Source organism: Rhinoraja longicauda, chromosome 32 (assembly GCF_053455715.1).
Source record: "Rhinoraja longicauda isolate Sanriku21f chromosome 32, sRhiLon1.1, whole genome shotgun sequence".
In the NCBI taxonomy this organism is placed as follows: domain Eukaryota; kingdom Metazoa; phylum Chordata; class Chondrichthyes; order Rajiformes; family Arhynchobatidae; genus Rhinoraja; species Rhinoraja longicauda.
The window spans coordinates 13,527,785-13,599,873 of NC_135984.1; the positions used below are offsets into that span (position 1 = coordinate 13,527,785).

At 45.0% G+C, this 72,089-nt stretch overlaps 1 protein-coding gene across 1 annotated transcript; it reads left to right on the forward strand.

The window, feature by feature from the left end:
• The first annotated feature begins 20,214 nt into the window (after window positions 1-20,214).
• On the forward strand, window positions 20,215-53,035 carry LOC144608689 (out at first protein homolog). The gene is made up of 4 exons (XM_078426680.1): window positions 20,215-20,439; window positions 42,393-42,527; window positions 46,285-46,465; window positions 49,155-53,035. Exons 1-4 carry the CDS (start codon window positions 20,215-20,217, stop codon window positions 49,418-49,420), a joined length of 807 nt encoding a protein of 268 aa, XP_078282806.1. The 3' UTR covers window positions 49,421-53,035.
• Window positions 53,036-72,089: the final 19,054 nt, after the last annotated feature.

Sequence of the window (72,089 nt, forward strand, 5' to 3'; positions counted from 1 at the left end):
TCTCGACCCGAAACATCACCCATTCCTTCTCTCCCGAGATGCTGCCTGACCTGCTGAGTTACTCCAGCATTTTGTGAATAAATATCCTCACCACACGATCTCCTTCATTCATCCCTCGGGCTCACGTTACCTCATTCTCTGACCCTTCACCCCACCCTCTTGCTCACAGCTCCACCCCTGGTGTCCCTCACTTCAGCGTCTCTCGTTCTCCGTAGCCTCTTGCCTACAACCCCTCCACCACTCCTCCTAGTCCTCACTCCTTCCCTGGTTACACTTTTTTTCCATCAAACCACCTCACCCTCCCACCCATCATTCTCAGACCCTCTCATCCCATCTCCTCCCTCTCCCCACTCATGCATCTTAACCCTTAACTCCATGCACATTCTTTGCCTTCAGTAGATATAAGGTCATAAGGAATAGGAGTAGAATTAGGCCATTTGGCCCATCAAGTCCACTCCGCCAATCAATCAAGCCTGTTCTATCTCTCCCTCCTAACCCCATTTTCCTGCCTGCTCCCCATGACCTCTGACACCTTACCTCAGGATTATCTGGGTTCCATCCCACTGTGGAGCATAAATATCCCACTAGGTTCACTGCGGTGGTTCTGAATGAATGTGATGAGGAGAATCCTGAACAGTGCTACATTAGTGGTAGTGGGCCACTCCTTTTAGCTCTGGGTCAGTCTGCACCATCCAATCACCCAACAGGTTAATTAAACTTGAGAGGGTTTGGACTGTTTAATTCCATTTTGCGGAACAAGATGGAAACCATCAGCGATGCCTGAGTTATTTGAGGTGCCCGCGGGAACCCACAGCTCTGTGTGTGTCTGCGTGTGTGCTTGCATGTCTGTGTGTATGTGCATGTGTGTCTTTGTGAGTAATTGTCTGTGTGTGCTTGCATGTGTGTGTGTCTTTGTGTGTGAGTGGATTGTTTTTGTGTGTGTATCTGTATGTGTGTTTGTATGTATGTGTCTGCGTGTGTGTGCATGTGTGTGTGCTTGTGGATATGTGTGTGTGTGCTTTTGTGTATTTGGGTGTGTGTGTGCGTCTGTGTATGTGTGTGTGTGTGTGTGTGTGTGTGTGTGCGCGCCTGTCTGTGTCTGTGTGTGTTTGTGTATATGTCTGTCTGTGTGTGTGTGTGTGTGTGTGTTTGTGTGTGTGTGTGTGTGCTTATGTGTATGCGGGTGTGTGTATGCGCGTCTGTGTGCTTGTTTATATTTGCGTGTGTATGTTTGTGTATATGTGGGTGTGTGTGTGGTTATGTGTATGCGGGTGTGTGTGCGTCTCTGTGTGTCTGTGTCTGTGTGTGCTTGTGTTTGGGTATATATGTGTGTGTGTACCTGTTTATATATGTGTGTGTGTGTGGGCAGCCACAGACCCAATCTGTCCCAACACGTTCCACAGAAGGAGACTGTCAATCACTTCATAACTCAACCTCAGCATATGTGGGACAGTGAGGAGGCGGGGAAGAGGTGGCGGAGGAGGAGGGGGGGTTGGGAAGAGGTGACGGGGGGGGGGGAAGAGGTGGCGGGGGGGAAGAGGTGGCGGAGGGGGGAGGAGGTGGGGGGAGGTGGTGGAGGGGGGAGGAGGTGGGGGGTAAGAGGTGGCAGAGGGGGGAGAGGAGTGGTGGGGAGGAGGAGGTGAGGGGGTGAGGGGGTGAGGGGGGAAGAGCAGAAGGTACTTGAGGAGGGAATCCAGACTGGGACCTGCCCCAGTGCTTGTGGGTTGGGCACAGTGTGGCAGGACCCTGGGAAAGTCTGCTGCCTGTGGGAACCTGCCACAGCAGAGGGGAAGTAGTTGCAGAGAGAGCTGGCAGTCAGCCCGCAGAAGGCGTTTCGCCATCTCAGTCACACACATCCTCTCGCCCTCTTATTTTTCTTCATCTCCGGCTGAAGTTTTAAGTAAACATCCATCTCTCCGTTGACTGATTTCACACAAAGCGAGGTGGAGCGATGTGTGTGTTTACAAGAACATCAGACCCACAGGCTGCCAGAGGCTTGTGTGTTTTCCTATGGTTGGTCAATGGGTGAACGAGAAGCTGAATTATTGCAGAAATGTCCTGGCACTTAAAACCTGTGTCCGTGGGCCAGTGTAACGTGTGTACCACCACTCCCAGTGTGTTTCACTGCAGTACCTGGAAGACCCTGTGGCTAAGAGCCATTAAGTGCGCACTATAGCCCTGTAGATGTGCATTCTACCCTCACTGTGTGCATTCCAGTCCCACGTTACGTGAAGATAGACACAATCCGGACAGAAGTACGTGAGCGTTGTGGGTGGCCTACACTCTTTCAGGACGAGTGCCTCAGCACTGAAAGAGTTAATTGTTTACTTCTTTGTCAATTGTTAATTCTTTATTTAAGTTTCTGGCAGTGCGTGGGGCTTTCGAGTCCTGGTTCTGGTTCATTACTGCGCAAGCACCTCATAAGTGTTTATCTCGCGCAGGGCAGGTCGCAGTGAGTAGAGTAGTGATTACATTTTGAAGTGGGCCTTTCTGACCAAGTTGAGGAGATGTAGTTGCTGAATCCCCTTTTTAAATGACTGAACATCGGGAGCAGCACATGTGTTGGGTGGCAGCATATTCCACTACCTTATCGTCCTTGGGCAAAGGGAATATTCGTAACAAAGTTTATTGAAACTCAGCGAGTTGATGATGTCGGGACTGGTATTTTGTCTTGTTTCATGGCGGTTGGTGCTCCGGGATGACGGGAGATTTGATGGTGTGATTTTGTGAATCTCTTTGTAAATTGCAATAAGTCTTAGCCTGATCCTGTAGAGTTCTGGGGTGTCTCATCCGAGAGAAGTCGGCATATTATTCACGCTTGATTTGCGCTTGTAGTCATTACATACAAAGCGGGCTGCTCGGCGTTGTACTTTCTCCAGGGTGATCTTGTTGTTGTTGTTGAAAGGATCCCATACAGCTCCACAATACTCCAATTTGGGCCTGACCAGGGACTTGTAGGCATTCTCTTTGACAGATGTCAAGAGACATTTAGAAGACTGAGGGGGGATCTTATTGAAACATATAAAATTCTTAAGGGGTTGGAGAGGCTAGATGCGGGAAGATTGTTCCCGATGTTGGGGAAGTCCAGAACCAGGGGTCACAGTTTAAGGATAAGGGGGAAGTCTTTTAGGACCGAGATGAGAAAACATTTCTTCACACAGAGTGGTGAGTCTGTGGAATTCTCTGCCACAGAAGGTAGTTGAGGCCAGTTCATTGGTTATATTTAAGAGGGAGTTAGATGTGGCCCTTGTGGCTAAAGGGATCAGGGGGTATGGAGAGAAGGCAGGTACAGGTTACTGAGCTTGATGATCAGCCATGATCTTATTGAATGGCGGTGCAGGCTCGAAGGGCCGAATGGCCTACTCCTGCACCTATTTTCTATGTTTTCTATGTTTCTATGACACGGGAGGTGTATTGTTAGTGGGTCAGGGGTGTATTGTTGAATTATCATTATGTATTATTAAATATTACATGTAATAATTAGTTTATTATTACAACAAATTAATCCTTTGCTGATCAGGCAAAATGGATAACCCTGCAAGGCCCTGGAACCACGGGTGCCTTATAATCGATGGTGTACCTGTACATAAGTAGCGAGGTTATAGTTCAGCTGTGTTAAGACCACATCTGGACAATTGTGTATGGTGTAGGAAGGAACTGCAGATGCTGGTTTAAACCGTTTAAACTGAAGATAGACACAAAAAGCTGGAGTAACTCAGCGGGACAGGCAGCTTCTCTGGAGAGAAGGAATGAGTGACGTTTCGGGTCGAGACCCTTCTTCAGACTGATGTCAGGGGAGAGGGAGACATAGAGAAATGGAAGGGTAAGGTGCGGAAATGAGAGATCAAAGGGGACGTTGATCGAGGAAAATGTAGAATGGATCATTGTTAGCTGAGGGAAGGTGACAACGTGGCGTACAATCAGTAAAGTTTAATCAGGACAGTGAAACTAGTCGGAGAATTAGGATGGGGGAGGGATGGAGAGTGAATCCCAGCCCCATACTGCATCTGAAGCAACCCGAAACATCGTCTATCCATGTTCTCCACGCATGCTGCCTGACCCGCTGAGTTACTCCAGCACTTTATGTCATGTTTTTTTGTAAACCAGCATCTGCAGTTGCTTGATTCTACCTCAACCCTGCAATGTGAGTAGCCAGAACCCTAAATGTATCTATATCCAACTTCCACAGCATGTTAAGGGCGGCACGGTGGCACAGCGGTAGAGTTGCTGCCTTACAGCGAATGCAGCGCCGGAGACTCAGGTTCGATCCTGACTACGGGCACCATCTGTACGGAGTTTGTACGTTCTCCCCGTGACCTGCGTGGGCTTTCTCCGAGATCTTCGGTTTCCTCCCACACTCCAAAGACGTACAGGTATGTAGGTTAATTGACTGGGTAAATGTAAAAATTGTCCCTAGTGTGTGTAGGATAGTGTTAATGTGCGGGGATCGCTGGGCGGTGCGGACTCGGTGGGCTGAAGGGCCTGTTTCCGCGCTGTATCTCTAAATCTAAAAATCTATCCAAGGTGTACTCATTCCCATGGAGTCTGTATCTCAATCCTTGTGATGTGTGTAGCCCAATCCCTCCATTGTGTGAGTATCCCAGTACCATTGTGTGGGCCAATAATATAATGTCTGTATCCCACCCAACGTGATGTGCGGATTCTAACTCCTGATGCACAAGAACATGATGTGTGTACCCCAACCCATATGTTGTGTCTGGAAGTGTCTATGTCCTCATGTTTGTGTCCAGTCAAGTCAAGTCAAGTCAAGTTTATTTGTCACATACACATACACGATGTGCAGTGAAATGAAAGTGGCAATGCCTGCGGGTTGTGCACAAAAAGAATTACAGTTACAGCATATAAATAAAGTTAATAAATTACTATTAGTGTCGACAAAAATTTAGTCTCTGGGGTTATAAAAGTTGACAGTCCTGATGGCCTGTGGGAAGAAGCTCCGTCTCATCCTCTCCGTTTTCACAGCGTGACAGCGGAGACGTTTGCCTGATCGTAGCATCTGGAACAGTCCGTTACTGGGGTGGCAGGGGTCCCTCATGATCTTGCTTGCTCTGGATCTGCACCTCCTGATGTATAGGTCCTGCAGGGGGATGAGTGTAGTTCCCATGGTGCGTTCTGCCGAACGCACTACTCTCTGCAGGGCCATCCTGTCCTGGGCAGAGCTGTTCCCAAACCAGACTGTAATGTTGCCGGACAGGATGCTCTCTACAGCCCCAGAGTAGAAGCAATGAAGGATCCTCAGAGACACTCTGAATTTCCTCAGTTGTCTAAGGTGGTAAAGACGCTGCTTAGCCTTACCCACCAGTGCGGCAATGTGCGTTGCCCATGTCAGATCCTCTGTGATGCGGACTCCCAAGTATTTAAAACTGCTCACCCTATCCACAATAGACCCATTTATCTCCAGTGGCGTGTACGTCCTTGGATGTTTAGCCCTTCTGAAGTCCACAATCAGCTCCTTTGTTTTAGTGACATTCAAGAGGAGGCTATTGTCCTGACACCAGAGTGCCAGATCAGCCACCTCCTCCCGGTAGGCCTTCTCATCGTTGATGGAGATCCGGCCCACCACCACAGTGTCATCAGCAAACTTGATGATGGAGTTTGAGCTGAACCTGGCCCCACAGTCATGTGTGTACAGGGAGTACAGTAGGGGGCTAAGGACGCAGCCCTGGGGGGATCCTATGTTCAGGGTGAGGGAGCTAGATGTGTGTTCCCCCATCCTGACCACTTTTGGCAGGTTTAATAGTGCTGAATGCTAAACGCATAATACATGCAACCTAAGATAAGACACAAAAAGCTGCAGTAACTCAGCGGGCCAGAGGGTGTCTCTGGAGAAATGGAATAGGTGACGTTCTGTGTTGAGACATCTGCAGAAGGGTCCCAACCCAGAACGTCACCTAGTCCTTCTCTTCAGAGATGCTCTCTGCCCCGCTGAGTTACTCCAGCTTTTTGTGTCTGTCTTTGGTTTAAATCAGCAACTACAGTTCCTTCCTACAAGTACATGCAACCTAGCTCTCACAGTGCATTCAACAAAGTGTACGCACCTGATCTTCAACAGTTTGTGTGTCCTAGACCCATAGTGTGTGTACCAGGCCCAGACTAGGCTCCAGGGCAGGCCAGAGGCCCAAAGTCACAAGCTTGTTGAAGCCAGTTCCCACTAGTCAAGTCAAGTCAAGTCAAGTTTATTTGTCACATACACGTACACGATGTGCAGTGAAATGAAAGTGGCAATGCCTGCGGATTGTGCACAAAAATGAATTACAGTTACGCATATAAATAAAGTTAATAAGTTACTATAGTGTAGACAAAAATTTAGTCTCTGGAGTTATAAAAGTTGACAGTCCTGATGGCCTGTGGGAAAAAACTCCGTCTCATCCTCACCGTTTTCACAGCGTGACAGCGGAGGCGTTTGCCTGACCATACCATCTGGAACAGTCCGTTACTGGGGTGGTAGGCGTCCCTCATAATCTTGCTTGCTCTGGATCTGCACCTCCTGATGTATAGGTCCTGCAGGGGGACGAGTGTAGTTCCCATGGTGCGTTCTGCCGAACGCACTACTCTCTGCAGGGCCATCCTGTCCTGGGCAGAGCTGTTCCCAAACCAGACTGTAATGTTGCCGGACAGGATGCTCTCTACAGCCCCAGAGTAGAAGCAATGAAGGATCCTCAGAGACACTCTGAATTTCCTCAGCTGTCTAAGGTGGTAAAGGCGCTGCTTTGCCTTCCCCACCAGTGCAGCAATGTGCGTTGCCCACGTCAGATCCTCTGTGATGTGGACTCCCAAGTATTTAAAACTGCTCACCCTATCCACAGTAGACCCGTTTATCTCCAGTGGCGTGTACGTCCTTGGATGTTTAGCCCTTCTAAAGTCCACAATCAGCTCCTTCGTTTTCGTGACATTCAAGAGGAGGCTATTGCCCTGACACCAGAGTGCCAGATCAGCCACTCATCGTTGTTGGTGATCCGGCCCACCACCACAGTGTCATCAGCAAACTTGATGATGGAGTTTGAGCTGAACCTGGCCACACAGTCATGTGTGTACAGGGAGTAGAGTAGGGGGCTAAGGATGCAACCCTGGGGGGATCCTATGTTCAGGGTGAGGGGGTTAGATGTGTGTTCCCCCATCCTGACCACTTGGGGCCTGGCGGTGAGAAAGGGGGATGTTCAGCAGCTGTTTTACACAATGACATAGCTCTGGTATTAAGGTTGAGAGTCTTAAATTCTCTGTGGGAATGATGAGAGTGAGCCCCCAGCACTGCAAAGATTACTTTAACATCTGTCCCGGTGCTTTAGGCTGTTACCAGGACTCTGTGCACGATGATACTGAAGTCTGGCAACTCCAGCTAAACTTCTGTGGTGCTGTGAACAGTGATGCGTAAATGCTATTCTTTGAGCCACCCTCGGTTCTGTTTATTCTAAAACCCTCTGTTGAGTTTAATTCCACCAGAGGAGGGGGGGGGGGGGGGGGGGGTATGTATGGGACTGAGCAGCTCGGCGAGGTTATTAGTGCCCTCCACACCAGCCCCTGTGCCTTGGCCTGCTGCACTGCAGGTACATTCATCTGGTTCCCACAGCCCTTGCAAAGCTTAACTGAAACCATCTGGTGAAACACTCCCGTTCCGACACCCTGACTCCTCCTGTCTCCACGGAGTTCTGATCAATGACATCTGAGAGGAGGATGCAAAGACTAACAACGAACAGATTTCAAAGATCCCAGCCCTGGAGATTTAAAGTCGGATCATAACTGCAAGGATATACCATTGCATTCCTCCCCTCTCAGACCTTAACCCTTCAGCTGAACTCCCTCTCTCTACTCCCCTCATCTCAAAGCAGATCCCATCCACCTTGTCTCCTTTATTTCAAAGTGAACTTCATCAATGTGCTCACCTAATCCTTTCACTGATTCCCATCCACTCAAGACCCCTCATCTTCAAACTGACCCCCCCCCCCCCCGCCCATCCCTCTTGTTCCTTCACCATCAGTTTGAACCTTTATCTCATTCCCTAATCCTCACCTGAACTCATCTCTGAACTTTCCCATCGAACCTCATTCCAAACCTTCCCAGTAAATCCCACTCTTACAAATCTTACCCACTTGTTCTGTTCCTCTTGGCCCCAACATGCTGGAGAGGGTGCAGAAAAGATTCACGAGGATGTTTCCGGAGCTGGAGGACTTGAGTTATAAGGAGGGGCTGGATGGGCTGGGACCGTTTTTCCCAGAATGAAGGAGGCTGAGGGGTGACCTAGTAGTTAGCAAAGTCACGAGGTGCACAATGAGGTGGATGGGCACGGTCTTTTTCCAAAGGCAAGGGAGTGCAAAACTAGAGGGCATAGGTTTATAGTGAGGCAGAAAGATTTAAATGGACCTGAAGGGCAGGATCTTCACACAGGGTGTGGTGGGAATGAGGAATGAGTTGCCAGGGAAAGTCATAAAGGCGGCTACAAACACATTGTTTAAAAGTCATTTGGACAGGTTCATGAATTAGACAGATTGAGAGAGATATGTGCCAAATGTAAGCAAATGGGGCTGGCTCAGGAAGGTCCCTTGTTTGGCATGGATACGTTGGGTTGTTTGGCCGGTTTCTGTGCTATCTATGACTCTTATGACCATCCCTGCCTTTGTATACCTGCATTCACAGAGTTCAATTGCAATGGAGTCTTAAGACGATTACCAAATACACCATCGCAATGTAACTTCACCTTTTCCAATGGAGAGAGGGATGCTGAATGGGTGTTCTGTTATTTCACAACAGGATTTGGAGATGTCAGGAGCAAAATCTTTTGAGGTGGTTTTCCTTGTAATTACCTTCAATCATTTAGTGGGGAATTAGTCATAGACCGATTCAGCGTGGAAATAGGCCCTTCAACCCACCTTGCCCACACAGGCCAACATGTCTCAGCCACACCAGTCCCACCTGCCTGCGTTTGGTCCATATCCCTTCGAACCTGTCCTATCCATGTACCTGTTGAACTGTTTCTTAAATGTTGGGATAGTCCCAGCTTGTGACGTGCTCCCAGTCAGCACTGGGCCTGTACTCGTTGGAGTTTAGAAGAATGAGGGTGGACCTCATTGAAACATACAGAATAGTGAAAGGCTTGGGTCGGGTGGATGTGGAGAGGATGTTTCCACAAGTGGAAGAGTCGAGGACTAGAAGTCATAGAATTAAAGGACGTTCTTTTAGGGAGGAGATGAGGAGAAATTTCTTTAGTCAGCGGGTGGTGAGTCTGTGGAATTTGTTGCTATTTCAGTGGATATTTTTAAGGCAGAGATAGATCGATTTTTGATTAGTACAGGTGTCAGAGGTTATGGGGAGAAGGCAGGAGAATGGGGTTAGGAGGGAGAAATAGATCACCCATGATTGAATGGTGGAGTAGACTTAATGGACCGAATGGTCTAATTCTACTCCTTATCACCTTATGACCCATCACCCTTTGTGTGAAAAAGCCACACCTCAGATTCCTATTAAATCCTTTCCCCTTCACCTAAACCTTTGTCCTCCTGTCCTCGATTCACCTACTCTGGGCAAGGGACTCTGTACATCTACCCGATCTATTACTCTCATGATTTTATACACCTCTATAAGATCACCCCTCATCCTCTAGCACTCCAAAGAATTGAGTCCCAGCCTACTCATCTCCCTGGCAACATCCTCGTAAATCTTCTCTGTACCCTTTCCAGCTTGACGACATCTTTCCTAAAACTGAACACAAAATCTAAATGCGGCCTCACCAACGCCTTATACATCTGCCACATGACCCCCAACTTCTAGACTCAATACTCAGTTGTGCAAGAACATTGTGATCCTTTCTTTAGTCACTCTGCCTCCTTATCTCAAAGACTCTCCAGCTTTGTGATTCATGGTGTTCTTATGATGAACACTCACAATGCCCTTGGCTTCAATCCTACAAGGCTGCTTTCCACTGTCACTCTCTGCTCTCTTTGCTCCACCATCAATAACAGAGCCTTGGGTATTGGCCCAGTTCTCTGCAGCTCTCTCTTCCCTGCGTTTTATTCCCCTTCCCCAACAAAGACATTGCCATTCCTGGTGCGTATGACAATTAAACACTCTCAACTCTTGAACCTGTAAAATCTCTTTCACCTTCCTCTTGGTGATGTCTTCTGACCCTTGTTCTCGTAACAGCATTTGCAGTGTGGGACTGGGTCACAACTGTGATTCAGCTGGGCACAAAACCCCTTTCAAAGAACTGCAAGTGCTGGTTTATACCACAGATGAACACAAAGTGCTGGAGTAACTCACGGTGGCATGGTGGCACAGCAGTAGAATTGCTGCCTTACAGCGCCAGAGACCCAGGCTCGATCCTAACCATGGGTGCTGGCTGTATGGAGTTTGTACGTTCTCCTCATGACCGTGTGGGTTTTCTCCGGGATCTCTGATTTCCTTCCACGCTCCAAAGACGTACAGGTTTGTAGGTTAATTGGCTTTGGTAAAAAAAAAATGTAAATTGTCCCTAGTTTGTAGGATCGTGCTAGTGTACAGGGATCAGTGATCATTGCAGACTCAGTGGGCCAAAGGGCTGTAACTCTAAACTAAACTAAACTTAGTGGGTCAGGCAGCCTCTCTGGAGAAAATGAATGGGTGACGTTTTGGGTCAGGACCCTTCTTCAGGCAGAAAGTAGGCCACGGGGGAGGGGTGGGGGGGATAACTGAAGAGCTGTAGGTGAGAAAAGAAGAGGATCAATCAGGGCTGTTTTTTTCTATTTCCCGTGGCTACATTTTAACTGGGGACTACGGGTGCTGCCCTGTAAGGAGTTTGTACGTTCTCCCCGTGACCTGCGTGGGTTTTCTCCGAGATCTTCGGTTTCCTCCCACACTCCAAAGACGTACAGGTATGTAGGTTAATTGGCTGGGTAAATGTAAAAATTGTCCCTAGTGGGTGTAGGATAGTGTTAATGTACGGGGATCGCTGGGCGGCACGGACTTGGAGGGCCGAAAAGGCCTGTTTCCGGCTGTATATATATGATATGATATGATATGATATGAACAGGGGTGACGTTTTTACAAACTGATGAAAGACGAAGAGCCTGAAACATTAACTCTGTTTTCCTCTCCACCAAAGTTCACAATCACACTGAGACATTCTGGCTCTTACAGTTGTTATTCCTGACCAACTGGGCTTGGAGCAGTCTAATTGCCTCCTTCACCGACCAACCACAACTCTCTCGGAATCCAGATACACTCTGTGGGGGAGTGAGAGCGTTCTGTGCCCAGAACAGTCTAAGTACCTGGCTTCAGCGCATTCACAGTGACTGCTGCTGCCAACAGCAGCGAGCAAGATTGTGAAAAATTCCAATCACACAAAGTACATTGTAACCCTGACAACTGTCTCCAGGAAAACATGTTCTTTCTGGGAAGTCCTTTTGCCACAATGACATTTTGTTAATACCAACAATTAAATTTGTGTTCACATATCCATATTAAAGTCACAAATCACAGCTAAATATCCCTCGGCAAATGCTGCATCACTATCAGAGTTTAAAGTCAAATTTCTGATAGGCAGTGGATAAAGCAAATACTTGTTTCATTATTAAAGGGAAATGTTCAAGAAAGATTTTGGAGATCACCAAGACCACAAGGATTCACAGGGACCTATCGGACAAAATCTTCCTCTCCCATTCTTTGTTTCTCATTCGGTACCCTTTGTGACACCAATTGATCCAACTTCATTTTCTGATGTTCCTCTGTCGCATTCTCTAAGATTTTGCCGGTTAAAATTGGTCTCCCAGTTCATCAAATTCTCCGAATTCTTTTAAAACATCGTACTGTTATCAGTGAGTAAGAGTATAAATGCAAGAACGAGGTTAAAGTCTAATTAATGTGGCATATTGGGAGATACCCAATCCAAACTTGGCACGATGTTCAGACGAATGTGATACGTTGCAATGTAAAAACATTCTGACACAGATGTGTGGGACAATTTAACCCTGTTTAACTTGGTGGATTGGGTCCACGTTAAGATAGGTCAATAATGCGTTATCTGAGATGCAGATACTAAACAGGATGTAGCACCACTCAGGGAATAGATTATAACACTTTGTAACAATGTTTAGAAATGTATAGTACAATGTGGCAAAAGTTAAACAGAATTGTAACACAATTTAACAATGATTAGAAACATGTGTAACACAAAGTAGCAATGTTTAGACATGTATAATACATTGTGACCATGTTGAAGCAGAGGTGTTTAGCTCAATGAAACAATATTTAGAGGCATGTAACTTGCAGTTGTGTAACCTAATGCGACAATATTTAAACAGATGTGTGCCTCAATGTAATAAGGCTAAGACACACAACGATGGAACACGATGTACAAAGGTTGGACATGTGTGTAAATCAATGTAGCAGTATTTGGACATGTGTATTGCAATGTGGCAATCTTCAGAGAGGTGTTAAATGCAATGTAACAGCATTCAGAGGCATGCAGCCAATTGTAACTGTAATTCTTTTTGTGCACAACCCGCAGGCATTGCCACTTTCATTTCACTGCACATCGTGTATGTGTATGTGACAAATAAATTTGACTTGACTTGACTTGTTCTGATGCCAATAAACAGGGGTGGTGGAATGGTGCAGTGGTACATCTGCTGCCTCGCAGCGCCAGAGACCGGGTTTGATCCTGACTATGGGTGATGTCCTTGCGGGGTTGTGCGTTCTCCCTGTGACTGCGTGGATTTTCTCTGGGTGCTCCGGTTTCCTCCCACATTCCAATGACATGCAGGTTTGTAGGATCATTGGCAATTTCCGTAAATTACCCCTCGTGTGTAGGATGCGAAAGTGAGATAATATACAGTGGAACTAGTGTAGGGGTGGTGGACAGTTACTGTGTACCCGATTGGCCGAAGGGCCTGTTTCAATGCAGTATCTCTAAACTAAACTAAACTAAACTAAACTAAACTAAACTAAACTAAACTAAACAAATCTAACTTAAATTAAACCAAACTAAACTAAAGTAATCGTATTTAAACATGAGTAATTCAGTGTAATAATGTTGACAACAAGATGTGAAAGTAACAACAGTGACCCATAGAAGTATTCAGACTAAATTCTTTCCTTCCATTTTTTGTTTTTAATTCTATAACAGACTTGACACTATTTCATCCTATTTCCTTTTCTGATGTTCCTCTGTACTATATTCTCAATTCCAAAATGTCGATAGTTAAAATGATAGATTGGTCTCCTAGGTCATCAATGTCCCAGACACCCTTCTGCCCTCACCATGCCATAGTCAATAAATAATAGGAGTAAATGAACTAAAACTAAGATGAAACCATATGTCAGGGAAATGCCCAAAGAAAATTTGGAACAATATTCAGACAGTGACCTCTAAGATTTTCTCTTTAATAGCACAACAAAACCTTTGCTTTAACTACAGCTAATTTGAAATTTGATCTCAGTCACATTTCTACTCTGACCTCAAAAAATGAAGTAGTATTTAAACTCAGTCACAAGAGAGAAGTCAGTGGAAATAGGGGAGAGTGATTGAAATGGGAAAACGGTAGGAAAAACTGCCAGACTTAGAGCTTGTCACAGGATAGGGATTGGGGCAGCACAGTAGCACGGAGGTGGAGTTGCTGCCTTCTAGCGCCAGAGACCCAAATTCAATGACTATGGGTGCTGTCTGTACAGAGTTCTCCCTACATTCTCCATGGGTTTTCTCCAGCTGCTCCAGTTTCCTCTCACATTCCAAAGACGTACAGGTTTGTAGGTTAATTGGCTTTGGTAAGTTGTAAAATTGTGTCTGGTATGAGTAGGTTAATGTAAGGCGGATGGCTGATCGGTGTGGACTCGGTGGGCCAAATAGCCTGTATTCACACTGTATATCTAAAGTCCAAAGAGTTAAATTCAACTCAGTGTCAATCTTTGAATGCAATATAATCTAATGTCCATTTAGATATAGGTGCATAAAGTAACGTAAATTAATCCAGGGATACTCAGCAAAATGTAGCATTGTTAGTCTCAGATGGGTGACATACAAAGTGGAAGTGCCACGTACGTACTAAGATTATATACTTGGCTTCATGTTACCACGATACAGCAGAACACTTCTTCCAAAGAAAATATATTTGAGATGTAAATGTAAGCAGTTTATTGTGATTAGACCCAGTCTGGATTTGGCTGCGGGTTATTAGTTTCAACTACAGATATCCAAGGCAGCAGATGGTTTGTGAGGATTGTGGATTCATCCTTTAGCTGGGAACAGAGAATTTATACAGCATAATCCAGTTTCACGAGTGCAGTTGTTGACCTAAGAGAGATGTAGTGAATGGTGTCCAGGAATATATATATGTTTCTTCCAAAAATCTAACAGGAAGCAGATGTTTTTAACAAAGTTTTAATTGTTTCAGCAAACTGGCTGCATTACCTATATTACCCCTCCACCACACCGTACTCCCCTTCCCCCACCACTGAATCCCCCCCTGCCAGCCCACTCAGTTCATTCCTGCCATCGGGAAGAAGAAATAGGAGCCCGAAAGCTGTAACGTCCAGGTTCAGGAACAGCTTCTTCCCTACAGCCATCAGGCTATTAAACACTCCAACCTCCAAATCTGCTCTGAACAACATAGACTTTGGGGGATTGGTTTTGCCTTTTAGCACTATTATTCTTTATTGGTGTCTTTTATGTGTATGTATGTGTGTATATATACATATAGTATAGTAAGTATATATACAGTACATATATATATATGTGTGTATATATATATACTGTGTATATATATATATATATATATATATATATATATATATATATATATATATATCCAAGGCAGCAGATGGTTTGTGAGGATTGTGGATTCATAGGACAGTCATCCTTTAGCTGGGAACAGAGAATACTGTATATATATATATATATATATATAATATATGCATATAACACACACATACACACACACACACACACATATATATTATATATATATATATATATATATATATAACTTTTTTTCTTATTTATTGTATTGTTTACAGAGGACTGTTTACATATTCTGCTGTGCTGCTGCAGGTAAGAATTTCATTGTTCTGTCTGGGACATATGACAATAAAACACTCTTGACATTTGAAATACTGACGCTCACCCCAAACTATTTACTTTCCTTCCCCAACTTTATAAGGTTAATCTCCAAACTATATACATCATAATATGTTATGCTTGGAAGCATTGTTATTTTAAGCTGAGTTCTTGATGTTAGATTTCCTTCATCATAGCTGTTTCCATTTCCGTGACATCTGCCAGTAAACTCTTTGTTCAAACATTTCTCATGTCCAGGCCCCACCAAGGATTTGAACACTCTTTGCTCCAAGGAGAGCAAGCCCAATGTACCAGTCTAACTATGCAGCCGAAATTCCTCACTTCTCATTCCTCGGCCTTTAAAATCCCACCCTCTATTTTAACCTCATTGCCAGAATCCTAAATTGTCCACTTTCCCATTCTCCCATTCACTTTCTGGCATGGTGGTGCAGCGGTAGAGTTGCTGCCTTACAGCGCTTTCAGCGCCAGAGACCCGGGTTCGATCCTGACTATGGGTGATGTCTGTACAGAGCTTGACTGCGTGGGTTTTCTCCAAGATCTTCGGTTTCCTCCCACACTCCAAAGTCGTACAGGTTTGTAGGTTAATTGGATTGATATAAGTGTAAAATTGTCCCTAGTGTGTGTAGGATAGTGTTAATGTCCGGGGATCGCTGGTTGGTGCAGCCTCAGTGGGCCGAAGAGCCTGTTTCCGTGCTATCTCTAAACTAAACTAAACCTACTGTTGCTAAACTACAATATGACAATTCTAAATTATAGTTCTCATTTCATGTGCTTAAGTCTCTCCAACGTCTTGTCCCATCCTGGGGCACCATGCTTTCCCTGCACTGCATTCCCAATACCTCTGTCCCCAGCCACGTCCATTACTATCGGCATGCATCACAGCATGATTTGGGAACAGCTCCAATGAAGACCACAACAAATTGCAGAGAATTGTGGACGCAGCCCAGATCATCACACAAACCAACCTACCTTCCATTGACTCAATTTATACCTCGCACTATTAACAAAATGCTGGAGTAACTCAGCAGGTCAGACCTGCTGAGTTACTCCAGCATTTTGTGAATAAATCGATTTGTACCAGCATCTGCAGTTATTTTCTTACTATACCTCGCACTGCCTCGACAAGGCCACCCCAGTCTTATCCTGGTCACTCCCTCTTCTCCCCTCTGCCATCAGGCAAGAGGTATAGAAGTGTGAAAACACGCACCTCCAAATTCAGGGACAGTTTCTTCCCTACTGTTATCAGGCAACTGAACCAACCTCCCAACAACTAGAGAGCAGTCCTGAGCTACTATCTATCTCATTGGAGACCCTCGGACTATCTTTGACTTTACTGGACTTTATCTTGCACTAAACGTTATTCACATTATCATGTATCTCTGCACTATGGATGGCTCAATTGTAATCATATATTGTCTTTCTGCTGACTGGTACTGTACTTTGGTACATGTGACAATAAACTAAAGTAAACCTCCTTCATTCCACCAGTAATGTCTAGGCCCTCAGATACCATGGCCCGATGCCTTGCTATTCCCCACTCAAGCCTCACCACCTCTCTCTCCTTAGAACCCATCTGTAAAACCCATCATAATGACATAAACATTACAGATGCTGGTTAATACACAAAATGACACAAATGCAGATGGTTTGAACAAAGGCCTTTGGTCCACCCATCTGCCTATCAAAAGCACCCCTCACATGTGTCCACCTATTACCTGCCACACTTTGTCCTGCCTCTTCCCTCTTCTAATTTTCTTCTTTCCATCCCCCTTCCACCCCCCTCCCCCCTTCCACCCCCCTCCCCCCCACTACAATCAGTCTGAAGAAGGGTCTGGACCTGAAACATCACCCAATCACGTTGTCCAAAGATGCTGCCTGATCAGCTGTGATATTCCAGCACTTTGCATCCTGCCGATTAATCAAATATTCCTTTGTAACCCATTGGTTATCTAGGTTGAAAGTTCTGTCTAACTGCTATGTTCTATTTTTCACGTCCAGTGATGGGAAGTCTGCACTAATTCCTCCATTGTGACCTGTATAGGATATAATTTCTATCCTTAAAACAAATATTCAGTATTTAAGATTGTTTTTGTTTTCCGCCTCAGTTTGTTTTACCTGGGGGTCCTTGGTGGGCAGGGGTCAGTGGCCGCATGTCGGGGTTTATGGCGTGGAAGGGGATGGAGGTAGAGAAGGGTTTTGGTTTGGCTTCATCATCCGTTATTGGTGTTTACCCCAGTCTCAGGAATGGGACTATCTGAGAAGTCTGAAGAAGAGTCTCGACCTGAAACGTCAACCATTCCTTCTCCCCAGAGATGCTGACTGTCCCCTTGAGTTACTCCAGCTTTTTGTGTCTATCTATGGAACTATCTGAGATGGGAGTGATGCCAATCCATTAAGACTCATTAGGGCAGGTGGCCTGTGCGAAGTTTGTTGGTGCCCAATGAAAGATTGGAAACATGTGGCGATTTTGTGTGGAAAAAGAATGGTAATGTGTATCAGCGTCATCGAGCCAATGCTAGACACAAAGTTCAGGCACCATCTCTGGAGAAAAAGGATGGGGTGACCTTTTGGATCGGGACCCTTCTTCAGACTGAAAGTAAAGGGGAGGGAACTGAAGGTAAGAAAAGGCGAGAACAAGGCAGGACTGGCAACAGATGACCAAGGAAGGGGTGGAGCCATAATGGCCCATAGTTGGCTGGGGAAGTTGTGATAACAAAGGAATATAGGGATGCCAACAGTGGAACTAGTGGGATGACTAGAGTGGAACTAATAGGACTAGTTGACGCCTTTGCCTGGGGCGACATTGTGATTGATTCTTTAGTATGTTCTTACTTTCAGCTGGTGCTCTTGGTTTGGAACCATAACCTCTGTGTTGAATGCAGATACCCCTGCACTGGGTCCATGGCATTATATTTTGATTGGGACCATTGTTTTAATGTTCTTTTCTCCAGGGATTATTGCCAGTGTGTTGGTGGGGTTGTGTCCAAGTATTGCGATTGAGTGCGTGAGGGATGTTTCCTCTTTGCCTTTGGTTGGCGCAGCGGTAGAGTTGCTGCCTTACAGCGAATGCAGCGCCGGAGACTCGGGTTCGATCCTGACTATGGGCGCCGTCTGTACGGAGTTTGTACGTTCTCCCCGTGACCTGCGTGGGTTTTCTCCGAGATCTTCGGTTTCCTCCCACACTCCAAAGACGTACAGGTTTGTAGGTTAATTGGCTGGGCAAATGTAAAAATTGTCCCTAGTGTGTGTAGGATAGTGTTAGTGTGCGGGGATCGCTGGGCGGCGCGGACCCGGTGGGCCGAAGGGACTGTTTCCGCTCTGTATCTCCAAATCTAATATCTAAAAAATCATCATTGTCTGATGCCCTTCTGTTAAGGGAGATGCCCCTTACATGCCTCCCCACCATCGAAGGGATCTATTGGAGTTACTGCCTCAAAAAGGCAGCCAGTATCATCAAAGGCATTCACAACCTTGGCCACACAAGCACCAACTGAACCACTAACTACCAACTGTCTTGGTTGCACTGGGAACGTACGCCTTTTGTTTTGCACTAACTTATTGAACTAATATTGTATTGTTTTAACTTATTAAACGTTTTTATCATTCATCATGTTACCTACAAGGTCCTGTGTTTACAGACTTGTTATGCTGCTGCAAGTTAGAAGATATTTGTTACATTTTGGTGCACACGACAATTAAATACTCTTGACTCTCTCTTAGAAACATAGAAAAATAGGTGCAAGATTAGGCCATTCGGCCCTTCGAGCCAGCACCGCCATTCAATATGATGATGGTTGATCATCTAAAATCAGTAACCCGTTCCTGCTTTCCCCCCCCCCCCCCCATATCCCTTGATTTATTTATCCCAGAGAGCTAAATCTAACTCCGACTCTCTCTCTCTTCTGAGAGGGATGGCAGACTGGAAACGTTAACTGTTCCCCTTCCCGCAGTTGCTGGCGGACCGGCTGGAGTTTGCGTCTGGATTTTCCGCTGGCATCGTGCGGTGAGGGTGACGGCTCCTGCAGGGGGCTGCGCTGGGCGATGGCTCTCCTCTCCTCTCCTCTCCTCTCCTCTCCATGTCTGTCCCTCTGTCTCTGCATGTGCACCCCTCTCTCTGTGCATGTCTCCCCTCTCTCTCTCTCCCTCTGCATGTCTTGCCCTCTGTCTCTGCATGTCCCTCGCTCTCTCTCTCCGCATGACTTCCCCTTTCTCTCTGCAAATCTTCCCCTCTCTCTGTCTGCATGTCCCTCTCTCGCTCTCTCACTCTGCATGTGCACCCCTCTGCATGTGCACCCCCTCTCTCTCTGCATGCCTTGCCCTCTCTCACTCTCTGCATGTGCACCCCTCTCTCTCTGCATGTCTTCCCCTCTGTGCTCCTGCCACGGGCGGGCGGAGCTGCAGGAAGTGACGGGACATGCCAGGAGGAGAAGTTGTGAAAGTCTGTGCTGGGAGTGGGACAGTGTGGGAGCGGAGCCGGGGCGGAGCGGCTGGGGGACTGCGGGTAACTGGGCTGGGGCTGGGGGTTGGGGTAACTGGGCTGGAGTAACTGGGCTGGGGCTGGGGGCTGGGGTAACTGGGCTGGAGTAACTGGGCTGGGGCTGGGGGCTGGGGTAACTGGGCTGGAGTAACTGGGCTGGGGCTGGGGGCTGGGGTAACTGGGCGCTGGGGTAACTGGGCGCTGGGGTAACTGGGCGCTGGGGTAACTGGGCGCTGGGGTAACTGGGGGCTGGGGTAACTGGGCTGGGGCTGGAGTAACTGGGTTGGGGCTGGGGGCTGGGGTAACTGGGCTGGGGCTGGGGTAACTGGGCTGGAGTAACTGGGCGCTGGGGTAACTGGGGGCTGGGGTAACTGGGGGCTGGGGTAACTGGGGGCTGGAGTAACTGGGCTGGGGTAACTGGGGGCTGGGGTAACTGGGGGCTGGAGTAACTGGGCGCTGGGGTAACTGGGGGCTGGGGTAACTGGGCTGGAGTAACTGGGGGCTGGGGTAACTGGGGGCTGGGGTAACTGGGGGCTGGAGTAACTGGGCGCTGGGGTAACTGGGCTGGACTGGGGGCTGGGCTGGGGAATGACGCCGGGCTCCACCGGGGTTGGCGGGGCAGTGGGGCAGAGTTGCTGAGAAGGGAGGGAGGGAGGGAGGGAGGGAGGGAGTAGCGATGCCCGTTGAGCCGTGGCCGGGCTGGGGGGTGTGTGTCCACCGGCTGGTGCTGCTGCTGTTGGCCGCCGGGGCGATGGTGGCCGGGCTCAGGGTCCGTGTCCGGCTGCCCGACGGACAGATCGGCGAGGAGACGCTGGAAGCCGACACCGACACCGACTCCATCAACATCGAGTTCAAGAAGAGCGACGGCAGCCTCATCACCTTCATCGCCGACCTGCGGAAGGTGGGATGTGCGAGGGGGAGGGGGGGACTAGCCAGAGTGGGGCATCTTGGTCAGCATGGACCAGGTGGGCCGAAGGGTCTGCAATCATGTGTGACTCTGTGACAACTGGTCTCTCTGGAATAGGATGTTAGGAGGAAACTGGATGGGCCGAGTGGAGTCAACTGGACACCAGAGGGAAGGGGATGGGGTCAACTAGTCTCTGAGGATGGGGCAATCAGACCCCGGAGAAGCAGTGTTGTGGAGAGAGGGAGGGAGGGAGGGAGGGAGAGAGGGAGGGAGGGAGGGAGAGAGGGAGGGAGGGAGGGAGGGAGGGAGGGAGGGAGAGAGGGAGGGAGAGAGGGAGAGAGGGAGGGAGGGAGGGAGGGAGGGAGGGAGGGAGGGAGGGAGGGAGGGAGGGAGGGAGGGAGGGAGGGAGGGAGGGAGGGAGGGAGGGAGGGAGGGAGAGGGAGGAAGAGAGAGAGGGAGAGAGAGAGAGGGAGGGAGAGAAGGAGAGAGGGAGAGAAGGAGGGAGAATGGGAGGGAAGGAGGGAGAATGGGAGGGAAGGAGGGAGGGAGAGAGGGAGGGAGGTGGGTGGGTGGTGTGTGATCCTACAGTGAACTTGCAGCAGGAGAGGGATTTGTGGTGGACAATCCCAATCTGAGGGGGGTGAGATGGGATGAGAGGGCGGTGTTACCCTGGGAGAGAGAGAGAGAGAGATCGGGCTTAAGGCGTTCACACATTGAACTGTAGATGCTGGGAACTTGAGCAAAGAAAAAAAAAAAGTTCTGGAGAAACTCAGCGGGGTCAGCCAGCATCAGAAGAAAGGTCCCGACCCGAAACGTCATCTGTCCATCCCCATCCACAGATGTTGCTGCAGCACTTTGTTTTTTTTCTGAGCAGGATTAAGCAATCATCCTCTAATGAGGAAGTGATTTTTGGTTGGAAATGAATGTCTGTGGTCTCACTGCGTGATGAGAACCAACGGTTCAAGTCAAGTGGTGACAAGTCTACATCAGCATGAACTTGCTCCAGGGAGGGGAGGGGAGGGGCTGTTGAGAGGGGTGGTTGGGGGGCGGCGGGGGAGTTGAGAAATGGGGCAGGAGGGGGGTAAGGTGGGAGGTGAGATGGGAGGCTGTTGAGAGGGGTGGTTGGGCGGCGGGGGGGGGAGTTGAGAAAGGGGGCAGGAGGGGGAGGGGGTGTAAGGTGAGAAGAGGGGAGGGGAGTGTAGGAGGGGTGGGAGGGGTGGGCGGAAGGGTCTCGACCCGAAACGTCACCCATTCCTTCTCTCCCGAGATGCTGCCTGACCTGCTGAGTTACTCCAGCATTTTGTGAATAAATTGAAGAGGCAGTATTCGCTTTCAAGTGTTGAAACTGAGGAACCGGTGGCTTACTCATGGTTGGTGTTGGTGATCCAAGAGGTTGGGAAGCGAGAGAGAACACGCACTTCCCACTCTCTTCTGCATTTTCGCTTTTCTCGCATTAAGATTCTCACGGTACCACTTTTACCTTTACTCAATTTCCTGCAAGTCTGGATTTGAGAGATACCTGTTCAATTGGGCAATAGGACTTTGAATAAGAGCAGAATAATAACAAGTCAGTTGCATGTTCTCCGGCGACAGTGGGGTTGGAGAAGGAAACCTCCCAGGAAATGAAAGTACTGCAGTAAACAGTGTAGCGATCAGTCAGACAGTCAACAGAACCAAGTGGGATTCTTTCCAGAGGCCCGGGGGGGGGGGGGGGGTGTTCAATGGGGACAGAGCTTGCACAACCTGGAGCATTGTGAGCACGTCTAGTCTCCTCATTGAGAGGGGTTTGTTTCAACGCTGACTGCTTTTCTGAGAAGGATTACTCAACGGATACTTGGAATCAGTGGGTTGTTTTTATAAGAACAGGTTGTACAGAGAGGCTTATATCATGGTCATAGTTGTAGTTGGCCCATCACGTTTTCTGGGTGTCTATCTAGTAATCCTTCTCAGAGGAACTCCCAATGTTTAAACAAACGTCTTTAAACAAGGAGACCAGAATTGCTCACAAAGCTCCAGGTAACACTGCAAGTGCCGTACCCAGCAAAGACCATCACCTGCCATGTGACTTGGGAAAGAGTTTGAGTTTAGTTTAGTGTCACGTGTGTCGAGGTACAGTGAAAAGCATTTTGTTGACTGCAAGCCAGTCATCGGAAGGACAATACAAGATTACAATCGAGCCATCCACAGTGTACAGATAGATACCCGATAAAGACAATAATATGCATAACATTGAGTGCAAGGTAAAGCCAGTAAAGTCTGATCAAAGATAGTCTTAGTGTCTCCACTGAGGAACTGCAGATGCTGGTTTACACCAAAAATGCTGGAGTAACTCAGCGGGACAGGCAGCATCTCTGGAGAGAAGGAATGGGCGGCGTTTTGGATAGCGACCCTTCTTCAGACTGAAAGACAGAGTCACCCATTCGACCCGAAACGTCACCCATTCCTATTCCCCAGAGATGCTGCCTGTCCCGCTGAGTTACTCCAGCATTTTGTGTCTATCTTTGAGGCAGATAGTAGCTGAGGACTGCTCTCTAGTTGCTGGTCATACTTGCTCTGCTGCCAGGCTAGCTTGTTTCCACATTGCTTACTGCAGCATTTTAGTTGGCCCACCACATTCTTGCAAAATGTTGTTACCTACGTACACTAATCCTTGCATTAGATCTATGTCCTGCTATCCCTTACCTATTTAATTGCGTGTTTAAATGTTAAACATAATGAATGTATCTGACTCCACCTCTGACTCTGGCAGTGAGTTTCAGATATCAATTACTCTGTTCAAAAAATATATTCCCTACAAATCCCCTTTAAAACTCCTTCCTCTCAAAAATATATGCCCCCTTGTTTTTCATTCCCTTGCTTGGGGAAAAAGATACTGACTGTCCACCGTATATATATGCCTTCTAAAAAATTATGTGCCTCTATCAGGTCAACCTCAGCCTCATTCACTCTGGGGTAAGTAAGCCAAGCTTATCCAATCCCTTCACCTAACTACCACCCTGGCAACATCCTGGTGAATTTCTGCTCTTTCCAGCACAACTATATCTAAAGAAGGGTCTCGACCCGAAACGTCACCCATTCCTTCTCTCCCGAGATGCTGCCTGACCTGCTGAGTTACTCCAGCATTTTGTGAATATATCCAACATCCATCTGTTAGTGTGGGAACCAGAACTCCACAAAGTACTTCAAGTGTGGTCTAACCAGTGTTTTGTAAAGATCCAGCATTATGGCCCAGCCTTTATATTCTGTGCCCTGATATACAAATGCAAGCATGTCATGTGCCACCTTCACTACCCCATCTACATGTGCTGCTATATCAGGGCACTTTGGACATGAACGGTAAAGTCTGTTTATCAATATTCCTTAGAGTCCAACAATTTACAGAGTACATCCTAAACCATATGGCGTCCTAATAATAAATCACCTTGCATTTGTTGGGAATAAATTCCCTTTGGCAAAACTTCACCTGACTTTTCATCCTATCTATATCCTACTGTGATCTTACCTAACAATAGACAATAGGGGCAGGAGTAGGCCATTCGGCCCTTCGAGCCAGCACCTTTCTTGCTATCTACAGCACCATCAACATTTGTGTCTTGTACAAACTTGCTACGTCCTATGTTCAGATCCAGGTCGCAAACAGAAAGTGTCCTTGCACCCATCCTTTCAGTAGACCATTGGTCATAGACTTCCCATCAGAGATGTATCTTTCCAAAACATGGGCTGCTATTTCAGGGAAGTTATGAAGAAGCTGTTTACTTTTGTGGGAGATCCCAGAACTATGGCCAATGGCTAAAAATAGGAGATTGCCCATGTGAGACAGACCTGCAATGAATGTTTTACATCAAGAAGTTGGTGAGTCTTTGGCATAGTCTTCTCAGAGAAGAGTGCAAGCAGACTCGGAATACTTTTTCAATCCAAACGAAGATAAATTCTGAAGAAGGTTCTCGACCCAAAACATCGCCCATTGCTTTTCTCCATTGCTCTCTGTCTGTCCCGCTGAGTTCCTTCCAACACAAAGATAAATTCCTGACAGGCAAGAGCATAAAAGGTAACGAGGAGTAGATGAGATGCAGGGTTGAGATAAAAACGGAACAGCCATGATGTTATTGAGTGCTAAGGCTGCCTTGGGTATAATGAGCTCCTGCTCTTAATCCTATGTACGTGTGTGTTTTTCCTGCTGGATCCTTTGTTACCGAGCTGTCCAATTATCTAATTTACTTGAAGCGTGTACACGCTCAGTCAGCGTGAAGGCGGGCAATGTTCTGAAGCTGAGCTGTTCAGTGCAATGACACAGGACTGTCTGACCTTTTAGTTGCTTCCTAAATTGGAGTTATAACTACCTCGGGAATCTCGTGGCAAGGATAGCTGTGGTTTGTAGATTTGTAGATTTTGCAAGGAGCTGAATTATGTGGCAGCTACACGCACTTCTAACTTTGAAGCCCATGTCCTTGACTTTGGTGTTTTCATCTCCATCCGTGAAGATTTGTCGGGCCCTTCTTGTTGAACGGTGTCTGGCTGTTTCTTGAGCACTGCGCAGTGTTAGTCATAGGTTTGGCGGATGTCTGGAGACGCTCTAGAGAAGGTCAATGCGAGAAGCCTGAGTCGCCTCCCGGTGGTTTGAAAGGTTTGTCCGGAGCACATGTTTAATGATGGATTGGAAATGGAGAAAGAGAGACACAAAATATTGGAGTAACTCAGAGGATCAGGCAGCATCTCTGGAGAAAAGGACAATAGACAATAAGTGCAGGAGGAGGCCATTCGGCCCTTCGAGCCAGCACCGCCATTCAATGTGATCATGGCTGATCATTCTCAATCAGTACCCCGTTCCTGCCTTCTCCCCATACCCCCCTGACTCCGCTATCCTTAAGAGCTCTATCTAGCTCTCTCTTGAATGCATTCAGAGAATTGGCCTCCACTGCCTTCTGAGGCAGAGAATTCCACAGATTCACAACTCTGACTGAAAAAGGAATAGGTGATTTATTCACAAAATACTGGAGTAACTCAGCAGGTCAGGCAGCATCTCGGGAGAGAAGGAATGGGTGACGTTTCGGGTCGAGACCCTCCTTCAGACCATATGATTTGGTAATGGAGACATGGACACTGGGTCTGAAACCTGAGTGCGGGAAGAGTACACTGACTGAAAGACCCACACTTAATCGTGTGGTTGTTCTTATTCGTTGTGGTTTATTCCTTTCTGGTTTCCTGCAGCTGCCTTACACTGCCCCACCCAGCACCAGCCGGTGGGAAATAGAGAACGAGAAGGGATTGTTTGTATTTGCAGCATTAGATATGCTTTCTCAATGATTTGTTCTGATCAGCGTCAGGAGGACTGGTGTTTTTAGTGAGGTTGTCTCCCCGCCCTGTGTATGTGTGTCATTTGTGGGATGCAGGAGTGCATCTGGGAAAGGTATTTCCCTGACTGGTAATGGGCAAAGTGCCTGAGGTGAAGTCAGACATTGTCCATCAGGAATTAAAGTTGAAAGTTCTGCGTGCTGCATCTACCACAGTCGGCTGCAAGTTCCACCAATGTGCGTCTGAAACCAATTTGGAGTTGCGACTGCATGAAGCATGTTCTGGTAACTGCAGAAAATCATTCACAATACAAACTGTTGTCTGATGGATCAGGAAGTCCACCGATCATGTGTTGTTAAACGGCGGGCAATATATCCTGTTTTTCTGGGCACTGACTAGGTTTGACCATTGTGACCGTATCCGTAAGGAGTTGCAGGCAACTGATGAAAGGACGTGGCCTCCTGGTCTGCTCACTGATAGAAAAAAGATGAGGAGGAATTTCTTTAGTGCGAGGGTGGTGAATCTGTGGAAATCATTGCCACAGACGGCTGTGGAAGCCAAGTCAGTGGATATTTTTAAGGCAGAGATTGACAGATACTTGATTAATAAGGGTGTCAGGGGTTATGGGGAGAAGGCAGGAGAATGGGGTTGAGAGGGAGAGATAGATCAGCCATGATTGAATGGCAGAGTTGACTTGATGGGCCAAATGGCCTAATTCTGCTACTAGAATCTATGACATAGACTGTACAGCACAGAAACAGGCCATTCAGCCTAGAATGCCCATGCTGAAAAGAATGCCAAGATAAACTAATTTCATGATGTCAAGACCTATCTCATCTGCCAACACTGTGACCCAGATCCCCCCATTCCCTGCATATCCCTGTGCCTATCTAAAAGCCTTTTAAACACCATTACATCTGTCTCCACCTTCACCCCTGGCAGCACATTCCAGGCACCCACCACCCCTTGCGTAAACATTTCCACGCAGATCTCCATTAAACTTTGCCTCTCTCACCTTAATGCTCTGTGCTCTAGTCTTTGATATTTCCACGGGGGGAAAAAGGTTCTGACTGTCTACCCTATCTATGCCACTCATAATTGTATGTGCTTCTATCAGGTCTCTCAAGTTTTCAAGAGAGAGTTAGATATAACTCTTAGGGCTAATGGAATCAAGGGATATGGGGAGAAAGCAGGAACGGGGTACTGATTTTGGATGATCAGCCATGATCATATTGAATGACTCGAAGGGCCGAATGGCCTACTCCTGTACCTATTTTCCATGTTTCTATGTCTCCTCTCTGCCTCTGGTGTTCCAAGAAAGATTGTCCAATGTTTCCTTATAGCTAATACCCTCTAATCCAGGAAGCATTCTGATAAACCTCTCCTGTATCCTCTCCAATGCCACCACATCCTTCCTGTAAAGGGTCAATCTGAACTGTACACATGTTTATGCACAGTACTGCAGATGTTGGAAATCTGAAATAAAAATAGAAAATATTGCTTACGCTTGGCAGCAAGGACAGGGAGATGAATGTTTCGGGGGATAAACGTTCCCATGAATGGTACTGTTGATTTCAATCGGATTATGATCTTTGAACCCCTCGTTGCTGCAAGATGGAATGTGAGTGGGCTGAGTGAGAATGTGCTGCAGTGATGACATAGTGGTTTTCTTAACTGTGTCTTAGCTGATGGAGGAATGCTTGCAACAAGGATAGTTCTGGTTGGCATGTCAATGGTTAATTGTGTTGTTGACCCTGGACTAGGGAGAGCAGCAGGGCAGCTTTTGTTTGGTATGAAGTTCAGTTATTTACACGAATTCTTTCGGAAGCAATAAATCACAGACGAACTCTAGTGCCTTGAGTTTGTCCGGCGTCAATGGTAGATGAAGCCTGAGGTTTTCCTCTTGGTGTGTGTGTGGTTCACCTCTTGGCAGGTGGGTGTTGAAGTTGCCACTGGTTACACCACATCCTGGGCTGATTCCCATGAAACGTTCAGCGTCTCTGTGTAGGCGTGCGTGGCTTCGTTCTGCCAAAACTTGTTCCACTCCTGCAGGAAATGTGATAAAAAATATTCATTCCCATTGTCTTCGAAGCCCATCCTTCAGGACTTGACAACAAAAAAAGATGACTTTGGATTCTAGCAGCAGTTAAATTATGATTAACTCTTTCCACCAACCTCTGAGAAGGTAGTTTTTACTCGGTGAGTTGGAATGACTAGAATCTCGGACATCCCATCCCTGGGACCTGGACCCCCAGAGCTGACATTATATTTGGTACCATCTCTGGAGAAAAGAAATAGGTGACGTTTCGAGTCGAGACCCTTCTTCAGACTCTGAAGAAAAGGAATAGGTGACGTTTTGGGACAAGGCCCTTCTTCACAGTCTGACAAAGGGTCTCGACCCGAAACGTCACCTATTTCTTTTCTCTAGAGATGCTGCCTGACCCACTGAGTTACTCCAGTTTTTTGTGTCTATCTTCGGTTTAAACAAGCATCTGCAGTTCCTTCCTACACATTATGTTTGGTACATTGTCAACTGTTCCCTGTGTCCTCCCTCGTCTACATTCAGGAGCAGATGGTTCACTAATTCACTGTCAACCATGAGCACAAAGCACTTCCTGCTCTCCAGTCTTCCTTGCACCCTGCATTTCATACGTGTGCTTGACAAGGATGTCTCGCATTTCAAAATATATTGTCTGCGGTCTCTCTTTCAATAATTTTAGTTTAGATTAGATCTTATTAGACCCTTGTGTTGCAAGTGCTAGCACGTCGAGGGTTGAAGTTGGCACTCCTTGAATGTTGACACTTGAGGCATTCGTGCATCTCAAAGCAAAATGCTGCAGCTGCTGGGAGGCTGAAACAGACATAGGACATGCTGGAAATTACCAGCAGGTCTGGCCAGTATATGAGAAGATAGAAACAGAGTTAACATTTCACGTTGATGATCTTTTCTTCAAAGTGGGAAACTAAAACAGAGATGCTTTAAGTAGCAGAGAGGGGGAGGAATGGGGAGAAGACAAGGAGTTTCTCTGATAGAAGGAGACCGTGCTTGTCTACTTGATGCCATTGCCATCTGTACCCTCTAGGAGTGGCTGATGAAAGTTTACTCTTTGCAACGGGAGGAGTGTAAATGGAGGCTGCTGAATGAGCAAAGATAAGAGAGGGAAATGTTCCCGCGGAGCGGCACAGTGGCACTGCGGTAAAGCTGCTGTCTCACAATGCTAGGGACGCTGGTTCGACTCTGACCTCGGGTGCTGTTTGTACGTTCTCCCTGTGACTACGTGGGTTTTCGCTGGGTGCTCAGGTTTCCTCCTACATTCCAAGGTTTGCAGGTTAATTGATCCTCTGTAAATTGCCGCTAGTGCATAGGACATAGAACTAGTGTGAACGGGGGGTGATCGTTGGCTGGCATGGACTTAGCGGGCTGAAGGGCCTGTTTCCACGCTGTATCTCTGACCTGAACTGAACAATGCCGCAACCGTGTGATGCTGAACTTAACAGCTTTTGGAAATCTGAAGTAACAGAAAATTCTAAAAATATTCAACAGATCAGTCAGCACCGGCGGTAAGAGGACCAAGAAGAACAATTGTGACAGTTACAGGTGAATGATTTGTGAAAATTGTTTCTCCAGGTTTGAACTGTCAAAGACCAGAGAGCACAGCTTTCAGGTGGGAGGGGAAAGTTTGAAGGAGATGCGCGGGTGGGTGGGGGGGGGGTGATGCCTGGAACGCACTGCCAGATGTGGTGGTTGAGGCAGATAAGATGGTGGTGGGTGGAAGACGTCTAGTTGGCCACTTGGATATGCAGGGAATGGAGGGATATGGATAATATGCAGGGGGAAGAGATTAGTATATCTTGGCATCATGTTCAGCACAGAGCTTTTTGGCCGAAGAATCTGTTCCTGTCATGTGCTGTTCTATGTTCTACGCGGCATTGATGGCATGGGGATGGGATGGTTGAGCTGCTTCAAATGCAATCCTTGTTCTTTGTCTGAGGCCGTGACTCCAACAACAGGAGTGTCCCCTATTTGGACCTGAGTGTTACCAGCACTCCCCAATGTCATAAAAAGGCACAAAGTGCTGGAGTAACTCGGCTGGTCAGGCATCTCTGGAAAACATGGATAGTTGATGTTTCAGGCTGAGGCCCTTCTTCAGACTTGAAATGCTGCCTTGGTTTCAAGGTCTGCCACTCTTGCACCACCTCCTGCAACTTGGCTGCTTGTTCTGAGTTTGAACCAAGGGTGTGATGAGAAGTGGAGCCAAGTTGGAGTCCTGGCAGGAGCCAAGTTGGAGTCCGGGCAGAATCCAAAGGGGCTTCAGCCTCCATCAGTTGGCTGGTGACAGAGCAACGGTTATAGTTTAGGAGATTGTAAATACTGAGAATGAGATGCCACGTTGTCTCATACCAAATGTGTTGGTTTGAAATTCCAGCGTTACTTGTGTTTGGCACTGATGTTGAGCCACGTTCGTCAGTGCCAAAAAGGAATTTGTGTTTGGCATGATGTGCTACTGTGGTGTTTAAATCTAATGTAAAACCAGCTTTGCTGCTTCAAGGGAGTGGATGTGAACGTGGGATGACATACAACTAAACTAAGCTAGTGCGAATGGGTGATCAATGATCGGCGTGGGCCGAAGGGCCTGCTTCCAAGCTGTATCACTAAACTAAACTGGAGTGAACAGGTGTTCAAGGCCGATGGGCCTGTCGAAGATAGACACAAAATGCTGGAGTATCTCAGCAGCAAAGGCAGCATCTCTGGAGAGAAGGAATAGGTTTCCATGCAATATCATTAAACTAAACTAAGTCCAAAACTATGATGGTTGTAATTTTCTCATTGAGTGAGATGGGATGTAACTTCTCATTACTTCTCTTGTTACATTCAAGTGTATCCTCAAAGACATTTTGCAGATCATTAACCTGTTGCTGCATAACTTGTGCCTTAATCCATAACTTTATGATCATGTAAAAGAGAGTTAATGTGTAATGAGCTAGTTAACCCTTTTAATCTTTAATTAGCTTTTCACCCTTTATTGACTTGCCCAAAATAGAATTTGGGGCCTTTTTAACAACGTGAGAATGAGTTTGGTCGGCAGGGACATTGTAACGTGTGTTTCTTGAGTATTGTTTAGTTTAGTTTAGTTTAGAGATACAGCACGGAAACAGGCCCTTCAGCCCACCGAGTCCTCACCGACCAGCAATCGCCAAACACTAACATTATTCTACACACGAGGGGCAATTTATAACATCTGACCGAAGTCAATTAACCTACAAACCTGCACGTCTCTGGAATGTGAGAGGAAACCGGAGCAAACAGGAAAATCCCTCGTGGTCACAGGGAGAACGTACAAACTCCGTACAGACAGTACCCATAGTCAGGATCAAACCCGGGTCTCTGACGCTGTAAGGCAGCAACTCTACCGCTGCGCCACTGTGCCGTACAAGTTGTCTTTTGTAAAACTTATTGCAACTGTCCGACATGAATAAAAGTCTCCAAATTAAAGTCAGATTTTAGATCACAAGATTACTTGACACTTGTGATCTAAAATCTGACTTGAATTTGGAGACTTTTACTCATGTCGTTTTGCTTTAATGGCTGGGAATGAGTTAATTGGCAGGTTTAACACTACAGATCGTTGAAGTCGGGCTCGTCACTCAGAGTTTCTGCCGATTGTTTTCTTCTCTTGTGGAGAGCTTGGAGAATGAAGGGCAGGGAACACGCAGAAGTTGTCTGTCATTCCTATCCTTCAGATACCTTTGATGCTTGAAAGCTAAAGCATACATAGTTACCTCTTGGGAAAAGCAGTCGCTCTAGCTTTTGGTTTCATGAAGACGAAACCAAGTGATGCAGAAATGTAGTGAGATTGCAAACCTCACCAGGGAATAAGACGGTCCTGCAGCAAGAACTCAGTGGGGTGAGCAGCACCTGAGGGTAGAGGTGGGGGCAGGGAGAGGGGTGGGGGAAGGAATGCACAATGTCTCAGGAGAAGCCTAGCATCAGAATAATTCTTTCCGCACCCTCCCCCCATAGATGCTGAAGTCTGCTGACTTCCTCTAGTAGGTTGTTTATGGCCCCCAGATTTTGTTGTGACTCCCTGTAAGTGAAACGAGACTGATAGATAGGCCAGAGGAGTTGTATGATGTTACGGGGTAGGGACTGGAGTCATGATCTCATTGAGTGCCCTGAAATAATGTTTGGAAAGAGATGGTTCTGACATGCATTTTTCATTTAATTTACAAGATGCGTGTGTCAATGGCTTGAGAACATTTATTGCCCACCTCTGTTTGACTTGGAGAAAGTGGTGAAGAGCCTTTTAAAACAGCGTTTTGCCTTGCGTGCAGGAGGGAGAGCAGACTGTCAAATGCATTCAGTGGGTTCCGAATTGTACAATTGTTGCTTATCAAGTGACCGTAACTCGTCATCGCTGGGAGCACGGTGAATTGTGTTGGTAACATGCTGAGCTGTTAATACAGAGCAAAATGACAATCCACTGTGAATGGAAATGGAACCAGAGCTCTGGACATGCAGCCAGCTGTGCGGATCAGAAGCACAATTGGCTGAATACAAGGAAAGAGGGATGTGAGGAAGGAAATCGAGAGATCAGAGTAAATGTGTAGGAAGGAACTGCAGATGCTGGTTTAAACTGAAGATAGACACAAAAAGCTGCAGTGACTCAGCGGGTTAGGCAGCAACTCTGGAGAAAAGGGATAGGTGACATTTCGGGTCTGAAGAAGGGTCTCGACCCGAAACATCATCTTTTCTCCAGAGATGCTGTCTGACCTACTGAGTTACTCCAGCTTTCTGTGCCTGTCTTCAGACCAGAGTAAATGTTGGGGTATGTTGAGTAATTTGCCAGAATGAATTCAAGCTGCGTGAAGAAGAATTGGAGTAAATACCACTGACTGAACATTAGTTGGGGCCAGGAGCACTAGGAGTGGTCTGGCTCGGATTGCGAGAGTCATCAGATTGTTGGCTCCAGTCCACTCACACTGAAAATCTCTTTCCTCTTCCCCCTTGAATGTCCCAAAAAAATCCACTCCCTCATTCCATCTTTTCATACTCGACATTCTCTGTTTTTAAATCCTGGGTGGAATCAGCACACTTTTTTTTCCAACAGATTCCAAAACCACACTTGCAATTTAGACCAAAACCCTGCCACGTGGATAGAACCTACAGAGACCCGGCTATGATCCTGACTGTGGGTGCTGTCTGTGCGGAGTTTGCACGTTCTCCCTGTGACCTGCTTGGGTTTCCTCTCGGTGCTCCCGTTCCTTCCTGCATCCCAAAGATGTGCAGGTTTGTAGGTGAATTGGCTTCAGTAAATTGTTCTGTAAAGTGTGTAGGATAGAACTAGTGTGAACGGGTAATCGCTGGCCGACATGGACTCAAAGGGCTGAAGGGCCTATTTCCACCCCGTATCTCTAAAACTAAAACTGAACCAACAGCCACTCATTGTTGGGGCACTCTGCCCCATTATCCCGTGGATGACACTTAAAGTTTCTTTAGACTAATGCTAAGAGAGCTTATTCAAAGAATATCTGTTCCAGCCAGTACTCTGTTGCTCTAATGACATTATTCTGCGACCACATGCCTCCCATGGCAAGATGGCCTTTGATTATAGGACTGATCATTACTTCATTGGAGGCTTGTATTTTTGGACATTGGCCCAAAATGATCAAATGTCAATCTTTAGGACCAGAGGTCATAGCCTCAGAATTAAAGGGCGCACTTTTAGAAAGGAGGTGAGGAGGAACTTCTTTAGTCCGAAGGTAGTTAATCTGTGGAACTCATTGCCACAGAGGGTTGTGGAGGCCGTCAGTGGATATTTTTAAGGCAGGGATAGACAAATTCTTGATTAGAACAAGTGTCATGGGGAGAAGGCAGGAAAATGGGATTAGGAGGCAGAGATCAGCCAGGATTAAATAGTGGATTGGACGATGGGCCGAATGGCCTCATTCTACTCCTGTAACTTGTGAACGTGAATATTGACCATGCCTCCCGCCCCATATACGGTGATTATGTGAACATAAGCTGTAGAGAAAGGGTGTCTTCATTCTGGATACTGCCAGTTGCTCTCTCCCTTCTACTAATGCATGTACAGGCAGTGTTTTGTTGGCATTAGTGTGGGTGCAAAGATGCCCAGCTGAGTGTTGTTCGATCTCTTGGGCTTTCCTTGCTCTTCTCTTGTCTAACTGCAGGAACTGTGGAACCGTCGTTCCACAGGCTAGTGATGAATGGGCGGATGGATTTGGATCTCCAAATCCCGGCTAAGTTTGCTTTGATTCAGACCAAACCTCGTGGGGTTAATGCTAGAGGAATGAGGCATCCTGCTAGGACACCGTTTTTGAAGAGTTAAAAACCTGCGTGTTAATTTGCCTCGCACCATATTAGACTTTGCCTTTATATTACACGTTCACAACTGTGGAGATTCTGAGATCTTTTTCTCGAAGTGACGGTCCAAGTGGAAGTGATGAAGACCAAGTGTTAGGTTTTGAGCACATGTTTGGGGGGGAGGGGAGGAGAGAAACTTCCAGGCTATGGAAAGCCAATAAAATAATGATGTATTAATTCAGTAATTTGGGATGGACAACAACTTGGATAAAAGAGGGAGGGTGACAAGGAGCAGGAACACAGGGGGGCAGTGTTAGCTCTGACTCTGGAACTCATCCAGAAGGGGAGGGAGCATTAAAGGACAGAGCTGGAGAATGAAAATAAACAGGGAAATAGTGAACAGCAAAAAAAAAACACTCAGTGATTCAGAGCCTGAAAACTGATCACAGCCTGAGTCACCTCCCGGTGGGTTGAAAGGTTTCTCCGGAACAACATTGCAAACATCTGGTGGAGAATTCTAGGGGCCAGTTACGGGTCTGCATGTGGCCAGGCCTTTCATTAAACAGTTCCCAGCGGCACAGGACACTCCACTTGCTAGGGGACTGCGGCAGTGTTTACAGCCCAAAGCAGGCAGCCAGGCTGCACTGTTCTCCATTTTCATTGTGTGTGTGTGCGTGTGTGGTTTAGTTCAGTTTAGTTTATTATTGTCCCGTGTACCAAGGTACATTCAAAAGCTTTTGTTTGCATGCTATCCAGTCAAAGAAAAGACTACACATGATTATAAAAAAGATTTGGGTGGAGCAGTTCCCAAACCAGGCGCTGATGCATCCCAATAAAGTGCTTTCTGCGACACATCTTCAGAAGTTGGTGATGGTTGGTGGGGACATGCTGAACTTCCTAAGTCTAGGAAGTTGAAGCTTTCGACCTCGGCATCATCAATGTTTACGGGGGGCCATGTACTGCTTCGCTTCCTGAAGTCAATCACTATCTCCTTTGTCTTGCTGACATTGAGGGAGAGGTCGTTGTCTTGGCGCCAGGTTACGAGGTTCTAAATCTCCTTCCTCTCCATCTATTTATTATTTGATATTCGGACCACGACAGTGATGTTGTCTGTAAACTTGTAAATTGAGTTAGATTGCTGCACAGTCTGGAGTATATGGGGAGCATAGTTGGGGGCTGAGAACATATCCCTGCACGGCATCTGTGTTATTGTAGAGGATTATTTGTCACCTATCCACACTCATTGTGGTCTGTTGGTCAGGGAAGTCGAGGATCCAGTTGCAGAGGGTAGTGCTGACTCACAGGTTCTGCAAGTTTGGAGATGGGCTTGGTTGGGATAATGAAAATTAAAAGCAGAGTTACAGCCTGTGAATGTTAGTCTGGTGTAGGTGTCCTACTTATCCAGGTGTTCCAGGGATGTGGGCAGGGAGATGGCATCAGTCATGAACCTGTTGTGGCGGTGGGCGAACTGTGGTGGGTCAAAGTTCTTTGGTAGGCTGGATTTAAGGTGTGACATTAGCTGCCTTTCAAAGCACTTCATGATGGTGGATGTCAAGGCCCCTGGGCGGCAGTCATCAAGGCATGGGATCTTGCTTTTCTTTGGCACTGGGATGATAATGGGCTTCATGAAGCAGGTGGGTACCTCGGAACGGAGTAACGAGAGATTAAAGATGTCCATGGACACTCCTGCTAGTTGGTCCACACAGTTCCAAATGATGGGGCCAGGGACTCCATCTGGGCCAGTTGCTTTCCATGGGTTCAGCCTCAAGGAGACCGGTCTAACTGCTGCAACAGTGGCTCTGGGGAAAGGCAGACTCGAGTCTGACAGGGTGGATGTCAGCGCCTGGTTGGCCATCTGCTTAGAATGAGCTTATCATGTGTTAAATTCATCAGGGAGCGTTGCACTTTCACCAGCAACGCTGTCTGACTCCACTTTGCAGCCAGTTATAGCCTTTCGGGCCTTGCCACAGTTGGCGGGTGTCTGAGTGATTATACTGGGACTCAAGTTTGCCCTGGTATTGTCTCTTGACATTCCTCACGACTATTCTTTTCCCCTGCCCACAGTCTCCAGTCTTTTCCCTTTTACTGGATCTCAATCAACACTGCCCACTGAGTTGGCACCTGCGTACATATAGAGCAAAGTAGGCTTTAGACTTTAGCAATACAGTGTGGAAACAGGCCCTCAAGCCCACCGTCCGCACAGACCAGCGATCCCCGTACACCAGCACTACCCTCCACATTAGAGACACTATACAATTTACAGAAGCCAATTAATCTACAAACCTGCACGTCTTTGGTGTGTGGGAGGAAATCGGAGCACCCAGAGAAAATCCACGCAGTCACAGGGAGAATGTACAAACATGTTGACAGCACCCATAGTCAGGATCGAACTCGTGTCTCTGGTGCTGTAACGCAGCAACTCGACTGCTGCGCCAATGCTGCACATTGATCGAACTTGCTGCGGTCTTGCTGTCGAGGTGGCTGCACTCCTTTATCAATGTGGAAAGATCCCACACCATCTTCAGAGGAATCTGTAACTCAGAGAGGACTGCGTGGTCAGAGGCCACAGGAAACAACCAGGGTGGTGGAGGGTGGTGGGCAGGGCAGTGCGGGGATGTGTAATCACTCTGCAACCTGTGGCAGAGCTGGGAACTTTATTACACGTTACTCAATGGGCAGTAGAATCCAGCTGCAGGAGGCTCTGGGAGGAGTCCAGCTTTATGCTTTTTTTTAAAATTATGAGTTCGGATACATTTAGTCATTTCAATTCAGTCTGTCTTTTGCCATCAAGCCCTACGCCTGAGGTGATTAAAGAATAAAATAAGCCAGGACTGAGGTAATGGGCAGTTGGCACACAAACTTGAACACAGTGAGACATTGCCTGATTCCACATCACATGAAGACCAGCCCCCAACCTAGAACTCCAGGAGAAAATTCTTTGGGCAATTCAAACAGGCCGGTTGCCACGATGTGACTTTCAGAGCTGGAAACCAACCAGGAGGCTTGCTGGTCCCATTATTCCGACGCTTGCCCAGTCGGACACCAACTCATTTAGTGCAAGTGATCCAGAAATTGGAAGGCAAAGTACAGATTGACTGCCCTCTAGTGTCAGGAGGCCTCTCCACTCTCTGCCTTGACCCTCTCCTGTGGTCTTCCCATCATGTGCTCAGCACGAGTTCTCAAAGCATAAAACTGCTCGCTCAGCAATCAGAAACTTGTGATTCAATGTGAATAACAACATCCCAGGTGAAAGAGCCAATACTGAAACACACAGATTGAGTTCATTTTGCTCTTGAAGCTGAATCTTTTGGTTTGTATGAACAAGGAAGCCGCATCATGGCTAAAGCCCCCAGTCAGCTTGGGAAGAGATGACTACTGTGTCCGTCTAATCAGGTCTGCATTGGCCTCTGATACCCGATGACCATCAATGTGCCCTGAAGTGAACAGACAGCCGGTTGTATCACCCACACCTTCTCAAAGAAAAACAGTTGGTTGATTCAATGTGATCTTGCTAACATTTCAACATCTTCACAGCATCCCCATTCATTTAATCTTCTCTTTCTTTCGTATGTCAACTACAACAATCGAAAGTGGCAATTGGTGCTTCAGAGTATCGTAGTTGACACTTTGCTGCAAATTTTGCCAGTTCCGTAGAACTACCCAGGGTAGACGAGGAGGATGTAAAACAGCTCCCACCCCATTTATTTAATGATTGGGGCATTTAACTTAAGAGTCAGAAAGTTATGTTACAGCTTCATAGGACTGGTTTGGCCACATTTGGAGTATTGCGAGCAGTTCTGGTCGCCTTATTACAATAAGGATGTGGAAGTTTGGTTTTGTTTAGTTGAATTTATTGTCATGTGCACCAAGATACAGTGAAAAGCTTTTTTGTTGCGTGCTCTCCAATCAGCGGAAAGACTATACATGAATATAATCAAACCGCCCACTGTGTACAAAAACAGGATAAAGGGAATAACCTTTAGTGCAACTGAAAGAGCACAGAGGAGTGGACTGACGCCTTGAATTTGGGGGAAATAGCTACAGGGTGAGGTTGGACAAGACTTGGATTGTTTTCTCTGGAATGCCAGTGGGGAGACCTGATAGAAGTACATAAAATTATGAGAAGCGTAGACCTGGTAGAGAGTCAGAACCTTTTTTCCCCAGAATGGAAAAAAGGAAATGCTTGAAGGCATAGTTTTAAGGTTAGAGAGGCAGCATTGCAAGGGGATGTGCAGGGGCAGGTTTTTTTACATGGCGGGTGGTGAATGCCTGGAATGTTAGGCAGATATAATAGTACCATTTAAGAGACTTTCAGTTAAGCGTATGGATATGAAGGGAATGTTGGGATAAGGATTTTGTGCAAGCAGTTAATAATTTGCCTTGGCATGATGTTTGACACCAACATTGAGGCCTGAAGGGTCTGTGCCTGTTCTGTTCTATGTCCTGTGTTTAATGTTTTTTACCTCTTGAGGACTGAGCCCTTTGCATCCAAAGAGGGTGTAGAATAATCAGCTGCAAATAACAAAGAGCTGAATTACCAGTTAATAATTTTTAAATGGCGCTGGTTAATAATTGGCACACTGCTTTTTAGTACCATGGGGTGTCTGAGAGGGTGGAAGAATCCTAGGGTTACATTTGAACAATGATGGTCCTTCAGAACTATAATGAAAAGTCATCTTGGATTTTTATCTTTCTGCCTGGTCTTGGATTTGAACGTGATCATCTATATACTAAAACTCTCGTTTGCTTGTTTGTTTGTTCCTGAACTACTGCCAAAGCGGTACACGATAGCGTGACAAATTTAGACCCACCTTACTCACCGTCGTCCCTTTGGTGCTAATGGAAGAAGTTTCATTGAAATTGGTGTTATATTTTTAAAGTTATTCCCATTTTAAAGTTTAGATCTATCTTCTAGGGAGGGAGGGGGAAGGGAGGGAGGGGGGGAGGGGGGAGGAGAAAGGGGGTTGAGGGGGATGGGGTGGGAGGGAGGGAGGAGGGGGGATGGGGGAGTTGAGGGGGATGGAGAGGGATAGGGGAGGGGGAGAGGGGGCAGGGGGGTGGAGGAGAGGGTGCTGCACCAATGCAGGAGAGGTTTGGGCCCAACTTGGTCTAGTTTTTCATAAATGTTATTTACTAATACCAGACATTGGTTAGGGTGTGCATCACATAGAGTGCCTGTCACATACATTTTCTCTACTAATCAAAAATTATAATTATCAGATCTGAATTTCTAATTTGCCTGATAGAAATTAGTTTAGTTTTGAGCTACAGCATAGAAACACGTCCTTCAGTCCATCGGTCCCATGGCGCCCAGCGATCACCCATACACTAATTTTATCCGACATACTAGGGACAAATTATAGAAGCCAATTAACCTACAAACCTGCACGTCTTTGGAATGTGGGAGGAAGCCGGAGCACCCGGAGAAAACCCACGTGGCCACAGGAAGAACGTGCAAACTCCGTACAGACAGTAGTCGTGATCGAACCTGGATCGCTGGCGCTGTAAGGCAGCAGCTCTGCCGCTGCACCACTGTAGCATAGCCATATATATTTGGAAAAAACACTGCCCTGTCATTCGGCACAAATCCTTCCACCTGTTGCTGGGTTTCAGTCATATCACCATTTCCATTTTAATCTGTTTAAAATGCAAGCTGTGGTGCAGCACTCTGCAACGGCTTAGCCTGGTTCTCTGCTTTCTGCTCCTGGTAACTTCCACAGGGACTTTCCGAATTGGACTTCGTTCAACTTCAGACTTGTATCTGCTTATCAACAGGAAGTGGTTTATTTTATCCCTTCATGTTTCTGAAACATTTGATAAGGGACAGGGAGAGATTGCAAAGCGTGATACATAATCTGAGCCGGAGACTGATCAAAGGTCACTTTCTCTGAAGTTTTTTGTTGGGAAACACAATCTTTCCTGTGCAGGGTTGCAAATCTACAACTTTCTAATGAGTTGCCCTGAGGGTTGACATAAGTTGGATTTTAAGCTTTTAAAGGATCTGATTGTTCGGAAGAGGGCGGGGAAAGGTAATGTTTGTGGGGGGGGGGGGGGGGGGGGGAAGGGAGTGTGGTTAATGAGATGGAGTTTTGAGAATTAACTCCTTTGCAGAGAGGAGCTCGACAATGTTGGTCTGATCAACGTTCAAATGGTTATATTTAGCCAGCTGAACTGTTCCACGGTGTCAGTGGGAGAACTGTTGTACATCAAATGAATTCTCTTCATTGGTTTAGTTTAGCTTAGAGAAACATCGTGGAAACAGGCCCTTCGGCCCACCGAGTCCGTGCAAACCTGTATGACTTTGGAGTGTGGAAGGAAACCAGAGCTCCCAGGGGAACCCCACACAGCTCACGTGGAGAACGTACAAACTCCATACAGACAGCACCCATAGTCACGATCGAACCTGGGCCTCTGTGAGGCAGCAACTCTACCGCCGCACATTGGTGAAAGATGAGATAAAACAGAATATACTGGAAACATGTAAAGGAAAATAACTGCAGATGCTGGTTTAAATCGAAGGTAGACACAAAATGCTGGAGTAACTCAGCAGGTCAGGCAGCATCTCAGGAGAGAAGGAATGGGTGACGTTTCAGGTCGAGACCCTTCTTCAGACTGATTTGGAAGCACATCGTTGGTCAGGCAGCATCTGTGGAAAGAGAAACGGAGTTGTCGTTTCAGGTTGAAAACACTTCATTCTGAAACATTAACTCTTGAGGAGAAATGTATTTATTCAGAGGGTAATGAATCCCTGCAATTCATTTTCACTGCTGGCTGTGGAGGCCATGTCAATGCGGGGATTGATAGGTTTTTGATTCTGAAGGGCGCCAAAAGTTACAGGAAGAAGCCTGGAGAATTTGGTTGTGGTCAGCCATGATTGAATGGCAGAGTAGACTCGATGGGCCAAATGGCCTAATTCTGCTCCTTTGGTCTCATGGTCTAACTCTGTCTCCCATGCTATGATAGGTAAGCAGACTGTTCTTCAGACTGAAGAAGGGTCTCGACCCGAAACATCACCCATTCCTTCTCTCCAGAGATGCTGCCTGTCCCGCTGAGTTACTCCAGCATTATGTGTCTATCTTTGATTTAAAACAGCATCTGCAGTTCCTTCCTACACTATGTTCTCCCCTGTGCACGTGTACGTTTTTGTGGCATTCTGATTTTCATTTATTGTTAGAAGATGAGATGGTGTAAATTAATGTCAGGAATGGGTGGCAGGGAAGTGGTGAGAGGGTGAGTGAGAGGAGTTGGATATTGCAGTAATTCCTCTGCAATGAGAGGCCGGAATAGCGGCTTGAGTGGCGAACAGGCACTTGAATGGGTTCGTGGGGATCTGGCGCCATCATGTGGGCAACCTTTTTAGTTCATTCCTTGTTCATTTAAAAATGTAGGAACAAAGTTCTGCAGATACTGGTTTATACCAAAGATAGACATAATGTGCTGGATTAACTCAGCAGATCAGGCAGTAAGTCTGGAGAAAAAGGATTGGAGACATTTTGGGTCGGGTCTGAAAAAGGGTCCCAACCTGAAACGTCACCTATCCTTTCTCTCCAGAGATGTGGCCTGACCCACTGGGTTACTCTTGTACTTTGTGCCAATCTCTTGTTCATTTAAAAATAAAAATTCTCACAGGTGATATTGCGGGCTGTAAGTGAAAAATGCCACTGGAGGAGGGGTGGGGATATGGCACCAAAGGAAAGGTGTGGGATAGGATGGAGAAGGACTGAGAGACCTGGCAGTGATCCTGTTCCTAAAGGTTATGGAAGGTACAATCTGAAAGGACTCCGACAGTCACATTTGTGTCCTAAATTATCATTATTGGGGGATCTGCACCAGAATGTCTCAATTAAATTTTTTTCAATGGGGTACACTACTGGCTTCACTGAACTGAACCACAGTAGCAGGTCCAGTAGTGGAAGGGTGCAGAAAATCTGATTACCTCCATACCAATCGTCCCAATACAGGGACAGTTTTTCCCCCAGCTGTTACCAGGCAACTGAACAGTTCTCTCACCTAGAAAGCGGTCCTGATCTCCCATCTATTTCAGTAGAGACCTTCGAGCTATCTTTAATCAGACGTTACTGGCCTTTATCTTGCACAAAACATTACATCTTTCCCCTGCATCTGTGCACTGTGGACGGCTTGACTGTCATCATGTGTAGTATTTTTGCCAACTGGATCGGGCGCACGAAAAAAAGCCTTTCACTGCACCTCGGTACACGTGACAATAATAAACAAAACTAAACTGATTATCATGTGAGCCCTTGTACTGTTTGACATTTACATTCTCACACCTTGTTGGTGATTTTTTACTCCTTTCTTCTCTTTGAAATAGGATGTGAAGATTATCCGTTCCTTGATCTTGGGCGAGATGGAACGAGGCCAAACACAGTTCCAGGGTCTGTGCTTCATCACCAGGCTTCATAAGAATGAAATTATTCCAAGTGACTCCATGGCAAAGCTCCGACAGGTGAGATGTGGTCCCACACCCAAGCCAGATGCCCCTTTTACCTGGATTTTTTTTTTAGATTTTATAGATACAGCACGGAAACAGGCCCTTCGGCCCACCGAGTCCGCGCCGCCCAGTGATCCCCACACATTAACACTATCCTACACACACTAGGGACAATTTTTTAAAACATTTACCCAGTCAATTAACCTACATACCTGTACGTCTTTGGAGTGTGGGAGGAAACCGAAGATCTCGGAGAAAACCCACGCAGGTCACGGGGAGAACGTACAAACTCCGTACAGTACAGCACCCGTAGTCAGGATCGAACCTGAGTCTCCAGCGCTGCATTCGCTGTAAGGCAGCAACTCTACCGCTGCGCCACCGTGCCGCCCTAACTATCCCGTATCACTTGCCAGTTCTTGCCCCATCCCTCCCCCTCATCTCTTTCCACTGGCTATCGACCTCTACTCCATCATGCCGAAAAACGGCCCCCACCCGAAACATTGTCTAGCCATTTTTCTCAATGGATGCAGAGGGTGGCGCGTATACATGGAATGAGCTGTCGGAGAAGGTAGTTGAGGCAGGTAGAATAATTTAGTTTAGTGTGGATTCAGTGCGGAAACAGGCCCATCAAGTCCACACCATCTAGTGATCCCCGTACACTAACACTATCCTATGCACTAAGGACAATTTACAATTTTTACTGAAGCCAATGAACCGATAAACATGTACATTTTTGGAGTGTGGGAGGAAACCAGAACACCCTGGGAAAACCCACGCAGTCACAGGGAGATGGTACAAACTCCGTACAGACAGCACCCGTGGTCTCTAGCTCTGTAGGGCAACAACTCTGCCACTGTGCCACCCCACAGTGCATTGTACATTGTAATTGCTGTATTGTAGACATATTGTAAATGTACAATAACAACATTTACAGGACAGTTAGACAAGTACAGGGATTGGAATGGTTAAGAGGGATATGGATCTAAAGCAGGCAAATAGGACTAACATAGATGGGCAATCTTGGTCAGCATGGATGAGTTGGTTGAAGGGTTTGTTTCTGTGCTGCATGATTCCATGACTCCATGCTACCTGAGCAACTGAGTTCCTCAAGCAGATTATTTTTGAGACAGGAAGGCATGTTGTTCTGATCACTGGATAAGTGCGGAGGTTTTGGTGATGCGGTTGCTAATCAGTGTTGATTTACTGATGGAAAAAGTCAGAAACTGTTATTCAACATGCGGCAGCAGGATACTTGGGGGAAAAAATAGTTTATTGACATTCTTTAAATGAGTATTAGGCTGAGGATGAAGGAAAATTGGTGGAGATGCTAAAATGTCCTAAAGGTGTTTACTTATTGGTATCAACTAGGTGTTGCTTTAAAGGTTATTGGAGAATATAAAATCTCATGGCATAGAAATAAATAAATGGATTTGGGATGGAAAAACGACTATCTAACAGAAACCAAAGAGAAGCAAAATGTGTCTTTGGCCTGTTGGCAAGATGCCAGGAACACACACTGCAGTAATTGGTGCCGAGGCCCCAACTTTATACTGTTCATCAATTACTGGGACGAAGACACGAAAGATAATGTCACTAAATTTGCTGATAACACGAGATGGGTAGGAAAGTTGAGAAGAGGAAATAAGGGGACCACGAAGGGGATATATATATATATCATCCAAATAAATACACAGAGATCTGGCAAATGGAGTGGAATGTGGGAAAATGTAAAATTGTTCAACCACACGGGAAAAATAAAGGTAAATGACCCCAAAGGTGAGAGGGTGCAGAGGGATCTGAGAATCCTGGTGTGTTAACGCTGCAATTAATTAAGCAGCTTATTAATCTTTATTGTGAAGGAACTGAATACAGGTCTACCACTGATTTTCCGTCAGCTGATGGTTCGGGTCCAGCATTAATCCGGACAAAAGTACGAGAGCGTTGTGGGTGGCCTATGCTCTTTCAGGACGTGTGTCTCTGTACTGAAAGAGTTTACTTCTTTGTTCACTGTTAATTCTTTATTTAAGTTTCTGGCAGTCCATGGGGCTTTAGAGACAAGGGGGGTATAATTAGTGGGTCAGAGGTGTATTGTTGAATTATCATTAAATATTATGAAATAGTACATATAATAATTAGTTTATTATTACAACAAATGAATCCTTTGTTGGTCCGGCAAAATGGATAATCCTGCAAGGCCCTGGAACCAAGAGTGCTGTAAAATCGATGGTGTACCTGTACCTCCAGTGAGGCCCACCGGAAATTGGAGGAACAGCACCTCATATTTCGCCTGGGCAGCTTGCAGCCCAGCGGTATGAACACTGACTTCTCCAACTTTAGATAGTTCCTCTGTCCCTCTCTTCCCCTCCCCTTCCCAGGTCTCCCTCTATCTTCCTGTCTCCATCTATATCCTTCCTTTGTCCCGCCCCCCCTGACATCAGTCTGAAGAAGGGTCTCGACCCCTAACGTCGCCCATTCCTTCTCTCCTGAGATGCTGCCTGACCTGCTGAGTTACTCCAGCATTTTATGAATAAATAACTTCAATTTGTACCAGCATCTGCAGTTATTTTCTTATAAGTAGAGAGGTTGTCGTTCAGCTGTATTAAGACCACATCTGGACAAGTATGTACTGTGTTGGCCTCCTAGTTTATGGAAGATTGTTTTTGAATGTTTTAAGGCAGTTGTAGGTAAATTCTCAGTGAATGACATGGTGAAAAATTACAGCGGGTAGCTGGGTGTGTGGTGTTGAGATGACAACAGTTCAGATGTGACCTCCTTGACTGGTGCAGTAAGCTCTGGGGCAGTCGATCTACTGCTCCTAACTCATACGTTCCAGAACGGGGCCACTCTCATTCTAGTCCCAATATAACTGGTTGGAACTAAATATTGGTCTGGGCTCTTCAGCAGAAATCAATAGTAACCATTTTTTAATAACATTTTTAATAACATAATTATTTTAAATAAATATTGTTTTAATGTTTTTAATAACGTTTAAGAAGCAATTAGACAGGACAGGATAGGACAGGTTTAGAGGGATATATGGGTCAAATGCAGGCAAGTGGGACTGGTGTCAATGGGACATGATGGACGGTGTGGGCAAGTTGGGCCAAAGGGCCTGTTCCACACTGCAAGACTCTATGACTCTACTGTGAATTTTGCTTGCAGACCTCTGACAAGTAGCTTCTTATTGAATGACTCCAATCCAAACAGTTCCTGAAACGGCCTATTTCCTTTATCGTGGTTACTTTTTTGCAAATCTTTCATTCATTTGTTCCATATCTCTCGCTATATCACCATCTATATCTCTCGTTTCCCTTTCCCCTGACTCTCAGTGAAGAAGGATCTCAACCCGAAACCTCAACTATTCCTTTTCTCCCAAGATGCTGTCTGGCCTGCTGAGTTACTCCGGCTTTGTGTGTCTACCAATCACCCACACACTAGTTCTGTTATTCCACTTTCACATTCTGCACACTAGGGGGAACTTGCAGAAGCCAATGAACGTACAGAGCTGCACGTCATTGGAGTGTGGAAGGAAACCGGCGCACCCGGAGCAAACCCACGTGATTACAGGGAGTACGTACAAACTCCGCACAGACAGCACCCGAGGTCAGGATGGAACCCGGGTCTCGGGCGCTACAAGGCAGCAACTCCACCACTGTGCCGCCCCACTCCACAACAGTCCGTCTGTTTATGTTGTTGTTGACATTCGACCTTTGCTCCGTCTACTTCTTCATCACCCCCACCCCTGTATTGATCACTTTCTCCTTCCCTGCAGAAGAACCCGAGAGCCGTGCGAGTGGCAGAGGAGCAGCGAGGCCTCGAGCACTTGTACATGGACGTGGCTGTGAATTACAGCAGGGCCAGCCAGCTCAGCATCCACGTACACAATGTGTGTGCAGAGGCCACTGATGGCATCTATGCAAGAGAGAGCGACGTGAAACACTGGATGAATTCAGGTTTGTACAACTGATGCAGTGGGAGGCTGCTGAGTGTCTTGAGCCTGTTCCACCACACAAGTAGAATTTGCTGATCAGTATCTTATCTCTTTGCTGTAACCTTTCACGAACAAAATCTACCGACCTCAGTTGTTATATTTTCAATTGTCTTTAATTTCTCATCCCCAACAGCTTTCTGTGGGAGAAGGTTCCAAAATCTATATCATGTCATGTATCAGTTTGGTATTGTCCCGAACTAATTTTAATATTGTTCATCAGGTTCATAAGGTATAGGAGCAGAATTAGGCCATTTGGCCCATCAAGTCTACTCTGCCATTCAATCATGGCTGATCTATCTCTCCCTCTCAACCCCACTCTCCTGCCTTCTCCCCATAACCCCTTGACACCCGTACTAATCAAGAATCTATCTATTTCTGCCTTAAAAATATCCATTGGCGACCTCCACAGCCTTCTGTGGCAAATAATTCCAAAGATTACCCGCCCTCTGACTAAATAAATTCCTCCTCATTCCTTGCTGGAGGTATGTCCTTTTATTCTGAGACTATGGCATCTGGCCCTAGATTCTCCCACTAGCAGAAACATCCTCTCCCCATTCACTCTACCGAGGCCTATACTTGCACCATGGGAACAATATTGTGCCCTTGTGGTGTATTTCGCACAGCAGAGGGGATATGCCACAGCTTTCTGGCCTCTCTGTTCCTTTACTCATTTTAAACGATGATGTAATTCATTAATCGGTATCTGCTCAAGGAATTATAATGCCGGGTTGTTTGATTTCTCCCATTTTTGCCCAGTGATATTCTGTTGCACCTTGTCCATCCCTGTGAGTTGTGCTCGGAACTGCCTGGAGAACCCCAGCAGGGTTGAAAGCAGAACCTTCAACCACTGCCATGCGACTGATATCTAGTTCTCTTGAACTGGATCTTCTCCAGTTCTCAGAGTTTACCCATGACAGGCAGATGCACTTTCACTTGCAACTCCCAGAGATGACACCCATACATTTAGTTTATCTTCACGACAGCGAGGAAGGTCATTTGGTGCATTGACTGTACACCGGGTCTCAGCAATCCCTTTACCACCTCTCCCTTCTCCAGTAATTTCCTGTAACCCATTTTCTCACATGTGACCATCAACACCTCCCCCCTGAATCTTCCTGCTGTTCATCTACAAAGCTCCAGAACTCATTGCATCACCCTTACTGAAGATGGGTCTGAAGAAGGGTCTCGACCCAAAAACGTCACCTATTCCTTTTCTCCAGAGATACTGTGTGACCCACAGAGTAACTCCAGCTTTTTGTGTCTATCTATGGGATTAGTACAGATGGGCACCCACTGGTTGGCGTGGATGCAGGGGCTGTTCCCCCCCCATGACTCATGACCATTCCCAATGAGTCAGATGGTTCAGGTCTCAGTCCATTTAGTGAAGAATCTCAAGTGAAGTTCTGCTCCTTGTTACCTGTGGGTTTGCAAACTCACCAGGTGGGCATAAGGTGCATCTCGAACAGTTTTGAACAAAGATGTAGGTGTTGAGGTTAAGGAACCAAACCTCTTTGGTTGGGAAACTGATCACCTTATTGCCTTCGAAGGTATTTATTCACAAAATGCTGGAGTAAATCAGCAGGTCAGGCAGCATCTCAGGAGAGAAGGAATGGCCGACGTTTCGGGTCGAGACCCTTCATCAGTCTGAAGAAGGGTCTCGACCCGGAAACGTCGCCCATTCCTTCTCTCCTGAGATGCTGCCTGACCTGCTGAGTTACTCCAGCATTTTGTGAATAAATACCTTCGATTTGTACCAGCATCTGCAGTCATTTTCTTACACTACCTTATTGCCTTCTGGTGGCTCCTAATTTAAGAACGAGCAGTCTTTATTTACACAGCTGCACCTTGTGATTGGAAAACCAGTCACAGCTTGTAAGTTTGAGTACATTGAATGGAAGTAGTTTGCTGCAAATGTCATTCCTTCTTAACTATTTTAATATTTTAATGTGCTATTAGTGTACATGAATGCTTTTAGAGCATTTGAGGGCATACTCCTATTTATTTTTGGGATGTATTTGGATGTCATGGAGTGTTTTTTATGGTTATTTTTTATTGATATCTGTGCAATCCTTAAGCCTCCCTGCCTCACAGAAAACAGGGTCTTAATGTACCAACAGTTCAATTGGCAGTGTTTTAAAGTGGAGCAGTGTTTTAAAGTGGAGCATGGAATTTATCCCTGATAATTTGGTGACCAAGTTCTGAAAAAGATGACATAGTTGTTATTACTTTAAAGGACACAAAGTACTGGAGTAACTCAGGGGGTCAGGCAGCATCACTGGAGTAACATGGATAGGTGACGTTTTGTGTTGGGATCCTTCTTCAGGGTCCTATCCATGTTACTCCAAAGATGCTGCCTGGCCCATTAAGTTACTCCAGCACTTTGTGTCCTTTTGTGTGAACCAGCATCGGCAATTCCTTGTTTTCTCATTATTATTTTGTTATTTTCGCGAGCTTGCTGTGTACAAATTGCTGCTATATTTCCTACATTGCAACGAAGGTAACCTTCCCAGAAGTACTCAGTAGATTGTAGAGTGTCTTGGGATGTTTTGAAAGAGATAAGCGAGGTGCTATATAAATGTAGTGGGGTAATCTGTTGACCCCTGGTTGACTTGTTTCTCCTCTTGTTTCCCCCCCCCCCCCCACACTGTCAGGTGTCGATGCTTCGATCTTTGAAGCGATCCACGTGTCAGAAGATGTTCCTCGATGTCGGACCAGCCGGGAGTGGTGGAAGGGCTGCATCTGCCGCTACTCCTTGTGTGTGGAATGGTACCCCTGCTTCCTAAAATACTGTCGGACAAAGGATGCCACTGGGAAAACCAGCACCTACAAGTGCGGCATCAAAAGCTGCCAGAAATGTTCCCAGTTTGACTTCTATGTCCCGCAGAAACAGCTGTGCCTCTGGGACGAAGACACTTAATCGCCGCCCATTCCTCTGATTTGACCGGGAGGGGCTGGGGGTGACAGTGCTAATGATAGTCTACATATTCATCTTGCGTGCCAAATGGAGACTGGGAATCTGTTTCGGAGCTCTCTGGCTGTGGTCATTAAGGAGGGGTTGTTTGCTGAGATGGGTGCGAGTCCGTGAGAAGTGGTGTGTTTGCATTAGAGATTTTTCAGCAGGTGAAAAGGAGCCTAGGCCCCAGGCCCTCAACCGAGGCTGGGACTGGGGTTGGTGGGGTTACTGTGGTTTGGGCCTTGCCTCTGCTACAAGGCCTGGTTCTGTGATGGGTCCACGTCTGTACATTTCAAGAGTGTTTTTTTTTTGGGGTGCTTGAAGAATCTTCAGAGACCCTGAATGTGTAAAATGAGTTTCACTTATGCTTTTTGAAGGACTGTAGATTTTCCCATTGAGCCAAGTTTCAAAATTAGGAATTCTTATACAGAGAGACTTTCCTCAAGAGGTTGCCTAGTTTACTTTGTGGGGAGTTTGAATTAACTAATGCTGTATTTTAACTAATCTCCCTGTTCTAGGTTGTTTAAATGGTGATCATTTCAATGCTCTTTTGTTAACCAGCATTGCTGATTTAATCCAGAGTGGCTCCTTGTTGATTTGCAAGAATGGCCAAATCACTTGATCCTTTGAATCATAGACACCAGCGAATAGCTGCAAAGGCTATAACACAATTTTTACATTTGATAAGTGACAGAGGAGATGGCCTCTAATGGGTCACCATTGGCGGAGTAGGGTACCAGACCACTTCATCCTGGTGCTAAAAAGTGCCTCAGATTGTTCGATGAACTTTATCCAACACTCAATAAGATTTTTTTACCCATCCTCCATGATTTATGGCCAATGGTTTAGTAGCTTACATAAAATACTTAGACCACCATTCTTGATGGCAAAAGCTAATTCTTTGACCAGGTATTGAATCAGTAGTCAGGAGAGGTTGTTAACCACTAAATTACTAGGTCCTATTCACGGGGCAGTGGAGTCTGTCTCATCTTAAATTGTTCATGACATGACCCCAAATCCATTGAGAATTATCACAGGGAGTGTTATCCAATGCCGGAGCAGCCAGCAATTTGTCCTAATGTCCTAAGATTGATACAGATGACAAATGTGTCTTATTTTAATCTACCAGAGGAGGTCAGGCTATCTCATTCCCCCGTCCAGGAGTTCCACTAAGTGTTTTGTTCTTCCTAAGTGAGTAACATATTATTCTGTTTGTATGACACCTTTCTTCGACCATCCTGGCGATCTTGTAGCACAGATTCTTGGTCTGGTATATTAGGGTGTGTATTTTCACCAATTACTTAAATCACAACAAGCAAAAGTAAAGGAAATCAGAAGATTTCCAGCAGTCCCGGTTATTTGCACCTATCTTTATTTGCCAAATTCAGGCTCTTGAGTTCTGTTTAAATATTGTAAATCTGTGTGTGTAGCCTCCATCCTGTGAAACTTCGCCAAAATGTCCTGAGGTTGAAGTCGGAGGTCATGTTTACAAGTATTACAATCTCGATCTAATATCTCCAATATCCAGAGTGCTTTCCACATTGAAACTTTAAAAAAATATATATATTATCCCCAGAATATGTTTGTAACAAGAAGGAAGCTTGGACGGGAAGATTATTGTCATAGTATTGAGTTTTTATTGGTGTTTTTCTTTGGAAATAATATTGTGAAGTAGAAACTTAGTAACTAAGTAACCAAAGATCCTGGCAACTGCACTGAGATCCTTTTAACTTAAAACACAACCTTTCTGAGGTGAGAGTGTGGGGACCAGTGGGTGCATATAGTAGATGAGGGAAACACCTTGACACAAGCAGACTCTCTTCACTACTTTAATAACGTCTTGGCTTCAAGGGAGTGAAAGATGAGCTGGTCCCAAGACATGAACATTTTCAATAACAAAGTAAAACAGCATATGATTGACTTGTACAAGAATTGATGCTGGGCCTTAACTCTTTGATAAATGTTTGTACTTTTATTGGTTTTAGATTATTGTCACATGCATCTTGATACAATGAAAAAACTTAGTTTTGTGTATAATGCGGGTTGATCATGCCACACACGAATACAACAGATAATGCAAAGGAGAAAATAAATAGAATGAGGAATACATTGCTGCAGCCACAGAGATTTAGAAAAAGGAAGTGTCGGGGTCACCATGAGGTATAGCGGGCTGTTCCAGCGGATGAAAAAGTGGGGAAGAAGCTGTTCTTGAATCTGGTGGTATATGCTAACAAGCTTTTGTGTCTTCTGTCTAAGGGGAGAGGGACAAAGGGAGAATAATTGGTGTTTGAGCCATCCTTGGTAATATTGGCTATCCTGAGACAGTGTGACTATATTGTGTGTGTGTATGTGTATATATATATATATATATTATATATATATATATTATATATATATAAACACACACACACATGATATATTCCCAGTTTGTGCAAGTAAAATAATACCTTTGTTGTGGACGATGTGCCTTTGAATGTCCATTTTGTTGTCTCTCTTGGTTGGGGTGAGCAAGGGTAATGTGATGAGTTATAGAGCTTTGTAGCAGAGCTGATGATGCAGTGTCTTACTGGACAAACTGAGTTTTTGGTCATGACAGAAGGGAGATTATTGTTCAAGCACATGTTTGTTACGCCATTTCCTAGCCACACTTAAACATGGTTCTCTAATTCTTCATCCTCGCCTTTTCTTCAGGATGTGCATTTAGAGTTTTTCCTTATGATAATCTTCTGGTCTCAAATGCCGTTCACCACCAACTCTTTGCAGGGACCTGAAGAATGGTCACCATTTCAGTTCAGTTTATTGTCACGTGTACCGAGCGAGGTACAGTGAAAAGCTTTTGAAATGCTTCAGGTGTTTGTTTGGTGTTTTGCAGTTGTTTCTCGTGAGGGATCTTCGGCAAAATAGAAATTGGTTCTCTTGATTTCACGTCCGTCCATGTTACTGTATTTGAGGCAAGACCATGATCATGACTTGTTATCCACCTTGGGGTTGAGAGGAGCTGAGCCTGTGAAGTGTCACAAGACCCATGCTTGGTTTGACGGGCTGCCGTTAGAAGTAGTACAGAGCCTCGGGTCAAACATTAGAGGACCCATGGTGTTAATGAGAATATTTTTGGGATGTTCATATCATATCATATATATACAACCGGAAACAGGCCTTTTCGGCCCACCAAGTCCGTGCCGCCCAGCGATCCCCGTACATTAACACTATCCTACACCCACTAGGGACAATTTTTACATTTACCCAGCCAATTAACCTACATACCTGTACGTCTTTGGAGTGTGGGAGGAAACCGAAGATCTCGGAGAAAACCCACGCAGGTCACGGGGAGAACGTACAAACTCCTTACAGTGCAGCACCCGTAGTCAGGATCGAACCTGAGTCTCCGGCGCTGCATTCGCTGTAAAGCAGCAACTCTACCGCTGCGCTACCGTGCCGAAAAGGTTTTGTAGGATGCTGCATGGAAAGCCTTCACCTCAATAACTGCAATCTCACAAAAGTGCCTTCTTGCCCTATTCAGTGTTTCAAATTCCTAACAAATTATTTTTGTATTAATGTGTTTTTTAAAAAAAATTAAAAGATGGCTTTATTCATTAACTCTTCTTGTATGTCGTGTTCAATAATAAACTCTTGCGCTCATCATTCACTTCCCCCCACAGATTCCTGTTGCTAAGTGTGTCTAGGCTGCAGACTGACCTGAGGTTAAAGAGGGTTTGAATGGAGGGGGCTGGGTTGAGTGCTGACATCCATAGCATAACTTCAGACAGAAACCTCATATGGAAACGTGACTGAGAAGTCATGGAGTTGTGGGTGATACTGCTGGATTTTTCAATGGAGGGTGGGACAGCATGAGCTATGTTCTTAATAGGACACGTGCTATGTTCTCCATGGGACAACATGCTGTGTTCTCCATATGACAACATACTATGTTCTACATGGGACAAATGGTGATATGTTCTTCACGGGACAATGCGTTCTATGCTCTTCATGGGACAAAGTGTAGCACCATAAAGAATGCAGTGGGTCCAGGTGCAGATCACTAATCAGGGAAAGAAGAGTTTTCCAATTTGAAATCAGGGGCAAAGAATGCATCTAGTATGAAAATTTGGGAGATGATAGCAAAGAAAGTTTCTCACAGAGAGGGCAGAGAGGCTTAAGAAACTACTAGAAGAGGAAATGGAGGGAAAGAAATCCGGAAAGACAAACTCAGTTTCTACATTAACTACATTCGCAGTGAAATATTGAAATTTGGTAGAACTGCAGTTCGAGAAAATATTAAGATAGTTAGTATCTTAAAGACAAGAGAAGGTAGGACAACCTTGATGGATACAAGGTAAAAGCATAGAGTTTGACAGGTAGCTGTGTTGTTAATCAGCACAGGGGGGCACGGTGGCACAGCTGCTGCCTCACAACACCAGGGTCCTGGTTGAGATCCTGACCTTGAGTGCAGTCTATGTGGAGTTTGCATGTTCACCCTGTGACCGTGTGGGTTTCCTCCCACATCTGAAAGATGTGTGGGTTTGTAGGGGAATTGGCCTCTGTAAATTGCCTATAATATTTAGGGAGTGGATGAGAAAATGGGACAACTTCGAACTAAAGTGAATGGGTGATTGTTGGTCTGTGTGGACTTGATGGGCTGAAAGGCCTGTTTCCATGCTGTATCTTTCAATCCATCAATTTAATCAATCATTTTTTGGAAGGGAGTCTATCGCCTGATGGAATCAAAAGATCATCAATATATAACAGAGTAATTATAAAGAGACAGGATTGTGAATTGTTCATCAAACATCAAATATATTGTGTATGTGGGTGGGATTAATTGGAAGGGAAGCTACCGAAATGCCTCACGTCCAAACCACAAGTTAATCTAAATTAAAATAGATAATTTAATTCCAAAGATGTGAGTGAGATATTCACAAACAATTTCCTCGCACAATAAATGAGAGAGTGAATAAATTGGCCATTTTTCATATGGATTTTGGCAACTTGCCAAGACTTATTAGTCACACATAAGCTAATTCCTTGGGACTTGATATTCATATCATCAAAGCCCACCTTTGCTGAGAAGTGGCTCCTGAGATACAGGAAATGGCCCATCTTCTGCGGGTTCTTGGTGAGAAGCTTAATTGTTGGAAAATTGGTGTGGTGCCCGGTTGAGGACCTTTGTCTTCTGTGTGTTTGGGTATAAGGCCCAGTCTTTCACATGCTGTAGTAAACAAGTCAACAAAGGATTGGAGCTCAAAGTGTAGAAGGAACATTTGCGATGGTGTTGAGAAGCTTGAGTCCATGGATTGGGAACACATAGAAGCCCTGCATCTGCAGCAGAAGAGCACATCATCTGACAAAGTACCTCCATCAAACACCTCCCGAGCTACCTGTGGAAGAGTTTGCATTCCTGATATTGGGGGGTTATTCCAGCCATATTTGAATCCACAGATCCAGAGTAGAAGCAAGTCATCCTTGAACCTCAGAGATTACCTCAGAAGAAAAGTATTCACGACATTGGTAATTGAGACACATGCAAAAATGGGTTGAACAATCTGAAGGTGGGTAGAGAGACTTGGGAAATATCATCTAGAAAGGAACTGCAGATGCTGGTACCCATTCTTTTTCTCCACAGATGCTGCCTGACCCACTGAGTTACTCCAGCATTTTGCATCTACCTTGGGAAATATTGGCTGGAAATATAGCAACAGAAAAAAAAGTGGATTGCTGGTGAGAATTGTAAGTTGAATGTGTATGGAGAACGTTGGGGGGAGATTCCCATAAACACAGAAAGTGCTGGAAATATTCAGAGCAGGCTACATCTGCTTTGAGTGAAAACAAGTGAAAATTTCAGGTTCCTTGACCTAATACGAAAGCTCAATGATTTGAAAGCAAAGTTACTGCGAGCAGAAGGCAAAGAATTGGAATAATGAATGTGTAATTAGATTGGATGGAACAAGATTGATGGAATCGTGGTGAAAGATCTTCGATCTGAAACACCGGCCCCATTTCTCTTGCTACAATACTGCCTAACTTACTGAATGTTTCCAGCACCTAAATTACAAAAGACACTGATAAATTAAACAAGTGGCAAAACTGCGACAAATGGATTTCCGCTGCAGGCAAGTGTGAGGTCACCTATTTTAGGGCAAAATTGGTTAGACAGTGGAAAATGAGGCTGGAGCTGTGGTGGTTAGGTTAAGGGGGACTGATGATGAATTTGTTTAGCATGTGATTTTGCTTGACTGTGACCTCAGACCTGCCAACATGTCGAATCTCTGGAATGGGAATTTTTAACAAAAATGTAGATACGTTTTTTGAAAGATCAGGAAATTGAGGGCTCTAGGGAATTTGCACAGAGGCGGAGAGGAGTTCTGGGGCAATTGCAACTATGATCATATTGCATGGTGGAATCGGCTTGAGGGGTCAACTGACCCACTCCTGCACCTATTTCAATGGTCCGTTGGTTTCTTTATTGTCACAGGTACAGTGACATACATTTTTTGCATACAGTTCAGCAAGTCTATCCCCATACATAAGCACAATCACCCTAGTTAGTACAGAATGTACAGAACAACCCACTGAGTCTATATGCAAGAGGCGCCATTTTGCAGCCCCTGCTGCTGTTGGCCACAAAGGTCCCTTGCAGTCGTCGCCTTCATTTTGGTCGTCCTGCGATCCGATGTCCCTCTCTACTCCTGGCCTGGCTATTTTTATGTTCTTGGACTGTTGCTTGGGGTTTAGGTTGCCTGATGTACCAGATCTTTGTGAGGTCGTTTCGAGACAATAAAAGAATATCTCCAGCACTAGGCTGAATTCAGCTTCCTGTAGTCTTTCTATATGTAGAGGGTACTGGAGAAATGGCCCTTATTGCCATCGCTAATTGCAGTGTAGTTCCTGTATTTACAACAAAATGATTCAATTGACCCCATCAAAGGGTCCCAGAGAGTAGGAGTTACCACCCAAGATTAGGTCAGCATCTCATTGTGTCGTCTGTGAATCTGTTGAGTTACCTTTCACCATGTTGTTTGGATGCTGGACACAAATCAGCAGCTTTTCTGCAATGTGTCACATGGTTTCTATCTGAACAGACGATCCACATTCACCATTGTGGAAAAGCACAAGATTCAACCATTTAGCCTGACCCTCCCAAGCATTGTTAATGCTCCAGATAAACCTCTCCTCACCCCCCTTCATTAACACATTGCCATATTGTTCTAGTAACCTCTCCTTCGTATGCTGATTCAGCAAGTTAAGTACATCAATGCCACTTGCTATTTTAAACTTAAATAAGAGGCAGTCACGGTGGCACAGCGGTAGAGTTTCTGCCTTACAGCGAATGCAGCACCGGAGACCCAGGTTCGATCCCGAACGCGTGTGTTGTCTGTACTGAGTTTGTACGTTCTCCCCGTGACCTGCGTAGGTTTTCTCCGAGATCTTCGGTTTGTAGGTTTGTAGGTTAATTGGCTTGGTAAATGTAAAAATAGTCCCTAGTGGGTGCAGGATAGTGTTAATATGTGGGGATCGTGGGCCGAAGGGGCCTGTTTCCACGCTGCATCTCTAAAACTAAAATTAAAACGAAAAAAACTAAAGAGCAATTATACATGCTTGAAAGCTGAGCCAACCAGAATACTGGCGAATTTGTCAATTGAAATGTGGTGTCAGGCATTTATAGGAATCCTTAACACAACAAATAATCGATGCAATCGGAACAAGAAAGACAAATTCAAAGAGGGCTTAAATAAATGTAAAATACAGGCACTCCCCGACTTATGTAAGGGATACGTTCTGTGCACACTTACACTACATGTCAGATATGTTGTAAAACGGAATCACCATCCCCATCCCCTGCCCCGAATAACTGACTGAGAGTATTAACTGTCTCAGCGGCGTCCGCTTGCGGCCGGGACACTTTCTACCCACGGCTGCCTGACTAAGCATCCCCATCGTTGATGGTTTGAGTTCCGTCTCGTCATTGGGGCACTTTCTGCAGAACTGCTGGCTTGTTTCCAATGTAAACTTGAGTGATTATACAATGTTGTGGAAGCTACAAACGGCTATGATTGCACTAAGGTCTGAGTACATAATAGTTTATGTCAGTGCGAGTTTACTTAAGTCCCCTATTGTGTAAGTCGGGGAGTGTCTGTAATGCTTTGCCGCCAGATGTGACTGAAGCATTGGGATGTTGTGTACGATCTGGTTCAATGGTTCTTTTATCAATGGTCAGTTTGGCATTTGGATGGGCCTTTTGGACAGGTACCTGGATGGGAGAGACATAGAGGCGTGTGGACAATGCAGGCAGATGGATTAGTGTATATAGGATCGTGGTGGACATGATGAGATGGACCACAAATACCCGCTTCAATGCAGAATGATCCTAAGACTCTAAATATTTCAGGTCTTCACAATGAAATTCTTTGAAACTTATTGGGTATATAATAATAAAGTTCCTTTATATATAGTCTGACCCTAATACCTGGCAACCATCTTTAAGATCCCCTTTGGAAACCCAAGTTGCTAATAGCAGATTCTGATAGACTAGCTGAAAACCTTTTAATATACCCTTGAAAGAAAAATAAATCTTTCCTGTGTGGAGATGTTGCTGACATTGAGTGTCAAGACACTGCTACAGAAAGTGACCGATTGTGTAAATTAATGTTAATAAGTTAACACAGCTGACAGGACAGGGAATTCTAATTGGAAATGTGAGGATCTTCATGTAGCTGGAATGGGTTTGTGTTATTTATGTTATTTGTAGTTGATTGTACATGTGCCGAATTTTGGAAGAAATACTGTGATGAATTGTCCTGACTCTATTCAGAAAGGGTTTGAGGGATATGGCCAAAAGCAGGCAAATGCAACTGGCTCAGAAAGGCACCTAGGTCAGCATGGATGAGTTGGGCTGAAGGGCCTAGAAACATACAAAAATAGATGCAGGAGTAGGCCATTCGGCCCTTCGAGCCAGCACCGCCATTCATGTTGATCATGGCTGATCATCCAAAATCAGTATCCCGTTCCAGCTTTTTCTCCATATCCCTTGATTCCCTTAGCCCCAAGAGCTAAATCTAATTCTCTCTTGAAAACAACCAGTGAATTAGCCTCCACTGCCTTCTGTGGCAGAGAATTCCACAGATTCACAACTCTCTGGGTGAAAAAGTTTTTCTTCATCTCAGTCCTAAATGGCCTACCCCTTATTCTTAAACTGTGACCCCTGTGGTTCTGGACTCCCCCAACATCGGGAACATTTTTCCTGCATCTACCCTGTCCAATCCTCTAAGAATTTTATATGTTTATATAAGATTCCCTCACATCCTTCTAAATTCCTGTGAATATAAGCCCTGTCAACCCATTCTTTCATCATTATGTTAGTTCCGCCATCCCGGGAATTAACCTGGTGAACCGACGCTGCACTCCCTCAATAGCAATAATGTCCTTCCTCAAATTAGGAGACCAAAATTGCACACAACACTCCAGGTGCGGTCTAACCAGGGCCCTGTACAACTGCAGTAAGACCTCCATGCTCCTAAACTCAAATCCTCTCGCAAATGAAAGCCAACAAGCCATTAGTTTTCTTCACTGCCTGCTGTACCTGCATGCTTACTTTCAGTGATTGATGTAGAAGCACACCCAGGTCTCATTCTGGTCTCCCCAGGTCACCCAGGTCTCCCCTTCTCCTAATCTGACACCATTCAGATAATTCCTGTTCTTTCCACCAAAGTGGATAACCTCACATTGATTTCTGTGCTGTCTGATTTGATGTCACGCATCATTGGTGGTTAACTAGAAAAGTTAAATAGTGACAGACTTAAAGATAAAGCATGCAGTTGTGTAAAGACGGGCGGCAGATCAGAAGATTGGGCAGAATATATAAAAATATAAATGACAAAGGTTAATAACGGAAGGTAAATTAAAGTATGAGATAAAGTGAGTGCAAAAGGTAAGAACATAGTATGAGTTTTGTAGATATTTTTAAACAATTGTTAATTAAGTGAGCATTTGTCAAGTGAGAAGAGGAAATTAACAACGAGAAACTAGGCGACAGCTGATGAATTAAACGGGAACTTGTATCAGTCTTCACTATAGAAGATATAAGTAAAACATCCCCAAAAGTAGCAGAGGATTTGGAATTAGAAGGGATTGAAGAACACCGGAAAATTACAATCGCCAGTGAAGAACTGATGGAATTGTTGGAACAGTAGAATGATGGAGTTCATCACAGAATCTTAAAGAAAATGGCGAATGAAATAGTTGATGGATTGGTTTTAATTCCCCCCAAATTTCCTGGATTCAGGGCAGTTCCCATTTTATCAGAAAATAGCAAATGCACCTCCATTATTCAAAGAGTGAGCCTAACAAAAACATAGGAAACTGCAGGCCATTTAGCTTTAGTCAGAGAGACAATTTTACATGTCACTACTACAATGTGTTGTGCACTTGTAACAATTAAGGCTAAAAGGCAAAGTCAACATGCTTTTGTGAAGGGGATATCACATTTGATGATTTTACCGGAAGGCTTTGTAACATATTCTGTGGATAGAGGGGAACTGAGAGATGTATGAAGATTTTCAGAAGGCATTTGATAAAGTGCTACATCAATTGTGGAAAACAAAAGCTCGTGATATTGGTGGGAAGATACGGGGATGGGATAGATGGTTGGCTGATTGACGAGAAGTGAAGAGGTGCCACAAATGGGTCATTTTGGCTGGCAACATGTATCAAATATTGGGCCACAGGGATTGTCATTGGGATATTTTACAATTTACATAAATGGAGAAGGCCCTGAAGGTAAGGCTACTATTTTTTTTTTTGCTGACACTAAGATAGAAAGAAAAGTAAGTTGTAAACGGGGTACACAGGTGAGGTGAAATAACAACAATGAGCTGGCAAATAGAGAACAATGTGGGAAAATGTAAAATTGTCCTTTTTTGGCAAGAAATGTAAAGCATTTTAACTAAACGGTGAGAGATTGAGGAGTTGAAGATACAAATATATTTGGGTGTCCTAGTTCAGGATTTCCAGAATGCTGATGTGCAGATACAACAAGCAATTAGGATTGCTAACAGTGTGAAATCATTTACTGACAGGGGATTAAATACAAAGGTAGGCAAGTGATGCATCAGTTACTCAGGGTATATCTTGAGTACTGTGCTCTGTGTTGTTCTTGTTATTTAGTGAAGTATGTAAAGGTATTGGAAGCAGTTCAGTCTGATACTTGGACTGGGCAGCTTGTCGAACGAACAAATGAAATTCCTCGTATGTTGCAAAGCATACTGGGCTAATAAAGTATGATTGTGATTGTGATTGTGACATGCATAGTTGTCTGACTACTGGAGTTTAAAAAAAAGTGAGAAGGGACTTGATTGAAACATAAAAGGCCCAGATGGGTCTTGACAGTGGATGCAAGAAGCATATCTTCTCTTGTGGGCGGATCCAGCAATTAGAATCATTATTGAGAAATTACTAGGTTACCCACTTTAGTTTAGAGATGCAGTGTGGAAAGAGGCCCTGATCACCCACACACTAGTTCCATGTTATCCCACTTGCACATCTTACACATTAGGGGCAATTTGCAGAGGCTCATTAATCTACAAACCTGCATGTCTGTCGGATGGGGGAGGACACCAGAGCACTTGGAGAAAATCCCCACGGTCACAGGGAGCATGTACAAACTCTGCACAGACAGCGCCCATAGTCAGGATCAAACCGGGGTCTCTGGCACCATGAGGCATCAGCTCTACCGCTGCACCACTGAGACAGAATTGAGACATAAATCTTTTTCTTTGAGAGTTGTGAAACACTCTCTTCCTCACAGAACAGTGAAGCAGAGACTTGGAATATTTTGAAGGCAGAAGGAAATAAACGGTGAGCAAAGGGAGGGAGCGGGGCTGGTAAAAGGTTCTGGAGTTTGCCAGGAAAATTCATGTGCGGTTAGTCAGATAAATCATTATCTTATTGAATAAGGAGCAGGCTCAATGGGCCAGGTAGCCTATTCCTGTTCTCAATTTATGTGTTCATACTGCTGATTGAATGAGTTCCACATTGTGACCACATACTCATTAAAAATAATCCTTTCTATTCCCAGTTGGATTTAATAGTGATTAAATTAATTATGCTCAGTAGTTGTAGTCTCCATTATAAGTGAAAACATATTTTTACAGTGCACTGGTCTTTTCCAGAGAAAGGATTCCTGGACTCTTTGGTTTTTCCTGATGAGCATAATTGCTCTTTTCTGGTTTCACTCCAGTAAATCCATTTACAGCTACTTTAGTCCTCCTTCAACATGAAGCCCAGAACTATTGACAGAAAGATTTCAAGTGTGGTCTAACCACGGATAGATATAGGTTTTAACAAATTCACTGCTTGTTCATTCTAACTTCCCTACTATTGATTACATCTCTCAAGGGACATGCTCAGTTGAAAATAAACACAAAACCTTCGGAGAAGTCTGAAGAGACAATAGGAAAGAAAACTGTAGATGCTGGTTTAAATCGAAGGTAGACACAAGATGCTAGAGTAACTCAGCGGGTCAAGCAGAATCTCTGAAGAGAAGGAATGTGTGGCGTTTTGGGTCGAGACCCTTCTTCAGACTGAAGAGATAGTGTTAAGTATTAAATAACACGGAACTGCAGATGCTGGTTTATACCAAAGATGGACACTAAATGCTGGAGTAACTCAACGGGTCAGGTAGTATCTCTTGAAAAAATGGATAGGTGATGTTTCAGGTCGGGACCATTCTTCATACAATTAATGTCATTAATATCATTTAATATAAACATCATATAAAATAATTAATCTCGGACAATTCAGTTGTTAAGTATGCGGCGGTTCAAGAGATCCAGCCAGGTTCAAGATCAAGTAACTATTTTTTTTCAAAAATAAACTTTACTTGTAATTAAAAAATATGTATAAAACAAACCTGTGCAAAAACACTTCATAAATTCTTAAGTGTCTGGACATTCAATAGTGTCAAGCTCAGTGTTGTCACACCTTTCTTTACATAAAACGCCCTTGTCACTTGTAGCCCCCCGGGGTGATATCCCTTCCCCTGTTTAGGGGTTGTCTCCACTGGACACTGCTCCTCAGTGTCCAACAGCAGAGAGACCCCAGACTGTGGTCTTCCCCCACAGAGCCTTGGCGTTGGCTGCACCGAGCTTCAGTGAATCATTCCACATGTACACTGCACACATGGACTGGGCCCATCAGCAACATTCCCTTACTGACATCTCACTGTACTGGGAGACCGATGCGTTTCAGGCAGATCAGAAGTGATGGTCTTCAAGCAGCACTTGATGTCCGACTCTGAGTGTGTCCCAGGGAACAGCCCGTGAATCAGAGAACCCTCGGGCTCAAGTATGACCCCAAGTTGTATGATGAAAAGATGCTGATTGAAGCAAGTTTAGACAAGAATTCAGCCACCGGCCTCGTCACTGTACGCATCATTGTAAATGATGTCAGGACAATAGCCTCCTCTTGAATGTCACTAAAACGAAGGAGCTGATTGTGGACTTTAGAAGGGCTAAACATCCAAGGACGTACATGCCACTGGAGATAAATGGGTCTACTGTGGATAGGGTGAGCAGTTTTAAATACTTGGGAGTCTGCATCACAGAGGATCTGACATGGGCAACGCACATTGCCGCACTAGTGGGTAAGGCAAAGCAGCGCCTTTACCACCTTAGACAGCTGAGGAAATTCAGAGTGTCTCTGAGGATCCTTCATTGCTTCTACTCTGGGGCTGTAGAGAGCATCCTGTCCGGCAACATTACAGTCTGGTTTGGGAACAGCTCTGCCCAGGACAGGATGGCCCTGCAGAGAGTAGTGCGTTCGGCAGAACGCACCATGGGAACTACACTCGTCCCCCTGCAGGACCTATACATCAGGAGGTGCAGATCGAGAGCAAGCAAGATTATGAGGGACCCCTACCACCCCAGCAACGGACTGTTCCAGATACTACGGTCAGGCAAACGCCTCCGCTGGCACGCTGTGAAAACGGAGAGGATGAGACGGAGTTTCTTCCCACAGGCCATCAGGACTGTCAACTTTTATAACTCCAGAGACTAAATTTTTTGTCTACACTATAGTAACTTATTAACTTTATTTATATGCTGTAACTGTAATTCTTTTTTGTGCACAATCCGCAGGCATTGCCACTTTCATTTCACTGCACATCGTGTATGTGTATGTGACAAATAAACTTGACTTGACTTGACTTGACTTGAAATGGCAGCAATGTGCATGAGATTTGGGTTTAGGGAGGATGTGGAGAATATATTTTCTATTTGTTCTTTCACAGGATGTGGGTGTCACTGGCAGAGCCAGCATTTCCTGCTCCTGAACTGAGGAATCAGTAAAAGGTTAACCACATCCGTGGATCTGAAGGCATATTTAGATTAGATTGCCTTCCCTGAACAAGATAGGCTTGTATGACAATTCGGCCATTTTACAGTCATCATTACCTTTTTTTTCCAATTTCTTGAATTTAAAAGCAGCAGCTGTTGTGGTGAGGTTCAAACTTAAGTCTCCAGAACAATAGTCCAAAACTCTAGCTGCTTGTCCAGTAACTTTATCACTAGGCCATTGTACCTAAAACAATAATATATACTGCAATAATACAGTACGATAATACCAGGAATCAGGATGTGATTTACACGGAGAAGCAGGAGAAAATGTGCTTGTTCCCCTTAATGCAGAGAAAGTTAAAGATTAATGGGAACTTTTAAAATTTTAGAGGGTTTTGATAGATTAACAGGAGAGATACGTTTTTCACTGGCAGCAGGGTTGAATAGATAGAGAGATTAAATGTGAAGTTGACTAAAGAGTCAAAGGGGGGGGGGGGCTGACCATCATTTTATCACAGTGAGTTGTTGTGATGAGAATTGCACTGTCTGAAAATGTGTTGAAGCAAATTTAATATTTTTCAAAAGGTAATTGGATAACGAGAAGAAATCAAACATTTGCAGGTTTATAGGGGAAGGAGATTGGGGCGGAAGGGTCTTGACCCGAATGATCACCCATTCCTTCTCTCCAGAGATGCTGCTGGTACCGCTGAGTTACTCCAATGTTTTGTGTCTAAGATCGTTTAAAGAGCCAGTTTAGGTACATTTGGCTAATTGGCCTCTTTATTTTTGTATTATTCAATAATTTGATCAAAGTCTGACACCTGCACATTTGATTTGGATGAATTGAATTGTAATCATTGAGCCATATAGCATGGAGATGCTTTTCAGCCTAACTCGTTCACGTTGACCAAGATGTCTATCTAAGCTCATCAGGCGTTTGGCCCATATCCCTCTAAATGTTTTCTATCCACAATGCTGCCCAAATGTCTTAAATTTTGTGATTGTATCTACCTAAACCACTTCCTCTGGCAATTTGTTCCATATATGTACCACCTCTGTGTGGAAAATGTTGCCCCTCAGTTTCCTATGAAATCTTTCCCCACTCACCTTAAACCTATACTCTCTAGTTCTTGATTCCCCAACCCTGTTGGGAAACTGTGTGCATTCACCCTACCTTTGCCCTTTATGTTTTTATACAACTGTATAAGGTCACCCCTCAGTTGTCTATGCTCCAAGGAACAAAGTCCTAGCCTGCCCAACATCTCTCGATAGCTCAGGCCCTCGAGCACTGGGAACATCTTTGTAAATCTTTTCTACATTTTTTCCAGCTTAATGGCACGTTTCCTACTGTGACCAAAACTGAACACAATAGTCCTGACTGCTACTGCTGCTTTTTCCCAAATAGTCATTCCTCACCCCCACCCCTCACACCTCACTCAACAGTATCTAAAATGGTGTATTATTTTCATGAGCAATGGCTCAGGGTTGTCCTGCACTCTCTGTGTCTTTCCTTTACCATTCCTGGTACTCAGCTACTCTCTGCCTACACCTGAGATGTGGCCACCTTGCTAAAGCTTCTATCTATGATGTTCTCAGCATCCTGGATAATGCTGAGTGTGTCCATTTCCAGCTACAGCTCCATTTCCTTCATGTGGTCACACCGAAGATAGACACTAAAAGCTGGAATAACTCAGCGGGTCAGACAGCATCTCTGGAGAGAAGGAATGGCTGATGTTTCAGGTTCATGTGTCAGTCAGGAGCATCAGTTGGATGCACCTTCCCATACTGGAAGGTTTTCTGATTTCCCACATACTGAAAGAGGAGTATATAACTGCCTTAACTGCCATTCCAACTGCACTAAGACCAAAGAGGAAAGTTTAAAAGACCCTATCTTATCTTAGACATAAAAAGCTGGAGTAACTCAGTGGGTCAGACTGCATCTCTGGAGAAAAGGAATAGGTGACCAGCTGAGTTACTCCAGTTTTTTTGTGTCTATCTTCGGTTTAAACCAGCATCTGCAGTTCCTTCCTAACACCTATCTTATCTTACCTTCTCCCTCTGGTCAGTCTCCTTGCCGAAGCTTCTCAAGTCTAAGCCTTCACACTACACCTCATTCTCAGCCACTGACATGGCCGCTCAAAAATGGCCGCTTGCCAGTGGCTGCCTTCCCTTTATACACCAGTAGGGGCTCTCACTCCTGGAAAGCAACAGCTGCTTCACAAATCGCCCACATTCCTCCTCCATTCAGCTCCTCGGGCCCTGTTGAGACTGAGATTGACTTATGGCCCTGCTCATGGATTGTTGATGTGTAGTTCTCCTTCAAATAGACCTACAAACAATCTTAAAAAGCGGAGTGAGAACTTGTAACTTTCACCCCTGACAATGGCTGATTCCATTCTTTATCCTCAACTTTGTCTATTGATTTCATCACAATGAACTGCAAAGCTGCTCTTGATTGAGGCAGGTGCAGAATGTCCACCTGCAGATGCTTGGGATCTACTTTGCAAAACTTAGCCCAGGAACAGACTTCCCCAAAATAAAACTAGAAACTCTGTTCCAATGACTGATGGACAAATTCCTTGTAACAAATTTCTTCACCAACACAGAATATCCTAACAATCTTATAGACAACCCAAAATGATCATGACAACTACAAATTCCGTGAACATTGGACATTAAAGTTTCATGTAATGCATGGGCAGGGAGCAAGTAGGCTGTTAGCATAAAATAGTGGAATTATTTTATTATCACAGTCTCAAATTTGTTCCTTCAGTCTGAACCTCAACCTCACTAATCTGCATGATTGTACTGGTTAATTCTGACACAGGTTTAAAATTCAGGTGCAATAATAGGCTTCTGTCATTGCAAATTCAAAAGATTAAGAACCCTTGTGTTGGATTGTCCCCTCTGATGTCCCTTATTTTAGGAGCATGCATGGGGTTCATCAGCTTGAGTGCAGTCTTGACCCTCCATCTACTTCATTGGAGACCTTCGAACCATCTTTAATTGGACTTTATTATTTATCTTGCAATAAATGTGTGCCTTTTATCCTTTATTTGTGTACTATGGACGGTTTGATTGGTTTCATTTGTAGTTCATGGTACATGTACAAGGGGGCGTGGCTGTGTTCTGCAGCTGCGGCTCACCGGCAGTCTCTCTGTCTTTTTTTTGTTTTTTGTCTATTGTCATCGTTTAATGTACGTTTTGTTCTATTTTTAACTCTGTGTATGTGGGGGGGTGGTGGGGGGGTTGGGGGAAACCTTTTTTTTCTAATCTCTTCCTCAACGGAGATGCGACCTTTACCGTGTCGTATCTCCGTTCACGCTACGGCCTAACATCGTGGAGTCGGCGGCCTCCAGCTGGGATCAACCTTGAAGACTCCGGTCGCAGGGCCTGGACTTACCATCTCGGAGGCTTCGGCCGTGGGCCCTGCAGACCGCAACATCGGGAGTTCGCAGGTCCCTGGCTGGCGACCGGTTTTTGGGACCTCCAGCCGTAGCAGCTTCGACCGCCCCGAAGCGCGAGGTACGATCGACCCGCTCGCAGGCCCCTCATCACCCTGCGTGGCTCGGCCGCAGCACTTTCCATCGCCCGGTGGGGGCTCAGGACTTTCATCGGCCTGCTCGGCTCGGCCCTGGGACTTTCCATCGCCCGGTGGGGGCTTCAAAAAGTTGGGAGCCTCGATCACCTCGTGGCACCACGGGAGAAGAATGAGGAGGAGATAAGACTTTGCCTTCCATCACAGTGAGGGTATGCCTAGAGCAATCACTGTGATGGCTGTTTGTGTAAAAATTGTATCTGTGTGTCCTGTGCTTTTTAATGTCTACTGCCGGACCCTGACGTGAGAGGACGCTGGCGTTGTTTATTCGCCGCTTTTCCGTCAGGATAGTTTGTCTGTTTGTTTTTATGTTAATTGTTTTTGTAAAGTGCTTTGAGCACCCGATAAGGCGCTATATAAAATAAATGAATTATTATTATTATTATTATGTGACAATAATAAATTAGACTAAACTAAAAACCTCATCATCTACAAGTTTGCTGATCATATCATTTTCTGATGGAAATATATCATCATTCCTTCATCGGCACTGCTTATGAACATTGAAACCCCATACACAACAGCAGTCTGGGAGTGCCTTCACTGTATCGACTGTAATGCTCCTCCTTACACTGCCTTCTCAAGGTCAGTTAGAATGGGCAACAAATAACAGGCTTGCCACCAATACCTACAAACCATTGTAGACTTTCATTTAAAGTCTACTTCTAGACTCTCCAGTCATTGAGAATCACACTCAGCAACTGATCTCCTTTGTTGTCGCAGAATCTTATGTTTTAATGAGCCAATGTCTCAATTTCCTGAACTCCAGATAACATATGGCAAACCTATTCAATTTATTCTCAAAGACATCCCTTTTATCCCAAGCATCAATATACTGCACCTTCATTACAAGGCCTTTAAGACAAGAATATCCTTGTTTAGGTTGGAGTCCAAAACTGAACACATTTATCTAACTGTGGTTGAATATCTCAACGAGCCAAGAAGTCGTTCATCCATAGAAATGCAGCAATAATTATTTTCACTGGTATGATTTATTTATTTATTCGTGTCATCACACAACTGTTTGCCAATAGTGAGCAATGTTTAGTGCCACGTCGTTGGCCTCCGTAAGATCCTTTAGAGTGCATGTGTCATGCAGCATGTCACAAGTCAGGAAATGTTCCATAGTCTGGAGGACCCATCTGCACTCGCAGTCTGCCGCATCTTCAGTATATCCCCACTTCAGCATGTTCGATTTGTTCCTCCCCATGCCTGTCCGCAGTCTGTTGAGACTGCGCCAGGTTATCCATGGTTGGTCGGAACCTGGTGGGAGTTTTCAGAGGGATCGATTGCCATGTGAGTGTCATCCAGAGATTTCTCTAGTCTCTCTTCCCAGAGTTTGAGCCTTCTGGATGATGCACTGCAGTCCCGGGGATGGACAGAAGAGAGGAATCTTCTGTGTGATTTCAAACGCTGACGTAGCAAAGGGTGGACATGTCTTTCATCGTCTGATTGTCTGAGACGTTCGTTTTGACTGGCTCCAGCTCTTCTGATTCTAGGAGGTGCAATGCCAGAGAGTAGGTAGATGTTGTCAGTCTTGGTGGGTTTCATGCATCCACTCATGCAGTGACAGTTTGTGTTTAGCACAGGATCAATCTTCCTTGCATGAGCTGAGCGCTCCCATACTGTGCAGGCATACTCGGCAGTGGAGAAGCAGAGAGCCAGAGCTGTTCATCGAATGGTTTTAGAATTTGCTCCCCATTTTGAGGTACTTAGCTTGCTAAGAAGAGCATTTCTGGAACTGACTTTTCCTTTAAGCTTAGTGATATGTGCCTTGTAGGTCAGAGATCGATCAAGAGTCACACCGAGATAGACTGGGCTGGTATGATGATTCCCTTAAAATAAAGGCAAAGTTGTGTATCTTATTAATTATCCTGTTGTGCAAGGATCCTCAAATCCTTCTGAAGACAATAGCTTCTCATCATTAAAAAATATTATATTTTTAATGATTGAAGTGAATAACTATATGTTTATTTCTGGCATAGCTTTGGTTCACAAAGAATTTGCATAGATTTAGTCCTCTGATTCAAGTCATTAATACAGGTTGTAATTGGATGGGCTTTTCCTAATTCTGATCAACAATCGGCAGCGTGGAACATTAATTCAGTTTTTTTTCTCTGCAGAAGATGCCTGACCTGCTGAGTATTTCAAGTTTTATCTTTCCACATTGGCAGGGCTTCTTTTCAGAACAGAGTCTAGCACTGTGGCTTTTCACAAGTAACAACCTCCCGGTTTGATATAAATCCACTTATTCTGAGTGTGTTCAGTCCTTAAACCAATTATCTATTCCATTCATATGTCAGGCCCGAGAATATTTTGTGTATCAATATTTTATGTAGCAACCTTTAGAAATGTTTTTTTAAATCTACAAATGCATCCTTGGGATTCGCTTGTATACCTTGCAAGCTACATCCTCAAAAGCAGAAGATTTATCAAAAGACTTCCCTTTCACAAAACCATGTTGACTCTGTTCAATCATATAATGTTCTAAATGCCATGTTACCACTTCCTTAGTTATGATTCCGGTAGTTTGCCAGCAACCTGTGTTAAATGAATTAACCAATATTTCCCTACTTTCTCTCTCCTTCATTTTTCACTTACACGTGTTTTCTTCCAAAGCCGAATCTATGGAATTCTGAAAATACATCCTGTATCTCTGCAATCATTCCTCTGTTACTCCAGGATGTAAACCATTTAGTGCTAGATATTTATTATTTTCACTGGCACTTTTTCTTCACATTACATGTTCATTACATTAAGTTTCTCATTTTCAATGACTCATTACTTCCATTGTTCAATATGTTTTTACAATCAAGTTGGATACAATACTTTTAACATTTTGAGTACTTCCTTATTATTCCTCAATCAGGTTCCAAGGTGTCTACATTTGCTTTGGTTGCTCTTTTCCTTTTTACACATCCATACAAGCTCTTACAATATGCTTTCATATTTCTGGATAGTTTGTTCTCATATTCCATCTGCTGTACTCTAAATGGTCACGATTTGCTTGTTTCTTAACCTTACCCATTTCTAAGGCTTATTTGTAAAAACTGCTTCTTCATTAGATCCAATACTATTCTTAACATCTTAGTTATCAACAGATTGATTACATTTCCAACAATAATTTTTTTCTCACTGTTAATATATTTGTTGATAATTAGGAAATATTCCTTTCCATGTTGTTTAGTCCCTTGCCCCTCATTCTACATAATTACCTTTTCGATTGGTCTCTATTCCAATTTAAATACATCCCTTGAAAACTTTGCTTGAAATTCTATTATAATACATCACTTTTACCAAGATGATCTTTCATTACGTTTCTGAATAGCACTGTTTCATTAAACAAGACATAATCTAAAAAGCCGACTCCTGGTCAGTTCCATAACATGTTGCTTTGGATCTATCTCAGGTGCATCCTACAAAATTGTTCTGAAATTGTATGAACTTTGTTCATTTGATTTGTCCAGTGTGTAATAATAGTTTAAAGCTCCAAGATTCTGGCTACGTCTTATTATAATTTCCTTATGTCTTGATCCTTGCTAATAGATTATACCTCAAGTCAATAACCCCATGAAATATTTTCATCTATGTTACCTTTTAGTTCCAACAATAATGATTCTTCCTGATTTTCCAGTCCAAGACTGTTCCTCACTTCTGCCTTTATCTTATCCTTTATTATCCGAGCTACTGAGTACCCTCGTGACTTTCTTTCCATTTACCTGGAATATTTAGTTCCTTATGGCACTCTATGGCCTTGTCTCAGCTGCAGCTTTTATTTCAGATCTCTATTTTTAGTTAGGCTAACTCGTTATGAATGATTTGTGCATTCAGAATAAGCATCTCCAATTTAAATTACTTATGCTGATTTCAACTTATTAACTGATGGACTTTCAGCATTAAATTGACGAGCTCATGGTGGCATGCCCTGCTTATCATTACCCAGACAGTAGCATGGGATTGAACATCAGTTAAACCACACAAAACTGCAGTTAAAATGAGGTGACAGATGAGGACAATGTGGGAATGGCAGGCTCCTTCACAGGCGGAAGGTGACTGAAAGCCAGCAGTTTGGTATGTATGAAGTGACGTCTTCCTTCCACTGTTGACACGGGACTTATATGTGCTTCCGATACATGTGCTTGCATTCTCAATACACTTCCAAATACCCTCCTTTCACATTAAATGGACATGAGCCAAAGATGTCCAAGAATCTGCATCAGAGAAGCTGTATTTTTTCAGATGCTTTAAGGACATCTGTGAATTCTTTCCCATAAAACCACGGCTTACAAATGCCCTGATCTGTTTGTGCCCATGCAAATTTGCATCGACATCAAGTCACTACTGCGTCTACACAAACTGTCGACCCATTAACACTCATCCTAAATAAATAATATTTTAATAAAATTCTCCTCACATTATTGTCAACTGCCACCATTGAGTGACCAGAGCTCCCGAAGTCATGAAGATCCCGAGAGTCAATACTTTGGCTGGGTGAGTGGTATTGGAAAAACAAACCTTTTATAGCAGGTGGAAACATAAAATTCCCCACGTGCTGGGAACAGACTGCTGGATGAACTGAAGGGGCCAGGCAGCATCTGTGGAGGGAAATGGGGAGACAATGTTTTGGATTGGGACCCGCTTCCAGACTGATGGTGTTGAGGGGAGAAGGCCGGTGGCAAGTGATGAAAGGAAGTGGTGGGGAAAGAGCTGG

Coding starts and splice junctions, on each gene's coding strand:
- LOC144608689 (XM_078426680.1), top strand. CDS start 20,215: ATGCCCGTTGAGCCGTGGCCGGGCTGGGGGGTGTGTGTCCACCGGCTG. Junction 20,440..42,392: donor TCATCGCCGACCTGCGGAAG/GTGGGATGTGCG, acceptor TCTTTGAAATAG/GATGTGAAGATTATCCGTTC. Junction 42,528..46,284: donor CCATGGCAAAGCTCCGACAG/GTGAGATGTGGT, acceptor CCTTCCCTGCAG/AAGAACCCGAGAGCCGTGCG.